Source organism: Trachemys scripta, chromosome 19 (assembly GCF_013100865.1).
Source record: "Trachemys scripta elegans isolate TJP31775 chromosome 19, CAS_Tse_1.0, whole genome shotgun sequence".
Lineage (NCBI taxonomy): Eukaryota > Metazoa > Chordata > Testudines > Emydidae > Trachemys > Trachemys scripta.
The window spans coordinates 20,745,159-20,816,174 of NC_048316.1; the positions used below are offsets into that span (position 1 = coordinate 20,745,159).

At 52.4% G+C, this 71,016-nt stretch overlaps 1 protein-coding gene across 12 annotated transcripts; it reads right to left on the reverse strand.

Annotated features, from left to right (window-relative positions):
• Positions 1–4,768: 4,768 nt before the first annotated feature.
• Positions 4,769–53,992, reverse strand: ZNF362 (zinc finger protein 362). 12 transcript variants are annotated; one of them, XM_034753156.1, is made up of 10 exons: positions 53,638–53,759; positions 52,047–52,119; positions 51,467–51,551; positions 16,049–16,112; positions 14,954–15,200; positions 14,091–14,406; positions 12,993–13,217; positions 10,243–10,321; positions 9,641–9,799; positions 4,769–9,098 (listed from the first exon to the last, which is right to left on the reverse strand). In XM_034753156.1, the coding sequence occupies exons 2-10, from the start codon at positions 52,057–52,059 to the stop codon at positions 8,982–8,984; spliced, it is 1,305 nt and encodes a 434-aa protein (XP_034609047.1). In that variant the 5' UTR covers positions 52,060–52,119; positions 53,638–53,759; the 3' UTR covers positions 4,769–8,981. The 12 variants fall into 12 exon arrangements, with proteins under 12 accessions (XP_034609047.1, XP_034609051.1, XP_034609049.1 ...); XM_034753160.1 differs by lacking the exon at positions 52,047–52,119 and adding an exon at positions 45,938–46,156 and having other exon boundaries at positions 53,638–53,696; XM_034753158.1 differs by lacking the exons at positions 52,047–52,119; positions 53,638–53,759 and adding an exon at positions 53,805–53,992.
• Between the last annotated feature and the right edge of the window lie 17,024 nt (positions 53,993–71,016).

Sequence of the window (71,016 nt, forward strand, 5' to 3'; positions counted from 1 at the left end):
CTTTTGTTTGCTTGTAACCTTTAAGCTGAACCCCCAAGAAAGCTTATTTGGGTGCTTAATTTTGGAATTGCTCTTTTAAAATCTAGCAAAAGCCTAAGTTCCAGATGTATTTGCTTCCTTTTTGTTTTTAATAACATTTACCTTTTTTTTAAGAACAGAATTTGATTTTTGGCATCCTAAGAGGTTTGTGCATATGCTGTTTGATTAGCTGGTGGCAACAATTAATTTCCTTTGTTTTCTTTCTCAGCTATTCCCGAGGGGGGGGTGGTGTGAAAGGGCTTGAGGGTACCCATAGGGAGGAATTCCCAAGTGCTCCTTCCTGGGTTCAAGGGGGTTTTTGCATTTGGGTGGTGGCAGCGTTTACCAAGCCAAGGTCAGAGAAAAGCTGTAACCTTGGGAGTGTGATACAAGCCTGGAGTGGCCAGTATTAATTTTTAAAATCCTTGCGGGCCCCCACTTCCTGCACTCAGAGTGACAGAGTGGGGATTCAGCCCTAACACACCCACTACTTTGCTATTAACTGTCAGCCCTAACCGCCGCTCAGAGATTTTTGCCTGGGAATTTCCTTAGTGTTTTTTTTTTTTTTTTTTCCAAAGATGTTCCACAGCCAGAGGGCTCTGACTCCCTGCTTCTCATCTCCCCTCCCTCTGACCTCTGTGAGTGATCCTTCCCTTGGGACCCTCCCCTGTATCTCTCAACTACACTCAGGTGCTGTGCAGGATGGTGGTTGCAGGCTCTGCTCATTCACCCCACCCAAGGTCTCACAGCAGCAGTGCTCTAAGGCCTTGTCTACACTGGCAAGTTTCTGTGCAGTAAAGCAGCTTTCTGCGCTGTAACTCCCGAGGTGTCACGCTGCCGAGCCACTTAGTGCACAGAAACTGCCCAGTTGCAGTGCTATAAAAAACCCACCCCGACGAGGCGTACAGCTTTCTGTGCCAGGGCTACAGCGCCACGGTACCAGTGTAGACATCCTGGTCGATTACAGCACTGCCACTTGTGATGTGTTCATGAGAGCGAGCAGCATATTGGTCAACAGTGCAGGATCCGTTCCTGCAGACTGAAGAAGCAGGGCGCCCAGTACACAAACGGTTGAAAGATGGCGCCAAATGCAGCCGGAGGCACAGGAGGGATTGCTGGGATGTGAAGCAATGCATCACGGGGTATTGGGACAGGACCCAGGATGCCCCACAACCCCCTCCGCCTTCCCACAACTAAGGCCGCAGAAGAGGAAGAGATGCTCTGTGGGATAGCTGCCCAGAGTGCACCGCTCTGAATACCAATGCAAGTGCTGCAAGTATGAACACGCTATCGTGCTGGCAGTTGACAGTGTGAACACACAACAGCGGTTTCCCTTCAGTGCTCTCTGAGCGGCGCTGTAACTCTGCCAGTGTAGACATCCCCTAGAGTCTCCTCACCTACGTTATTCCCATGAATCTCCTTCTGTTCTTGTGTCTTCAAATATGTTCACGGTTGTTCATAGATCCAGAGGGTTAGAAGGGACCGCAAGGGTCATCTAGTCTAACCCCCTCCCAGGATGCAAGATTTGTTGTGTCTAAACCATCCAAGACAGGTGACTATCCAGCCTCCTTTTGAAAACCTCCAGTGAAGGAGATTCCACAACCTGCCTAGGTGTCTGTTCCATTGTCCTGCTGTCCTTACAGTTAGGAAGTTTAATCTAAATCTGCCATGCTGTAGTTTGAACCCATTGCCTCGTGTCCTGCCCTCTGTGGCAAGAGAAAACAACTTTTCTCCATCTTTTTTTATGGCAGCCTTTCAAGTATTTTGTTGTACTTAAAGTATTGCACAGGATCTTTTCAGGGGCAATAAGGCAAAATGCCACATTTATTAGTAATACATGTATTCATTAACACTGTATCATATGCATATAATATATTACACTTACACACACACAAACACACTCCGTCTTGTTGTTACCAATTAGTTGCTCCCCTTAACGTCACTGGCCAGGTGAGTTAGATGGGGGAGGGGGTGGAGCCAGGCTTCTGCCGTTGCGGATCGATGCTCCCATGTTGACAAGACGAGACCCGGGGTCCTCTGCAAGACACCTCACTTTTATAGCAGCTTTCCTCTTATGCAAATCTATACCAGATTCAAACTCTGTGTCTGTGTCCATTGGTCCTTTGTGCTGCTTTCTTTTGAGTGTTGTCCCAATGCTGCAAAGAGGGTGTTTCCAAAAGAAGGTGCTTGCTTCTAACCCCCGAGGCCCTCGGTATGTCTGCTTGTCTTTAATGAGCCCACTTGACAGGTTTTATTGTCCTTGGGTCTGGCTCCCAGCCCCTCTCCAACAGTTGAGGCTGTCTGGAGGTGCTGCCTTCCATGCCTTGCTCATCCACACTTCATTCATTCAACAGGGCAATTGATTAAGAGTGGGGGGGGGGGGAGAACTCTTGTTCTACTGCTAGCAAAAATAAATTTTTCTTCTATCTTATTCTATCCTTAGGGGCTATAATATTATACCAAGGGCAATGCAAAGTTTCTAAATGAGGCTTTGATACAAAGTCCCATGAAAACAGAGGTCACACGTGGGTAGACCCACCACAAGGTTATATGAAGAGGCACAATGCAAAGTCATATGAAAATTATCAGAGATTGATCTACAATTTGAAGACGACCATCACGTCCCCCCTTAATCTCCTTTTTTCCAAACGAACCACTCAGTTCCTTCAGCCTTTGCGTGTATGGCTGCATTCTATCCCTTGGATCATCTTTGTCACTCGCCTCAGGATCCTTTCCAGTTTCTCTACATCCTTTCTATATATTGCTGACCAAAACTGGACACAGTACTCCAGCTGAGGCCTCCCCAGCGCTGATTAGAGCGGTACTATCACCTCCCATGACTTGTATGCTCTGCCTCTGTTAATGCAACCTGAAACTGCATTTGTTTGTTTTGTTTGCAACAGCATCACACTGCTGACTCATGTTGAGGTTGTGATCCACCACAACTCCCAGATCCTTCTCAGCTGCCAAGCCAGTTATCCCTCATTGTGTATTTGTGCGTTTGTTTTTTCTTCCCTAAGTGTAGAACCTTACATTCGTCTTTGTTGAATTTCATTTTGTTGTCTATAGCCCAGTTCTTCAATTTATCAAGATTCCTCTGAATGTTAGCTCTGTCCTCCAAAGTGTTGGCAACTCCCTCTAGCTTTGTGTCATCTGCAAACTTGATCAGTGTGCTCTCTAGTCCTACATCCAGGTCTTTAATCAAGATGTTAAATAACACGGGATCCAGAAAAGATCCCTGTGGACCCCCACTTGAAACCTCCCTCCAATCTGACATTCCATTAAGAGTGACTCCGTTTGTGGTTGTTTAGCCAATTATGTATCCATTTAAGGTTAGTTTTGTCGAGCCCACATTTCTCCAGCTTACTTATCAGAATGTCGTGTGGGACTGTGTCAGAAGCCTTGCTGAAGTTCAGGTATATTATGCCCACCGTATTCCCCCATTCACCAAATCAGCTACCCTATCAAAGAAGGAAATCAAGCTGGTTTGGCAGGAGTTGTTCTTGGTAAATCCATGCTGGCTGCTAGTGATCACCCTTCATCCTCCAGGTATTCACAAATTGAATGTTTGAGACATTGCTCTGGTAGCTTCCCAGGTACTGAGGTCAGGCTGACTGGTCTGTAGTTCCCCAGTTCCTCCTTTTTAAAGATGGGCCCTATGTTAGCCCTTCTCCAGTCTTCCGGGCCCTCTCCTGTCATCCATGAGTTTGCAAATATTATTGCCAGTGGCTCCAAGATTTCTTCAGCCAATTCCTTCACTTCCCTGGGATGAATAGCATCAGGCCCACTGACCTGTATTCATTCAAACTGGTCAGAAGATCTAAGATTGGTTCTTTACTTATGTTTGTTTTAAACCTGGTGCCTGCTCATTTCATTGAGTGACCCCTAGTTCTTGTGTTATGGGAAGGGGTAAATAATGGGTTTAAGCTGCAGCATGGGAGATTTAGGTTAGATATTAGGAAAAACGTGCCAGCTCTAAGTGTAGTTAAGCTCTGGAACAGGCTTCCCAGGAAGGTTCTGGAATCCCTGTCATTGGAGGCTTTTCAGAACAGGTTGGCCAAACACCTGTTGGATGGTCTAGGTTCACTTGGGCCCGCCTCAGTGCAGGGGGCTGGACTAGGTGACTTCTGGAGGTCCCTTCCAACCTGACAGTTCGGCGTTTCTACGCACTCACTGTCTGAGAGCCCTCTCAGAGTAACAAACCCCTACAGGTCCCAGTTGCATCTGCAGAGCGCACACCTTCCCCTGAGCCTGCTGGGTGGGTTCTCTCTGCCAGGTGAGCTGCTGAGAGACAGCAAGTTCTAGTACTGCAAGCCAGGACAGGAGGGGAGCAGGGATGATGGATGGCTGTGGGCTGAGTCCCTCTGCCTCACACCTTGGGTCATTATTCACACCCGTGCAAGGGGGTATAAAATACGACCCCATCTGCATTCTCTGCTCACCCCAATGGGAGCCTCTTGCACCCAGTGTAAATGACACTCCCGACCCTGTACTGCGCCTTGCACACGTTGCCCAACATGGGCAAATCACACTTCCCCTTCCAGGCTCAGCCCTGCATCGCAGAGCATCGTTCAGCAGTGGCTCAGTTTCATCATCCCCATTTTACACACGGGGAAATTGATGTGGCGGCAAAGTGACTCTGCCAGGGTCATACAGCAAAGAGGAGAGAACCCAGGAGCTCCGATTTCCACTGCTATACTGTGGCCCGTCTCCACCCAGGCTCTCTCCGAACAAACCAGCCTCACAGGTGCCAGGCCTTCAGAAGTTTGCATGTACAGTTTATTTTGTTTCACAACAGAAATACAAAGAGCAAAATTGTTTGGAATTTTTTTTTAAAATTCTTTTTCTTTTAAACATAATGCAAACTTTCGAGACGGAAGCCGCAGCCTCCTCATGTCTTTCCGTTAACCACAATGCGAGACAGAGAGAAGGGGGAGGGAGAATCCTTTTTTTTTTTTTTTTCCTTTTTTCTTTTTTAATAAGGTAATAACTAGAGCTAGAGACACGTGGCCTGGATTTTCATATAGAAAAAAAAATAAAACAAAAAGATGTGTTAACAGTATGTATAAGAGGCATATTTACACAGTATTAACATGCTGACGAAAAGGTTACAATATTGAATATCGTACAACATCGATTCAGAAACAAAGGGCAGAGGGCAGGGTAAAAAGAGAATCAAATGAATAAACAGAGTAGGCAATAAACAAACAACCTGGTAAAACAATGATATAGTTAAGGCTTAAAAAGTGTATAAAAATAACAGTTAATATCCAAAACGGAACCAAAGAGTACATAATATATATGAGTTTTTGTCTAGTCTTTCTTGGAGGGCTGGGGGACGTGGGGCATTCTTCCGTCTCTATACATAGGTGTTATATATACACACACACACGTATATTTATATAACTCCATGTATCCATCCAGCCACACACAGGCATGGGCACGGCTTTCCAAACAGGGAGGAGGGCAAGCCCCTCTGCTTGCTTCTTCTTTAATACTATATTGAATTGGTTTCACCCAACAGGAAGGGATCTATGATTTGCTGCTGGAGGGGGAGAGGGAGGGGATGGATCTGCTCTGCTTTTATAAATCTCTCATGGTTGGGAGGTTTCTGTTCTGGCAGTGAAAGGCTTAAGTGGCCACAGGTGGCTGTATCACCTCCTGCGTGGGAGGATGTTCTCTCCAGCAATGCACAGCGCCTCCTGCTGGGAGAAGCTGGGTTAGTGCATGAGCAGCCAGCCAGTGCTTCCAGCTGGAGCAGTGGTGAGCTCTCCATCAGTGCGAGCTCCGACCATGGCCCTGCTGAGCTGAGTTAGCTCTGAGCTCCCGCCCAAGAAACGCTGCCCTAGTGTATTTGTTCCCTGCAGGGCCTGCTGCTGCTGTTGCCGTTGACTCTGGCTGGGCCAGGCCCCTCCAAAGCTGCTCCATTGGAGGTATTTACACATTGCAAATCATTCTTCCTGCTGCATTTGCTTCTCGGTGTCTGGTATGTGGGATTCTGCAGGGCAGAGAGGCGGATCACAGCACCCTTGGCTGGGGGAATCCCCGTCCAGTCCATCTGGCCTGAGAGCAGGCTCTGCAGCTCCCAAAATAGCTCAGTCCCCCAAAGGCCAGAGATCAAGCTGGTGCCCAGGTGCCCCGAGGGAATCACGTGGAGGGCAGTGGGATCCATGCCTGTGGTACCACTACTGTACCCAATGAGGTGACCCCAGGGAAGGGAAGGGCCTCGTGTTTCTTGTTGCTGGATTTCTCCCTCCTAAGCCTGCTCCAAGGTTCCCTGCCAGGGGACTGCACTGCTGGGGGGCTGATTTCCAGGAGGTGCCTGGGGAGGTGGGGAAGGAACGCCGCTCCGGGAATACAGACCGCTCTGCGTTTCTCCCATCGCCCGTCTGACCAGCCACATGGTCCCAGGACAGACTAAGTCAGCCCCCTCAGGCACTGCCAGTCCCTGCTACTAGGCACAGCCCCCAGGACACGCTGGCTTTCCTCTTCCCCTTTAGTGTTTTAGTTTGCTCAGGAGGGAGCTGGTTTGTTCCCTGCATCCCAGGAACCAGGGGGGCTCACAGCCTAATCCTGCCCCACTAACCTCTGGGAGAGCTTTGTCATGGCAGCAGAATCAGACCCCAATGGATCAGAATTTCAGATCCAAGGGGTGCTAATGTCACAGCTCACCTCCGATGCCAGCAGCAGGGAGTGGGGGCAATGCAGGCTATCCCCTGCTGATCTCCCCAAGTCCTGCAGAGCCCTCCTGTGCTCAGTACAGCCCTGTTTGCAAGTGACCCTCAAACCTGATTCTAATCGGCCCTGTTTCACAGAGCACAAGCTACAGCCCAAACCATGGTCCCGGCTGAGCCAAGGTAGGGTCAGCCAAGTTCAGAACAACTGACAGGTGCTCTGAGCATGGGCAGGGTTACAGCTGGGTCAGAAATGGAGCCCATCACAGGCCCTAGTGTGGATAGGGCTAACGGGAGCTGTGCCCAGCCAGCAGATGTTCCAGGTGTTACTGTGCCAGCCAACAGGTGCTCTGCAGGTGGCTTCATTACCATCCTGCACAGTCACAGCAGGAGAAAGGGAAATTCTCACGGCAGCTGGCTGGTGCCCAAGCCCCAGGGACTGAGCCAGTGCTAGCCCTGCGGCAGGGTTCAGGGACTGGATGGGGTTTCTATGTGAATCCTGTGAAGGTGCAGAAAGTGTTTGCCAGTGCCCTGCTGGGAACCCAGAGGGAGGGGCAGAGCCGGGGCACAGGGGGTAGAGACATTCCTGGTTGGGGTGGTCTGGAGGGAGCTTTCCCATGGGGCAGACCCACCTCTCCCACATGCAACACTCTGCCTGGGGCCCAGCCCCTCGATAAGCAAACACAGGCTCCAGGAGGTAATGGAGACAGAGGAGACCCCAGGCTGCCCCCTTGCCCCGGGCTGCTGTGGTGCCCGGGCTTCCAGAGCAGCAGCACTAGATGCCCATAGTGGGGAAGAGAGATTGAAAAATAATCCACGTCAAAGAGCATAACCTGCGGCAAGTATCCCCCCCCGCCCCCATCTCTCACACTCACTCTTCCTTAGCAAACGCCCCTTCATAGCTCAGGACAATCCCTAGTTAGCACCAGGTGGACTCGGGGGGGCGAGAAAGGGCAGCGGACCGTGGACAGCTGAGGCTCCCAAACTCCTGCTGTGAAACCCCATGCCCCACCCCCCCCAATCCTCAGTGCCCCTCCACTCCCACATGCCATGGCTGGTCTAGCAGAGCTGGGGTCTGGAAAGGGGAGCCCCACAGCTGGGACTATACCAGAGCTGGCCACAGTCTGCCTGACTCGCTGCCCCACTCCTATAGACTACAGCTCCCAGCAGGCAATGCACTTTCCCGATCTGGTGGGATACTGCTTAGCTCAAACTAGAGCACGGCATGCTGGGACCTGTGGTCTCCATGGGCTGCATCTCTGGATTCTGCACAGGCATGGCCAGCCCTGCCCTCGATGAACGTGGCCAGCCCCGGCTGTGTGCCTGTCGTAGGCGGAGCGCCTCCTCCGGCAGCCACCACACTTACCCCAGCCGGGCAGAGGGCGCGGGTGAAATGTGCACGGACCACGACGCGGCCGCGGGGCCAGCCAGTCCTGTGCAGCTCGAACCAGGACAAATGAAACAAACCAAAGGAAACAACCAAAACGTCCCAACGAGGTTAGACAAAGCGGCAGAGGGACAAGCCCCAGCGGGGAACAGCGACGTCTGCAGAACAAAGGTCTCCCTCCTGCGGCTGCTGCTCGAGCGCCTGTCCCCACGCCAGCAGAGCCGCAGATCTCACCTCTCCAGCCAACAGGTTAACCCATTCCCCTCTCAACTGGCCTCACGCTGGCTCCCAACAGAGAGTCCAGGAGGGGCAGCAGATACCAAGCGCCAGGCTGGGCACATCCCAGAGTCTCATCCTGAGGCTGAAGGAGCCCGAGTGCCAGGCCCTGGATCCTGCCCGCCATGCCATCCAGCGCGTCTCTGTCCAGTTCGGGTTTTCGGTTTTAGCAGCACCAACTTCTTGGCCAATATATATATATATATATATATCTCTACTTGTATCCAAAAGAGAGCAGAAAGGAGCACGGAGGATGGGGGCGGGGGCAGAAAGAAGGGGAAAAAAAGAAAGAAAATGAAGAAACCAAACACAGAGATTCAAAGTGCTCTGAAATAGTCTTTGGATTTCACCAAAACTGTGGACGAGTCCCTGGCTCTCCCGGCAGGGTGCTGGGGACGGGACCAGGGCCGAGGGGTGTTTTCCAAACATTAATTCATTCATTAATTTCTCCCAAAAGATGAGTGTCTTCGCAGTCGCTCCCCGTGGCTCGGCAGGCGCGGGCACTCGGTGGCGGTGCTGGGGGGGTGGTCTGTGTGATCGCCTCCAAGCCGCCCCCTGGCCCCTGGCGATCCGGAATTGGGGGGAGGAGAGCTGCGCAGGGTAGGGGTGGGCGAGGGAGCCCCAGATTAGATGAGTGAGATCCGCACTGGGATGCCGGGGGACTCCGTCCTTTGTGGCGAGTGCTGGCTCACTAGGTGTTCCACCACGGTGTGTTTGGACATGTGCTTCATCAAATACGTCTCCTGGGGGGAGAGAGACAGCCGGACAGCAGGGTAAGCAGTGCAGCGAGGAGGGGTGGGCCCACTGTCTGCCTCGCCCCCTGTGCCCAGAAGGGAGCCCCCATCCCATGCCCCTGCCCAGAATCCATCCTCATTCACACGCCTGGGAGCGCTACAGGACAGCTCAGAGGTGACAAGCTGATTGGCTCTCCCAAGGGATCCGCCTCCACCTGGCGGGAAGAAGCCCAGGCTTCAGGCTCTAGCCAATAGAGAGCAATTTTCTCTTACCAGCTGGTTTGCGATTGGCTGGAGCCTGATCCCTGCAGCACCGTAAGAGCCTCCCTTGCCAGTGCTGGGATGACTGCTGTGCTAAGGAGCTCCTCACCCAACGAGCACCTGGCTGTGGGCAGAGACCCTCCCTTTCTCATCCCGCGGGGCTGAGCTGCCACAGGCTGGGGGCATGAGCCGTCTCTGGAACAGACCCTGCCCCGTGGCACCTCTGGCCCCATGGCAGCCCCCTCCCTACCTTGGCCAGTGCCTGGCTCCCCACGCCCCCTGCCACTCACCGAGGTGTAGGCCCGCCCACACATGCTGCAGCAGTAGGCCTTGGCGTGTTTGATGGCGTGTGCAGAGAGGTGGATCTGCAGCGATGCCGAGTCCGAGTACGCCCGGTAGCAGTTCGGACACTTGTAGGGCTTATCCTTGTTGTGCTGTCGCTGGTGTGACTGCGAGGGCGGGAGGAGGCCGGGGCAGTGTTACGTGGCACAATCCTTGGCAGCTCTTGGGCCACGCCCCCACCCCATGGGGACACGGAGCCCAGCGGCCGGGGGACCTGCTCTGCTCCCAGGATCCACACCAATGGCAGAGTAGACACCCCTGTGGGACAGGGGCCAACGACTATCGATCCCCACAGCCCCCTGCAGGGCTCGGGGCATCGGCGCCACCCCCCCCAGTCCTAGGCCCCCAGACACTGATGCTGCTCCCTGGAACCACATCCATCTCCCCCTTCCCATCAACTGCCCAGCTCCATGACCTAGGTCCCCTCCCCCCATCAGCTTCTTATTTTCTGCGCCCCCCACCCCCACCCCACAACCACTTGTGTCTCCCCTCCCCAAGGGCTCGGCCCCCCGTGGGTTGGGAACCTGCCGGGCCCCAACAGGGCACTGACCTGGAGGTTGGAGAGCTGCGTGAAAGCCTTTTCACAGCCAGGGTGTGGGCACTTGTAGGGTCTGTCGCCAGTGTGAATTCTGCAACACAGCAACAGGCACGTCAACACAGGCACCGCCTAGAATGGGATCAAACCCCGTGCCCTACTCTGCTGTGGGGGTGCAGCAGCCCTCTAAGGCCCCAGCACACACAGGGCACCTCTGCTCTCCTGCCCCCCTCAGCGAGCAAGGGGGTGAAGGTGGCTCTGTCCCCCAAAGGGCTGCCTCTGTTAGCACGCTGGATTCCAGCCCTGCGGGGGCCAGGTACACAAAAGCAGGAGCCAGCCCTCTCCAGCAACGGGACGGAGACGGACCACCCCAGCTGCAGGGCAATGGGCTCCCCGCATGCTGCCTAGCCAGCGCCAGCGTGGGGCAAGCCTCCCCTTGCCGTCATTGGAGTTAGAACGCGAATGTCCCGTCCGCACAGAAACGCCTTCACGCGAGTCCAGGGGTGCTTTTAGTTCAAGTTGGCTGGCCTGAGACGTGCACCACTCGTCACCTGCCCTGTGGTGGGGACACAGCTAGCGCCACTCGAGTGCTGCCAGTCTGCCAAGGCCTTCCTACCATGCCCCCTGTTCTTGGAAGGACAGAGGAGTTCTCCCTCAATCCACTGGGAACGTACTCACAGAGCCGCCCAGCCCCCTCCATGCCAACGTCCTGGGCTGTGCCCCCAGAAGTCCTAGCGCCTCACACGAGCGCGGGCAGTGCCAGCGCAGACCTGGCAGTGGGAGAGCCCAGACACAGCGTGGCCGTGCTCACTGGAGCTGGGCTCGCTCGAGAGGAGTCACTCGAGCTAACTCCGTGATGAAGACACATTGGCACCACCCCACAGGTTAGTTACTTCCTGCTCAGCAAGATCATGGAGTCTGACTGGTTCAGCCCGGAGGGAGGGCAGAGCTGCCACCTCTGAGGTACAAAAACCCAGGACAACCAGGATGCTCCTGGGCCCGTCAGACTGGTCAGCTGGCCGTGTACTGAGCACTTGACAGGTCTCCCAGCACAGCTACCTCAAAAGAGGGTCGATCCTGGGCAAACCTGGACAGGTGGCGTCCCGAAGGGAAAGAGGGAGGGAGGTTTATAAGGCCAGTCCACGGAGGCAGGCAGAGGATGGCTGGCCTGTCCCAAGGGCTCACAGGAGGCAGTTGTCCCTCTGGCTTCATTCCACACAGGCTCCCAGAGTAGAGAGGCCAGCAGGTGCTTTCTGAAGGCCGCCTGCTCCTTCATGTTTGATGCTGGGGGGCAGCGCAGGAATCCAGGGGCATAGGGAGAGGAACCCAGGCTGGGAATAGGAGTCAAACCCTGCATCACTCTAGGGGTCCTGAGGTGGCCAGAGAAACGCTCTCCCAGGTAGGCCCAATGGGAAAGCCTGGGCTCGATTCCACAGCTCCATGCAACAGGATGGCTGGGCACCTGTTCACAGGCAAAATCTGGCACCTGGGCATGTGAGACCAGGGATACGTGCCACACACCCACTGCATGCAAACACTGGTGCAAGGGCGCAGACCTACACCACTGGCGTGCCCACAAGAGCCGGGTCTCATAGGTGCTGGTGAATTTTTACATGACTCTTGGGGCACTCAAGGCTGGACAAAGCAGGGGCCACCAGCAGCCCGGCTCCTGACAGGACAGTGGTGGCATGCCCATGCTGTGCTTATCCCAGTGCATTCTGGGACTCCATAGTTAGGGCCCTACCCAATTCACGGCCATGAAAAACGCATCACGGCCTGTGAAATCTGGTCTCCCCCTGTGAAATCTGGTCTTTTGTGAGCTTTTACCCTCTACTACACAGATTTCATAGGGGAGACCAGCGTTTCTCAAATTGGGGGTCCTGACCCAAAACTAGGGTTGCCTACCCTCCAGGATTGTCCTGGACTCTCCAGGAATTAATCTTTAATTAAAGATAATGTCATGTGATGAAACCTCCAGGAATTCATCCAACCAAAGCTAGTAACCCTACCCAAAAGGAAGGGTTTTTTTTGGGGGGGGGGGTCGCAAGGTTATTTTAGAGGGGTCACGGTATTGCCACCCTTACTCCTGCGTTACTTTCCGAGCTTGGCAGCCAGAGAGTGGGCGGCTGTTGGCTAGGTACCCAGCTCTGAAGGCAGCGCCCCGCCAGTACCATACCGTGCCACCCTTACTTCTGCGCTGCTGCTGGCGGTGGTTCTTCCTTCAGACTGAGCTCCCGGCCAGCAGCCGCCGCTCTCCAGTTGCCCAGCTCGGAAGGCAGCACCGCCGCCAGCAACAGTGCAGAAGGGTAGCCGTACTAACCCCCCTTACAATAACCTTGTGACCCCCTCACAACTCCTTTTTGGGTCAGGACCTCTACAATTACAACACCATCAAATTTCAGGTTTAAACAGCTGAAATCATGAAATTCACTATTTTTAAAATCCAATGACTGTGAAATTGACCAAGAAGGACCATGAATTTGGTAGGGCCCTACCCATAGTGCCTGGCACTGTTGGTGGGTGCAGGTGGTTAGGAGTCATTTCCCCATACAGAGCACTGCACTGCGGGACCATCAGGGGGACAGAGGCTACAGCTTCCCAGCCGCTTGGGGACAAAGGCTGTGGGACGAACCAGTTCAGCCAGACAGGAGTTACAGGCTTGGTCCAGCTGTCAGAGGGTTGTTTGCTCTGGGACTCCATGGGGCGTGCAGGTGGCACCTGCTCAGAGCCAGCCAGACACTGGCCATTGCAGCCCCGCCCCTCACCTGGTGTGCTGCTGGAGATGGGAGAGCTGGCGGAAGGATTTCTCACAGTAGGAGCAGTGATACGGCTTCACGCCCAGGTGGATGCGCAGGTGCTGGGCCAAGTAGGAGGCGTTGGCGAAGGATTTGGAGCAGTGCGGGCACTTGTGGGGTTTGGCCTCTGTGTGCGACTTGGAGTGGATCTGCATCTCCGACTTGGTGAAGAAGGTCAGGGGGCAGACTTTACACCTGGGGAGGGACAGCGAGAGGGGCCCAGGGGGCATCAGGCAAGGGCATGGCAAGCAGCACACCCCAGCCCAGGCCCCCCGCCAGGCACCTGCACTGCCAGCTCTAGGACAGTGTGCCCTGCGGCATTGCAGGGGCCAGGGGCTGAGAGCAGTGCGGGACATGAGGCTGTTGCAGCCCCAGCCTGCCCCGGGAGTAACTCCGGCCTGGCTGCTACGGGCCAGATCCACCCCACAGGCCTGGCTTCTTACCCAGGACTTGTCCCATTCCCCTCCCTCTGCCCGGCCCGGCGATGGGCACACACTGTTTTGTAGGCTGTGGGGAGCCAGCATGGTTGGGCAGGGCAGCTAGTCTCCGACGGGCCCCACAGCAGGGACATGTCTGCAGAAGCTAGCAATGCAGGGACTGAGCACAGCTTCCGCTCACCAGCACTGGGGACCATCTGACCTTTCAGTCCACACAATTGTCGTCCACAAGACAGGCAACTGTGAGCCCCCCATTCCACCGGTGGAGAAACTGAGGCACGGAAAAGGGAAACGACTTGCCCAAGGTCGCTCAGGGAATCAGTGTCAGAACCAGGAACAGAAGGTACCCAGCCACCCTGATTCCCATCCCCTTCCTAGACCTGGGACTAGAACACAGGAGTCCTGGGTGCCAGTCCTGTGCTCATGCCCCCACACTGGCAGAGAGGGGGTGGTGCACGGAGGGTGGGGCCACACCCCAGCAGAGGCCTGGCCAAATGAAGGCCGTAGGGTGGCACCTGAACAGAAAGGGGCTGTTGCCATGTTCCCATGCCAGGTGCCCTCCTTCAGCAGAGGAAGGGAGCAGCCAGCGGACCAGGCTGGGAGTGCCCAGCTGGGGTGGGGGTAGCCCAACCTGTAGGTTTTGCCCTCTTTAGCCGTCTCGCCCGAGGCCAGGATAGGGTAGGGCACCACGAGGACGGGCGGCCCCGACGGGTTCTCCGCCTTGATCTTCTTCCTCCCTCGCTCTGACTTGGGCGCCCCCAGCAGGCTGTGGCCCTGGATTGTCTTGATGGAGTCCAGGAGCGGGGGGCTGGTGATCCCTGAGATGAGGGTGGGCGAGGAGGCGATGAGTCTGCTCTGACTGGTGGAGGTGGGGGTTGAGGGGGTGCTGGTGCCAGTGCTGGATTCCGAGGTGCTGACTGCGGGGGCACGGGAGGCCAGCCCCAGACCTGAAAGGTAAAGGGGGGGTGGGAAATCACTGGAACGCAGCTGCGCAGGGATGGAGCTCGCCCTTCTCCCCCAGGGGGCAGCTGGCTTTGGGATACTGAGACCCCATCGCAGGAAGCTTCCCAGACAGGCGTGGCTTCCCCAGTACAGCTGATCCCACTTAGGGGACCCTAGCTAGGGGAGGGAGGCTGACCCATTGCCCCCCCCCAAACTCCCAGCGCCTGAGAATAGAGGCAGAGGAGGGGACCCCCTGCAGCTGCAACATGGCACTGAGAGGTTCCACCTCCGTACCCCATCGGCAGAAAGGGCAGCGGGTGAAACAGACCGTCCTGCCAAGGGGGAGAGCATGGCCTAGGAGTGGGGGGCAGCGCCAGCCTCTGCCTAGGGATCCTGCCAGGTAATCTGGGTTCCCTCAAACACACGGGGCCCCCCTCTTCTGGAGTCCTGTCCCCTCCCGCCTGTGCAGAGATGCACACCCCTGTCCCTCTAACCCTTCCCCTCCCAGCCCCACCCGCAGTGCTCCCCACGGTGCTGCTGGGCTGTGGTTACCTGTGACCGTGCTGGTGGCCGGCCGGGCATGCAGGGCCACGTCAGGCTGGGGGACGGCCTGTGGGTGCAGCCCTGGGACCTGCTGCAGTTTGGGGAGGGACATGATGGACTGGCTGCTCTCTGCAGGCGAGGGGGGCACCAGCAGGGGCTGCTGGGAGGACACCGAGGTTGGGGGCAGGTGAGGGGGCCGGATCTTCTCTGCCATCAGCTGCTCCTTGATTTTATTGATCAGAACCAAGTTGTCCAGCTGGGACGAGGAAAGCAAGACGCACACGTCACTGCCAGAGGCACGGGAGCATGGCAGGTACCGGCCCCACGGGGAAGCTGCCAGCCCTGGCACGGCGCAGGTGAGGAGACACTGGCTCCCACCCCCAACTATGCCACTGTTCTGGGGCACGGCCCCTCCCCTGCAAGTCCACGTGTGGAGTGGGGAAGGGTTCTCCCCCCACGGCCCCACCTCTGCGACTGCTTGGAGGAAAGAGGGGCCAGACTCCTGGAGCTGCACGCTTCCCAACATGCAGTGGGGCCCCCAGCACTGGCAGTTCCCATGCCAGCACGTGGCACTGGGATTCCACCCACCCACTAAGCTAGCTGGCACACTGCTCTGCGCTGGGACGCCTGCCAAAGGCTGCCCCTCTCCCAGCCAGCTGCAGCCGGGGTATCTACCATAGACCCTGCAGACGGAGCAGAGGTAATAGCTCATCTAATGCACTCACCTCCCCCCGGCCCTCCAGGAGCTCAGGGCCGGATTGTCCCTTCTCACCTATCCCTGAGCCTCGCAAGGGGGCTCCCTTCCCTGGCATGACGCTCCCCAGCCCAACAGCTCCGTGGGTCCTGAGACGTGGTCTAAGTGTCTGGATCCCGCCTCATCACCACTGGCCACAGGACTTTAGCAACCTTCATTTCTCCCCAGGGGTCAGTCCCCCCCTGGCCATGGCCCTGCCCACTGCTCTTCCCGGGGTCTCGGCTGGCCCTGCCACAGCCCCCAACAGCCACTACCTGGGATCGCGCTGCTCTGCAGCCGGATCTCACCCACGACTGCAAAAAGCTGCCCCTCCTCGCTTCTCTGGCTGCAGGGTAGGGAGGGGGTCTTACCTGGCTGGGCATGGTGGGAGGGGGCGGCCAGAAGTAGGGGTTGTTAAAGCGAGGCTCCGCCATCCTGCAAGGAGGCAAACAGAGAGAGGGTCACAGGGTGGCACTTGCTGCTGGGCTCCGTTACCCCCTCCCCACAGCTCAGTAGGTGCCACACGGCAAGGCCTGGCCAGGCCTGCTGGTCACGCATCCCCCCACCCCCTGCCAGGCCCAGCCTCCTCCCCATGCAGAACAGACTGTTCCAGAGCTGCAACTCTGAGATGACACGGGAGCTTTATCCAGAGCCTGCGCTCCCGGACACCGCTCCGGGCCTGGGACGGACTCCACGGGGCAGGGGCGCATGCAGTGGGTTTATTCAGCGCATCTGTGCATGGTTTATCCTCTTCCGCTCCACACACCAGTCCCATGCCCCGGCCCATCTCCTCAGGCTTAGTGCACCAGTGAAATCAGTGTCAGGGCCTCTGCTTCAGGGCAGCCCCTCTGTCCCCTGTAGGTGACAGTGTGGGGGTCCTGCCCCCGGGTGCCGGGGCTGACAGCAGCAGAAGGCTGCCCCTCCTGCCCCAGGAAGGGCGATGGCCCGTGAGGCAGCCGAGTGCCCCCCACCCCCACCAGCATGGCCCTGGTGTAGTCGCCATCTCGGGCAGCAGGGCTCCCACAGCCAAAAGGATTCCCCCTTCACTCCCTAGAGACCACCCTCTGCTCCCGTCACTGGAGCCGTTCACCTCCGCTCAGGGGCCTGGGAGCCCAGTGACGCTGCCTGGCTGGGGTGAGGCACAACACCCCCAGGCCTGGCAATCAAACCCAGACCCTGATGGAGATGGGGCTGCTAAGGAGCAGCTGCTCCAGGATCCGTTTGGCTGGAAAGATGGTGGCAACAACACAACCATTGAGGGTCGAAGGCAAAGCAAGGCGTCCCCAAGGGCTCAGCGTGGGATGAGGACGGCACCCCTCAGCGCCATGCAGGAAAGCCCTGTGGCTCCAAGATGGAGGGTGCCTTCCCCAGACCATCCCTGCACAGGGAGCGTGGGACCATGGAGGATCACAAAAGACCCAGAAGATAATGAAGCAACAACAGTCCACACCACCTCTTACCCCTTCGTGGCTCAGCAGGAACCCAGTACCCACCAGAACTCAGCAGAGAAGCAGAGACTAGTTAGGGCCCATCTAATCCAGCACTGGGGGAGGAGGGGCAGGCAGAAGCGTCCCCTGCAATCGGCTCCCTGGGCTGTGCCCAATGGAATGGCAGGGCCCTCAGCAAGGAGGTTCCCAGAACATCCCCAGGGAGACGATGCTGCAGCCGAATAGCTCCGACAGCCAGACATGCACAGCCGCTCAACCCACTGAGGAGGAACATGGTCCCTCTCCTTACAGCACAGACCCCTAACGTTCTTCCCACTCCCTCAGCAGGATGGATTTCCATGGGGCTGGCCCTGCGCTTCTCCTCTCTCCCTAGCTGTCTACCCATGGCTAATACAACTAGCCTAGCCCTGAGACTACGCCTCGCCTTGCTGCCTCTCATCCCATTCCTCAGCAGCAACATTCGGGCCCCTAACTCACCTCTGGTCATTGCGACTGTGGGAGCACAAGGGTGTTTTTCTTTAATCCCATCTCTACACTACACTGCTCCCCGATAGGGAATGAGGAGTCAGACAGGTGGGCCTAAGTCCTACCCCCAACTGCCAGCTGGAACAATCATTCCTTCTCCCTCCTTGGGTTTTACACCCACGAACGCCTGTGCAGGGTCACCATGGCCATCTCTCTCCAGGCGATGCTCAGCTGAGTCGTTAAGCAAGAGATCTCAGTGGCTCTCCCTCCTTACCAGGGAGTCCCTCTGGGGATACAGGAAGGAAGGATTTCACAGTCCCAGGCCCCAATGCTATCTACGCTCACCCTCGCACACACAGCACCAAACCCTCACTGACAGCTCTGTTTGCACATGGCCTCTGCTTTTAGGTGCCTTGCCTCCGCGTTGCCAGACATGAGACCCTGCGCCGGATTTCCAGCACTCACAGCTCCCACTGACATCTGAAGATGTGGGTGGTCAGCACACTTGCAAGTCTGGCCATAGGTGTCTCAAGCTGGGACCAGAACTTAAGGCAGGCACCCAAAAATCAGAGGCCACTTGAAAACGTGGTTCTTCATGTCCATATCTGGTAAGGCTGAAGGGCCAGAAAGCTGGAGAATTAAAGCAAATGGCACTGTCTAATTTGCATAGTTGATGAATATGCATTTCTTCATTTACATGCAGACCAGACATTAACTGAGTTATAATTTTTCAGGTTCATAACACACCACCCACTGCCTGTCTGCCCTGAACTAATTCTCTCTCTCCCCCTCTCAGCCGTAAGTTCCTCCCTGCAAGGAGGCAGCCATGGGCGTGACCTGATACCTGCACGGAGGCGGCTGTGGGCCCAAGTGGCACCTGGACACCTTGTGGCAACTGAAGTTGGATTAAAAAATGACACGAGTAAATAAATAAAATCTGTGCTGTCTGATAAGATGTTAATGTTGCCAACAATTATGCAAGCAACAGGATTTTGGCCCCTGCTATAGATATTTGATGAGATAACTGGCTCTGTGGATGAGGGGAAAATTGTAGTGTAGCCATGCCCTAACTCTGCAGGGCAGACAACCCCTACGTGGCAAAGTGGAGGAGACTTGGCTGTGTTACTGATTCTGTTCCTAGCTCTGCCTGTAGGACTCTGTGCAAGTTCTTACACTAGGTCTTAACAGTTCACTTGCATGATCTACCATTGAGTTAATGTGGCACAAGTTAACCTAGGTCAAGGGAGAGCGGCCATGCTGTGAAGTCACACACAGGTGGCCCAGAGTGATTGGATTAGCAGCAGTGTGATTGTGTTCACAGCTGAGGAGTTGTGCTAACTCGAGCGACAGCCCGGACCCCGATGGGCCAGCCAACTGGAATTAAAAGTGCCGTCATACTCACGAGGGGGTTTTGTGTGTGAACGGGACTCAGGGGCAGAAGGGGAGTGAAAATGAGCCCTCGTGCTCAGTTCTCTGTGGACATGTCTACACTACAGGGCCTATGTCAGCATGGCCCCTGGTATGTCAACAGAAGGAGCTTTTCTGCCCGGTAGTAACGCTATCTCCCTGAATGACGGGGTGACCGAAGCACTTTTTTCTGTTGGCTTAGCTGCATCTGCACTGCGGGCTTTGCCAGCATGTTCACCTAGGGCTATGAATAGCCAACGGAGCTCTGCTAGCCCAACTTTTTAGTGTCAACCTGGCCTGTAAAATGGGTGAATGTTGGTTACCCCCAAGGTAACAGTAGGAGAGTTGGGTTCAGAATAAGGGTGAGGAAAGGGCATAGAAATAGCATTAGCAGGCAGCGGAGGAGCTGGGGCTAGAACTCATGGGCTCTAAGCTTGTATTTTAGTGGCCCTCTCCTGGGCACGGCACGTAAGCCTTTCACTCACTGTACTTTGCTTCCCTGAAATCATGTGAAAGCCAGGATTTCTCATGTCCTCACAGGAATCATAGAATCTCAGGGTTGGAAGAGACCTCAGGAGGTCATCTAGTCCAGCCCCCTGCTCAAAGCAGGATCAATCCCCAACTAAATCATCCCAGCCAGGGCTTTGTCAGGCCAGGCCTTAAAAACCTCTAAGGAAAGAGATTCCACCACCTCCCTAGGTAACCCATTCCAGTGCTTCACCACCCTCCTAGTGAAATAGTGTTTCCTAATATCCAACCTAGACCTCCCCCACTGCAACTTGAGACCATTACTCCTTGTTCTGTCATCTGCTACCACTATGAACAGCCGAGCTCCATCCTCTCTGGAATCCCCCTTCAGGTAGTTGAAGGCTGCTATCAAATCCCTCCTCACTCTTCTCTTCTGCAGGCTAAATAAGCCCAGTTCCCTCAGCCTCTCCTCATAAGTCATGGGCCCCAGCTCCCTAATCATTTTCGTTGCCCTCCACTGGACTCTCTCCAATTTGTCCACATCCCTTCTGTTGTGGGGGTGCTCAAAACTGGACGCAGATGTGGCCTCACCAGTGCCGAATAGAGGGGAATAATCACTTCCCTCCATCTGCTGGCAATGCTCCTACTAATGCAGCCCAATATGCCATTAGCCTTCTTGGCAACAAGGGCACACTACTGACTCATATCCAGCTTCTCGTCCACTGTAATCCCAAAGTCCTTTTCTGCCGAACGGACGCTTAGCCAGTCAGTCCCCAGCCTGTAGTGGTGCATGGGATTCTTCCATCCTAAGTGCAGGACTCTGCACTTGTCCTTGTTGAACCTCATGAGGTTTCTTTTGGCCCAATCCTCCAATTTGTCTAGGTCACTCTGGACCCTAACCCTACCTTCCAGCGTATCTACCTCTCCCCCCAGCTTAGTGTCAGCCGCGAACTTGCTGAGGGTGCAATTCATCCCATCATCCAGATCATTAATGAAGATATTGAACAAAACCGGCCCCAGGACTGACCCTTGGGGCACTCCGCTTGCTACCGGCTGCCAACTAGACATTGAGTCGTTGATCACTACTCGTTGAGCCTGAAGATCTAGCCAGCTTTCTATCCACCTTATAGTCCATTCATGCAGCCCATACTTCTTTAACTTGCCGGCAAGAATACTGTGGGAGACCGCATCAAAAGCTTTGCTAAAGGGGTTGTCTGCCCTGCAGAGTTAGGGCACGTCTACACTACAATTTTAAGTCTACCTACATTAGGTGATGTCCACACTACCCTTTTTCTGTTAGTGATTCCGTTGACTGAAGAGGGGCCGTGTGGGAGGCTGAGAGCCAAGGCTCTCAGCTCTGCGCAGCTCCATGCCAGGAGCCCAGCTGCCCCCGGGCTTCTTGCCCTCCACCCCCAGCTTGTAGCAGGGGCATCGTGAAATTAACAAGCCAGCCAACAGCTGATGTAAGGAACGCAGTGTCTCACCCTAACTACACCAACATAAGCCCTACACCTCTCGCGGCGGAGGAGTTATGTCGGTGTAGTAGAGCACTTACATCAGCAGGAGAACGGCTGTAGTGTAGACACTGACATAGTTAGGGCAGTGCAGACCAAGCCTTAGCCTGGCTTCTTACCAGGGTGCTTGCCTGCCCCCCTGTGCCCTATCCCCCCTTAAATCCCTCTGGCCTGAGTGTGGCACTGTTTTCACCCCAGGCGAGCTGGCCCAGCTTGGGGGAAGGGTTAGAACGCTAACACTGGTAAACTGCCCACCTTGCGATGAGGATGCTACGCAGGTCCTGCCAGTCCTCTAATGCCTTCTCACGTGCCAGGACAGAGAAGTTCTCCCACAACTCACTGGGGAAGAATCACAGAGTGACTCAGGTCGCTGCAGCACAAAGAACCATGCGGCTGTGCCCCCGATGTCCTAGTGACACATACAGGGGTGTGCAGCACCCGTGAGGACATGGTAAGCCAGGTAAGGTGTTGCAGCGCAGCTGTTCACACCTGGGCTAGGCTAACCCAAGTGCCAATCATATGGAATAACTGCAGTGAAGACAGACCCACAGACTGTTAGAAGAACATGGCAAATTAGAGGCTTCTAAAACCCACAGTAACAAAGGGCAGCTCCGTGTTACACTCTAGCCACTTGTCCACGTAGATGTTTGTGACTCTGATACTACCTCCCTGCTAGCTTCAGTGGTACAGCCCCTGTGTTTGCACTCAGCGCTCCTAACCCGACTGGGGAGCGTTGTGACATTTGGCTGTGCCGTCTGGAATCACTAAACCGCTGTCTGCTCCCAGAGCCAGGAATCCTGCTGCCCGGGTGAGCCGTTGCCGGTGGGTGACACGTGTGTGAGCTGGCAAGGGGAATAACACACCTTCCCGAGCAGTTACTCCTAGAGCTAAGTGCAAACAGGTCTGTGCTGTGGATCTGAATAGTGGGAGTTTAAACCAGAGGTGGGCAAACTATGGCCCGCAGACCACATCCAGCCCACGGGACCGTCCTGCCCGAGCTCCTGGCCCGGGAGGCTCACCCCCATCCCCTGCAGCCTCAGCTAGCTCGCTCCGGCGCAATGCTCTGGGCAGCGGGGCTGTGAGCTCCTGGGGCAGCGCAGCTGCAGAGCCCGGCCTGACCCGGTCTCTGTGCTGTGTGGTGGCGGTGGCAGCGTGGCTGGCTCCAGCCGGGCGGCGCGGCTGTAGCGCCGCCAACCACCGGTGCTCCAGGCAGCACGGTAAGGGGGCAGGGAGCGAGGGGGTTGGATAGGGGCAGGGGTGTGGATAGGGGTCGGGGCGGTCAGAGGGGAAAAAGGGGGTTGAATGGGGGGCAGGGGTCCCGGAGGGCAGTCAGGAAGGAGGGGGGGTTGGATGGGGCAGCAGGGGGAAGTCAGGGGCAGGGGCTCCGGGGGCGGTCAGGGGACAAGGAGTGGGGATGTGTGGATGCGGCAGGGGTCCCACAGGGACTGTCAGGGAACAGGGGGGGTTGGATGGGGCAGGAGTCCTGGGGAGGGCAAACAGGAGCTGGGCCACGACCTCCTCCCCTAACCAGCCCTCCATACAATTTATGAAAACCAATGTGGCCCTCAGGCCAAAAAGTTTGCCCACCTCTGGTTTAAACCCTGTTGATGACCCACTATGGAGGAGAAAAAAATATATTTACCTGGGAAGCTGGCTTAGCTGTGGGAAGGATTTTATATGGCAAAGCACTGCTTTTAGCAGTGAATTGGGATGGTCTATTAAAAGGTGTTTCACTATTGCATTTGTTTGGTATCAGTGGGAGCTGTCCCTTTCAGAACCAGCTGGAGACAGAGCAGAGAGTGCAGGAGATGTTTCCTGTGCCCAGAGAGGAGCAGACCCTGCCTGTGACAGAACCACTAAGGGCAGAACCTGATTTAATACCTTCATCTTCCCACCAAGCAGCCTCGTTCCCCAAGGTGTAACGTGGGTGCTTATGGGCATTGGATCCCTCAGGGCACTGAGAACCCTGGGCCTGTACGTCACCAGTGTAAACCCAGCCCAGCTTCCCAGGCTGGGCCCAGCTAACAGCTGTTTGGGGAGGATCTGTTCCAGCTCCCACATCCCAAACTCACCATCATGCTTTGCACTAGACTGCAAGCTCTTCGGGGCAGGGTCTGTCTCCTATAAGGTGGCCACTCACGCATTCCCAGAGACTCCGGTATCTCTGGGAATGGTGTGAGCCTGCCCCTGCCAAGACCCCACCCCCACTTGGATGACTTCAGACGCACAGTGCATGTGAGGTCACACTATGTGTGTGGGGGGGGTGGAAATGGCGCCCTCCTCCAGTGGGATCTCGCACACAGGCCATATGGAAGGGAGGGGACATTTTTCACTACTCCGCTCCCGCCAGAGTGACCATGTGTGCGAGGTCCCGCCAGCTGGGGCGGAGTGGCGCGCTCTTTAAAATGGCATCCCCTGTCTGACACCGCTCAACCTCAGGTCCGATTCTGTGCGAGTGCCGGACACTGCAAAAGCAGGACTGCCCAAGAGGCTTGCCTGGTATCTTCCTGCGTGTCTGTGCAGTGCCTAGCACAACGGGCCCAGTCTCAACAGGGGCCGCATGGGAGTGCCTCAATTACTATGAACATAAGAGAGTTGGCAGCTCTGGCCCCATGGCACACACCCTGGGGGGAGCTCAGACACAGACCAAAACACATGATTTAATCTTACATTCGGGCCCAGTTCATGACATGTAACTGCAGGAGGCGGCAATATGGGGCTCCTACATAGCATATATATGGGGAGAGTTAAATATCTTGTGGGGCTTCTAACTCCCTTCTGCCTAAGGAGCAGGATGTGAACCCAGGGCTCCCAACCTAGCTAAAATCCCTCCCTGTGGTCTCCAGGGCATTTGCCTTCCCCTTGTGACTGTTTTGTGCTGTGTGTCCTGCTCAGAGTCAAACCACCCCCTTTGCCTTGTACCCACACCTCTTCCAGCTGCCCCATTTCCTGAGCTGCAGGGACCCGCTCCCGCCACTGGGTCCGCCCGCCGCATTCCCACCAGCACTCTGGATCTTCCCGCTGAAGGGACCACGCTGCAGCTGCTGTCTCTACCCCGCTTTTATTTACAGCTCTCTCAAACCCAGTCTCCATTGCATTAGGCTCCCTGTTGGGGAAACCAAGCAGCTGCCTTTCCTTAAAAAACAAAACATGAGAGGCAGTTACTCGGTGCCTGGGAGAGCATGCCAGAATCAGGCGCATCCCTGGAAATTGGGCAATCTCACACGTCTGCATGTCACCCACTGACACTCCCAGAGAGTCACATTTTAGCTCCACCCACAAATAATTCTCTCTCTAAGCCCCACCCTGAAGGGATGGCCTCAGCAAGCCGGAGGAAAGAGCAGCAGCCTTTAAACTGGTCGCTGGAGTAAAATGCAGTGTTACTGCAAGTAAACTACATAGGAGAGTAGCTAAGAATCCTGCCTAGCAACCTAAAGGGAAGCTGAGGTCCTATCCCGGACCTAAAATCCCAGGACACGGAACAATGACAGCTTGTTCTAAGAACGGGGATCACTTCATAACTTTCCAAGCAGTTAATACCGATGTTCCAGCTGGGGTAGGATTAAAACCATAAACTTAGGGCTTGTCTACACTTAAAATACTACAGTGGTGCCTCTGTAGTGCTTCGGTGTAGACACACCTCCCCGAGAGGCGGGATTCACCCTCAGCCTATTGCTGGCTACATGAGGTCTTAGGTTGGCTTAACTGAGCCGCTCGGAGGGGGATTTTTCACATCCTTGCCTGACGTAGTTAAACGTAGCTAATTTTCTAGTGTAGACCGGGCCTCAGTTTCAAGGCTGTTGGCTGCAAATTCCCCAGTATCACATATGGGTTGAACGTGACATGATAAGACAGAGGAATCAGCAACACTGGTGATCCATCCACCGTAAAAAAATAATAATATTTATTTATTTATTTATTCCCCTGAATGCAAAGATAAAAAATGAGCTTTGTAAAATGCTTGGGGTTGTAGAAAATCCAAATAACCTACATCTCAGATTAATTCTAGGGCTGTAACTGAAAAGCCAAATATAAGTGCAGATATGCACTGAGCCATATGATTTAAATAAAGACATAAATGGAAACATAATCCACTGAAAACTGGTCAAGGAGCAGCAGCTAAACTCTCTCAAGAAAAAACCCAACATTCTCAGTATTAGATGCAGGACATGCATTTTGGCAAGAGGAGTCAGATGAATCAAGCACTAAGCTAGTGACTTTTAATATGTCATTTGGATATCAGAAGGTGAAGTGAATTCCCCCTGTAGGTATTAGTTCTGCTCCTGTGGTATTTCAAAGAGTTACTGCTCAGACTTTTCAAAGGTGCTCAAGTTATAAAGTGAATAATGTTTTCATTTGGGCTGGGCAACGAAAGACTTGGGCAAGTTTGGCAGACAGCGAGGGAGAGACACCAAAACTCAAAAACCCTTTCAAAGGCCAAAACCCAAAGTCCAACTGAAATTTACCTTAATGGCGGATCCAGATAAACTAGAAGCCACATCTGAAATGCTTTGTCTCACACTGTAAAGTGGAGGATGATAAATTATTTGGAAACATTCATTCCAAATCTATCATTGGCTAATAAAAAACATTGTAAAGGAAGCTCAGAAAAGTGGCAATAACAAATGACCTGATTTAAACAGCAGTTTAAAGCCCCAGTTCTGTGAAGCTCTTAAACATGGGCTTAACCTTATTAAGCACATGAGCAGTCTCACTGAAGTCAATAGGACAATTCACATGGGTAACAGATAAACGTATGCACAACCCTTTCCAGGATCAAGGCCTGCATCACGGATTACGAATCTGCTAGTTTTAAAAGAGGGTTTAATTAAGCCAGTTGCAGCTGCCACTTCTGCCAGACTGAGTGCAGCCCCCTTATAACAGAACAGTAGCCACTTGCATTTATACTGAGACCCCTAAACGAAGGAGAAGGAAATTGTCCAGATTGAAAAGGAGAGGTTGAGTATTGTGACTGGCTGTTTGAAATTCATACGCAGACAGGATGGATTAGATTAGCTGCATCAGAAAGAAAAGAATACTGTAGAATCGATCACAAGCCATCACAAAGTTTCTTTTGCACTACCTACAATCCACAGCGTGGTGAAGCTTCAAAGACGTGACCTCCATGTGGAATATAAATCAGTCAAGAACTGGATTCCCTTATTAGGGAAGTAAATAGATCAACATCACCTGATGCCAAGACTGATGAACGTGAAAGTCAAGAAGGGAGGCATTTCACATTAAAACAGAGTGAACGTGAATCACCAGTTTGACAAGGAAAGGCCAGTAGCTAAGACCTGAAACTGAAACCACACTGGCCAGTTAGGGAAGGCCAGGAAAAAGATTTGACTGTCAGAAACTCTGAGAAAAGATGCTCAGCAACAAAACAAAAACATTGCCGTCATTGAGGTATCGAGAAATGCAAGCGAAGGCCAGGAGAGATTTTGTTCTTGCCTGAAACAATTGCTCAAATAGGAGACATGCCTGCTCGCTGTAATGCATGTAATCATTTCCCAAGAGCAAAACCAAAATGAGGCAACCCGGGATCAAAACGTGCCAAAGAGACTGGAGCAAAAGCTGGGGAGAGATTTATTTCAGGTTGGCAAAGAAACCCATTTATTCATTACTAGCAAATTCATGGAGACGTCAAACAATCAGATACAAGCAGCACTCAGTGCTTACCCAGATCCCATCCCAATCAGCAAGACCTGAAATTACCAAAGCCCCTAATTACTGACCCAGCTCTCACACGCAGAATCTCAGGAATTTGCCCTGACCGGCCATCACCTCCTTGCCAGTGTATCCCAGGGTAACGGGACAGCCAAGAGACTTACCCGGACAGTGAAAATCTCCCTCAAAGAAACTAACCGAGACAGAGGTCTGTGTCCAGCCCTGCTGGAACTCAGAAATATCCAGAGAGAAGGATCTGTTTTCCCAGCACACCTGCTACCAGCCAGACAAAGTTTTGCCTCCCATAAGACTGCAGTTGCTCAAAGCTACAAAAAGAACAGACTAGACAAATACACACTGGAAGGAAAGCAAGAGAGACAGAAACTCGCCTAGGACACACACACAAAGCCACTGTCCACGCTGCCGTCTGGACATGCCATCTACCTGGGAACAGCAGGAAGGCAGCAAAAACTGTTACCCCACAGCAGAGACACAATTGCAAGCTGTTGGAAACAGACCGTCTATCTGGGCTGGAGAAAGAGAGATTTGCCTGAAATACCCGAGATGTGCCAGATACCTGCTGACACAGGAGAAAAAGGTGATAACTGGATTCCTCAAGGAACACAGGATACAAGAGGTTCTGTATCAGCAACCACAGGAGCACACGAAGTACCGGTATCCAGGGCCATCCCTAGAGATTGTGGTGCCCCACGCAGCCCCCTTGCAGGGGGGCCGCCCCGGGGCCTCCAAGGGGGAGGGGCTGCACCCAAGGGCTTTGGAAGGCAGGAGCAGCCAGTGCAGGAAGGCATCAGGGGTCCGACCCGCCCCTGTACTCACAGGGCGGCGGGAAGAGGAGTGACCCAGCCCCAGCCTGCTCCCTTCTGCTCCCCTGGCTCTCAGGCTTGGAGGAAGGGGGAGAACCGCCCCCCAGCACTCCCCGGCCGGGAGCCAGCATAGCGTAGTGGGCTGGGGCCGAGTCACTCCACTTCCTGCCACCCTGTGAGTGCAGGGCGGGCCCAACCCTGACCCCTGCTGCAGTCCCCCGGGACACATGGATCAGGGGACAGGGTTTGGGGGGGGGGGAAGGGATGGAGTGGGGGCAAAGCAGGGGCAGGAAGAGACAGGGTGTGGGCGGAGCAGGGGCGGGGGCTGAGGGGAAGGGGTTGGGCAGGGGCGGAGGCAGCTTTCCTAGGCCCTGCTGTGCGCAGCTCACGAGGGGAATCGTGCTGGCCGCTGGAACTGGATGCAGCTGTGTAGGGCACCGGGAAATTTGGGGCAATTTGGTGCCCCAAATTTCCTGGTGCCCTGAGCAGCTGCGTAGTTTGCGTATGGGTAGGGACGGCCCTACCGGTATCACCAGGGTTATCACGTGCAAATTATCCAGACTCTCAGGGAGTGCCTTGCTGAAGCCTCACTATTAAAGGGGGCACTCTCAGAAACTGGGTTTGAAAAAAACTACTACTACTATCTAGTGAACAGCTTCTCACCTGCATCTCTCAGAGCGCTTTCCAAAGGGGGTCAGTGTGCCCATCACCACCATGCAGGTGCGGACACTGGCGTACAGAGAGAGAAATTGACTTGCCCCAGGTCACCCAGTAAATCAGTGGCAGAGCCAGGAACAGAACCCAAGTCTCTCAAGTCACAATCCTGGGCGTTAGCCACTAAACCATACTGCCTCTCCAGTACAAAAAAAAAAATCATAGTTGACATTGGGCAGCTATCCAACCGACAGGCTGGATTTCCCCCCAACATTTGCCCCTTGGGTGGAAATCATACCTCCCACCCCAGACACTAGGGCCATTAGCCTGTGACTTGGGCACTCCAATCCCGCTATGGCTATTTATTGCCAATGGGATGTTAAAAATGTAGATAAGAGAAGCATCCCCGGTGGAAATGACAGTGCGTCACTCCAGCCAATTAAGACGTCTGCCCCCTCTCCCTGAGTGATCTCATCCACTCCCATGGCCAATCAGGATGTCTGCCCCTCTCCCTGAGTGATCTCATCCACTCACATGGTTTCATTTACCATCCTTACACTGATGACTCAACAGCTGCCTTCCCGTTCCTGACTTGTCTCCACCCTCCAGGCCCCGGCTCTCTGACATCTCCAGGATGTCTGGCTGTTACGCTCAACTTAACATGCCCCAAACTAATCTCTCAGCCCAGCCTCTCCATCACCGTTCAAACCCCACCATCCTCCCTGTAGCCTGGGAGGCATCTTCCCTCTCCTGACACATCCAAGCTGTGTCCAAGTCCTGCTGTTTCCTGCTGCTCAGCATCTCGGAGATCCATGCTTTCCCACCCAGGCAGCCAAACTCTAGTCTGAGGCCTCGCGGACACCTGGCCTGGTCTCCAGGCCATAAAAAATGCTGCTGATAAAATAACCCTCTTTGCCCATCACACCGCCCATGTCACCCCTTCTGTGAACCCTTCCACTGTGCAGAAAATTCAGGTTTCTTGCCATCAGCATCACGGCCCTGCCTAACTCTGCTCTGGTCTCTTATCTGCCCCCTCCCACTCCCCCTAGCGATGCCAGCCTTGAGCACAGTCTCTCGGCTTCTCCAACCATCTGTTTCCTCCCACACTTCCCTTATGCCAGAAGTGCCACCCCTGATCCATACCACTGTTACCCTCCCCCAAACCCACAGTAACACTGGCCAGCTTGCAGGGCAGCTGGGAAGAGCAGAAATTAGCTACTTAGCAATAGAAGGAGAGAAAGTGCTTTCAAATGATTCAGCCCCATCAGGCAATGCACAGAGCTTATCCATGGGACTTATCACTGTCCTCTGTGCTTCCCTCCTACTGTCTATTACACTCACTTATTGAGTCCTGGTTTGAATTAGATTATGTGCCTTCAGGGCACTTCATCTGCTTTTGTACCGACGCTGCATAATGGGCTTTTGGGCGCTGTGCAATGCAAACAGAAGTGACTGGCCCAAGGCCCACACTGAGTCAGTGGCAGAGGCAGAATTAGCATACAGGCACTCCTGGCTCCCAGCCTGGAGAGCTGCAAAGGAGATACCTCCCGTGACATCAAAGGGTGTTCAAATGCTAGGGAGGCCTGGATCTAAGACACTTTCCAGTGGGTCAGTCCCAAGGAAGGAAGGTGCCCTAACTTTGCCCAGCTGGGGACCAACTCTGCATCTTTCCCGGACTCAGTATGCTGCACCCAGCTGGCACAGAACAGATTTCCAGCTGCCCTCATCTGTAGCACAAACGCGCACGCCAGAGGAACTGGATCCCAGCATGTAGCACGACATGGCTGTGAGCTGTGGGCAGACGAAGGTGGCTGCAAACTGCTCTGTACAGCTCCAAGGATCTCAGTCTCGGAGCCGCACTTAGCGATCCCTGTTCTGTTAGACATTTGCTGCCCTGGCACGGGAGCGTGGCTCTGCGCTGAACTCCGGGGGGAGTGGAGGAACACAATGATTTTCCAGTAATGGCTCAGTAATAAGCATTCGTTTTCCCCGATGGCCCCTGCATCCTCACTCTAAATCCCAGTCATCAGAGCAACTGTGGCTCTCAACACAGCCCCCTCCAGTCCCATTAACAACTCCCCAGCTCCCACCCATCTGCTGCGCGACTCTCGCATCCCGTCCGCAAGACATCCTGGCGGGCGATGGGGAAGGCTGCGGAGATGCTTTTACTGATTAGCAGCTCAGCTGAGGGCACTGCTGAACCTCACGCCAGCAGCCCTGAGCGGGCAAACACGGCTCCTGGGGACAGAGCAGGCACTGGGAGCAGGAAGGGGGAGAGGAACTGGCTGGGGGCTATGACGACGAGCCCCTTCGGATTCCATTCCTACAGCACCCTGCTGCCTGTAAAGGTGTTTAGACTCAGCTGCTATTACAACAATGCAGCTCTACAGCCACTGACCCGAGTGGCTGGCTTGTGTTTCCTGCGGCCCGGGGGACCGGAGTCTCCATGGCAATGCACTGGCGCTGGCCAGACACCGCAGCACCGGGAACACATCTACACAGTCTCAGTGCAGCCAAGCAGAATTCCACTCCCGCTCCGGGCTGGAACAGGGGTTTTCCCCACCATCAGCAAGGACGTCAAAGTAGATTTTGCTCCTGGGCTAGTGAAAGGTCATGGCAGCTCTGCAAGGCTGCCTGGTACTTTGCTCCTCCCAAGGACTGAATTAAGTCTCCCAATAAACCCTTAGAAGGCGAGGATAGGACCACAGGAACTGCCCGAATGGCTCCAACTGGGGCCCATCTAGCCCAGTATCCAATCTGTGACAGTGCCCACTTCCAGGTGCTTCACAGGAAGGTGTAACCCCACAGGAGCAGATGTGGGATAATCTGCCCCCACTTAACTCTCATCCTGATCTCTAATATTAGAGGTTGGCTTAACCCCTAAAGCATGAGGGTTAATATCTCTTCCACAATTGTTGTTGTTAATTATGACAACTCAAGATGTTCTTGTCATCCATATAAATGCCCAATCCCTTGTTTGAATCTTGTTATGTTCCTGGCTTTTATTTAGTATTACTCTCCTCATTTAAGATGGGGAAACTGAGGCACAGAACAGGGCAGTGACTTGCCCTAAGTCACACAGTGAGTCAGTAGCAAAGTTAGGAACAGAACCCAGGAGCCCCGATTCCCAGTCAGGATGAAATATTATAAATACAGAACAGCGACTATCGACAATACAACAGAATTTCAAAACAAAAGTTACCAAAAAAAAAAAAAAAAAACCCCCTCCCCCCCAAAGTAAGTGTGAAAATAAACATCCCAGAAGAGCCAGATCCTGGGAGGTGCTGAGCCCCACAGCCCTCCCCACAGGTGTGCAATACCTGGGTCCTAGCCTGTACCACACTAGCCTCAGCTCCCGCAGCCACCTGACTCAAGGCCCAGGCCAGCAGCGGCGGCTGCAGATCTGCTGAGTCACCTCCTCTGTTCCCAGAGTCCCGATTTATTGCTGGGAACAGATTTGTTCCTATGCACGTCTACTGGCTGCTCTATTCTTACACTGCGCTCCCCGCCGTCGCGTCTCAGTGCCAGCGCTAGGGAGAGGAGCCAGCTCTCGGATTTTCCCTCCTGCTTCTCCCCAAGCCAGACACATGAGCCGGGAAGGTGAAAAGCCCAACGCAAACCAGGACAGGAGAGAAAGAATCAACCCCTGAAATTCAGCAGCAGCTCAGGTGCCCGAAAGTGCGGCAAATCCAGCCTGACTCCACCCCTTCCTACCTCTCCAGTCTCCGAATGAGGAGGCTCCCTTGCCCCCCATCCTCCTCACTCCCTCCTGCATCCCCCCCATCCTCCTCAAAGGGGGGCCCCTCATATTTTGTAATTAGAAGCAGATCCCTGGCTGGGCCTTTAGCTAGAGCAGACCCCTTTCAGGAGCACAAGGGAGCTTTGAAGTATCCCCACCAACCCAGCCGGGATAGGAATGCCCTGGGAGGTGAGCCCTTTCTATTGGGGGTCAGTGGAGGAGGGCACCCCCAAGAGGGGTGACGGATTCTTCCTAAAAGTGGGAGGGTGCGGCCATGAGGCCCTGCCCCCTCCATGGCCCCATACTGTCCCTCCTCCCTCTCCTCTCCCCCCACCCCCAAGGTCCTGCACCCTGGCCAAGCCAAAAGCCAGAGCTGGGGGGGGGGGGGGCCCGAGAGCAGTCCCTGGCCCGTGTTCCCCACCCCAGGCCTCCATCTAGGGCAGGTGCAGGGCCTGCAGCTCTCTACAGCTGTCTGGGCTCCCTGGGCCAGGCTCCAGCTTCCATCCTGGCTGGGGGGCAGGGCCTTGGAGGGGGGAGGAGGGGGAGAGGAAAGGCAGGGGGCCAGGCCCGTGGTGAAAAGTGGAAGAGCCATGGCCCCTTGGCCCCCTCGTTCCAGCACCCCTGGCCCCCAAATCAAAGAAACATAAAAGGAGACTCTCGAGAGAAGGACGCAGTCTCCCCGGCCGGCCATGCCAGGGTGAGGGCGAGGGTGGAAGGCAGACAACTGAACCGTGGTGTGCCTCCCCCAGCCCAGACCTACATGCTGCTGCTGCTACAAGCGCTCAGGTTAGCAGGGATCCAGCCTGCTCCCCCCAAACCAACAGGCATTTCCCCCGAGATTCCCCGGGACCAGGATCCAGTCACTGTCAGCAAACAGGGCCTGCAGGGCACGAGCTACTTGTACCCGAAGGGCCGGGATCCCATCCACTCCCCAGCCGGTGGCCAAGACAGGTTGTTCACCAACTGCAGGGAGCCAAGGCTGGAGCGACAGCCTCCGTGCACCACCTCCCCCAAATGCTGCACAGCTCGTCCGGCTGTGGCTTCACCCGCTTCCTCCAGCCACAGAAAGTGACCCACGGGCGCCCCAGCACCCACGTTTGGGCAGCAGGCGGCACCCGTCACGTGGAGAAGGAGGGAGAGAGTAAATACTGCACGTAAAGGGGAGAACGAACGAATGGATGGATGGATGCACTGAATCAACACGACAAGACTGCATCAGGTGAGGAGGAGGAGGAGAAAGAACGGAAGCAGTACAAAGCCCTAGTGAGACGCAGGGCACTCTTTTTAGGGGGTCACCAAATGGAGATCTGGGGGACATACTATCTGCTTTAATGATGGTTTCTCACACAAGCAGAGTGAAAGTGTCCCCCAGCTTGGGCCAGGGAGCGGGGGACATCCCCAACCCCCTAGATCTAACTGCCCCCCTTCAGCTGCTGGAGCTCCCCATTGAAGCCCAGCAAGTGGAAGGCCTATAGCACGGGAAGCTGAAGTGCCCCGGGTCCCTCCTCAGCCCAGGCCGCAGGTTCTGGAAAACAGGAAGTCAGGGCTATGATTAGAAAAGGTTCTTGGAACCAGCCCAGGCTAACAGGGCTGGACAGCAGCTCCTCTCCCCCGAGGAGCAGGTGACGGAGCCACACGCCTCTCCTTGTGGCACAAAGCAGCCCCGCACTGCCCCTCACCCAAAGCCAGCCCTCTCCCCTATCCTGCTGCCCAGCCCAGCTTCACGGCTGCTCTGCCCTGTTATTTCTACCATGCTGTGAACATGGTTTTACCCATTCCTCTCCAACACGACTGAAAACACAGACTGGTCGTGCGGGGTTTTACTCCTGCTCCTGAGCTGTGCTACAGACGTGGGCTGGCAAAGTTGCAAGGCTCCTGCATGGCTGATGCAAGGATCACCGGCGAACATGCAAAGGCATCTTTAGCATGTTCATTGCATGTAACACACATCTGTGCATTGGCCAAACTATCTCACACAGCAAAACCGCCAACCGCCTCTTGGGGCGCACACACCAGCCCTATTTAAAGGGCAACTGTCAGGTCAAGTTTAGCCCCATAATTTAAGCTTGGTACGAACAAGGTGCTAAGGAATCCAAGCCCTAGAGAAACAGCTCTGCAAAATGGAACAGAAATTCCAATGGACGCAGAGAAAGCTCATCCTACAGCGCTTTCAACCCAAGCATTGCTGCAGGCTGCTAGCACAGGAAAGCCACAAAGCAAAATCAACTAAACACTGACACTGAAACCAAAGTGACGGAGACCCCTCCGTTTTCACTAACCCCCCTCCCCGAGGAGGCACGGGAACTCACAGACTGAAAACTACCCGAGGAGGGAAATCCCGGCCCATTGAATTTAATGGGAGTTTTGCCGTCACTTCAATGGAGCCCAGATTTTACCCTGGACGTTTACATAAGTCTTGCAGGTTTGAGAATCTGAAATGCCATCAGCTCAGGGCAGGGAGGGGGCGTCCCCCAAGATCCTGTCTGCATGACAACTATAGCCAAAGCAGGGGGATCTGGTTACAACACAGATACAATTAGTGTAGACGGACCCTAACCACGTCACTGTAACTGGGCTAACACGTTGGGCTGGTTCTGGGTGTCCATCTCCTCTGTCCCATCAGAAAGCTCCTCTCCCTCTATAGTTCCAGTGTTCTCAGCCCCGTAGCGTGGGGCGCCTCCGAAGCACTAACCCCGCTGGGAGGCAGGGAAGGGTTATCACAGCTTTACAGCTGGAGAGAAGGCACAAAGTGGATTAAGTGACTTGTCCAAGGTCACACAGGAAACTTGTGGCTGATCCAGAAACTGAGCTCAGGGGTCCTGAGTGCCAGGCCAGTGCTGTAACCACTAGGCAATCCGTCCCGTCCCCATCCCCCCCAGTTTTTATACCTAGCATGAGTCCTGCTCCTAGGCCAGCAAGTCACAATGGAGTTTAATGGTAAATCCCTCCTGAGAGCTCCCCAGCCCTGGCAGGTCCATGAGGGACAAAGCCAGAGTTTGAGCCACAGCCTAAAAGTCCCCTGCGGAGTCTCAGGACATAGGAATCCCAGCGCAAGGAAAGTTCACTCTGAAAATGAAAAGTGGCCGCTGGGCAGCTCCCTCCCTCCCCCCTCTGGCTCAGGACGTCTGGGCTTGGGCTGGCACCAGCCCCACGGCGCTGGTAGGAAGTGTCGCCCCATGAGTGAGTCCCCTGCCCCGTCCTCTGATGGGCATCCAGGCCCAGCCCTGGAGAGTCTGCCACGAGGCTGGGCCGAGCTCGGAGCCTGGCGCTCACAGGCCCTGTCCTGCGGGAACCGAGCTCAGCCCAGGCCTCTCGCTCTTTATCCACATGGGAAGTGAGGAGACACGGTCCCCACCCCCTCCGCCGCCCAGTGCAGGACCTGCAGGGAACCCGGGGAGAGGGAGGTGGGCCTCCATGGCCCGGGCAGTCCTCACCCCCAGTCCCTGGGCAGTGCAGCGAGCCATTCCCAGAGCCAATGCCATGGCCAGCTGCTCCGCACCCGCCGCTGGGCGAGGGCCAGCTGGGGCCCCAGCTCCCCCGGGAAAGGAACCATGTTCCAAGCAGGACGGGAAGAGCTTCTCAAGCTCCCTTCACCCTGGGTGTCGCCCCACATCCTGTCCCCCGGGTTCTCACCATGCCCCCTGCTCCTCTCCCTTTGCACTGCTCTGCACCATGTGCTCCTCCCCACACTGCCCTGCACCCCCTCTCCCCACTGTGCTCCTCCACCACTGCCCTGAACCCCCCGTACTCCTCCGCCCCACTGCCCTGCACCCCCCACTGCCCTGCACCCCCTCTCCCCACTGTGCTCTTCCCCCCACTGCCCTGCACCCCCGACCGTACTCCTCTGCCCCACTGCCCTGCACCCCCTCTCCCCACTGTGCTCCTCCCCCCACTCCTCTGCCCCACTGCCCTGCACCCCCGACCGTACTCCTCCACCCCACTGCCCTGCACCCCCTCTCCCCACTATGCTCCTCCCCCACTACCCTGCACCCCCTCTCCCTATTGTGTTCCTCCACCACTGCCCCACACCCCCTCTCCCCACTGTGCTCCTCCCCCACTACCCTGCACCCCCCACTGTCCTGCACCCCCTCTCCCCACTGTACTCCTCTGCTCCACTGCCCTGCACCCCCTCTCCCCACTGTGCTCATCCACCACTGCCCCACACCCCCCGTACTCCTCCACCCCATTGCCCTGCACCCCCTCTCCCCACTGTGCTCCTGCCCCTCTGCCCCACACCCCCCACTGCCCTGCACCCCTTCTCCCCACTGTGCTCCTCCCCCCACGGCCCTGCACTCCCCACTGTGCTCCTCCCCCCACTGCCCTGCACTCCCCACTGTGCTCCTCCCCCCACTGCCATGCACCCCCTCCCTCCACTCTACTTTCCCCCTCCCCACTGCTACAAGCCCCTTCAGCTTGAGGTGTCTTCGAGCCACAGCCTGGCGCCTTCAGCACAAGGCCATCCTTCCTAGCGCTCTGCCAAGGTGCAGAGGAGAGCTCGAGCGTTAGGATTTCACCCCCCACTCTCCAAGACAAGGATCCACATAAAGGAAACGGATCGGTGCTGCCAGGCCAGGCCGGCTCTGCAATGAACATCACAACATGATGTTCTCAGGAAGTGTCTCAGGAAGCCAGGGACGCCCTCTCTAAGTCCCTGATTCAAAGCCAGCCCTGGTCACCGTCTGTTCAGCGGCCCATGTAAAGTGGGTCTCAGCCTGGTGCATTAGTATCCACAGGCACTGGCCGGTGCCTCAGCAGAAGAACAATCAAGTCAGGGAGACGCAGCACACCAGCCTCGTGATCCATTAAGGTTGAGGTACATAGACTGGATGCCAGGAACGCGTGTGGACAGAGGGCTGCAGTCTCTAGCGCTGGCACGTCACCACCTGACCTCACACCATAGCAATCTGTAGAGGACGTGCCAAGGGCTATCCCGGCTCCACCGAACAAGGCCTGGGAATTTTCTAGGGCCTGCTGTATTAGTCCTTTGGGGGCAGTGCAAAGGGAGGAGCTTTGGGCTTCATTACGTATGTCAGCTGGTCAGAGCCCCCTTCAGTTTTCCCCTCCGGCTCTCTGGGGCAGGACTGAGTCCGTCGGTCACTGGCCTTCACCTGGCTCACATCTCCAGGATTGGGAAATCTCTCTCTTGCTGCCCACCACTTCTCTCTAGGTCCCTCTCCACCCACTGGCCACTCCTGGGGGTCCCACTATGCCCATGTACCCCAGGCACAGCAGTAGGCTAATCTCTCCCCACCCCGGCAGAAGCAGGGACTGGAGTCCAGAGGGGAAAACAAATGCCCAGTGCTGCCGTAGCAGCCCCGCAGCAGCCAAACCCTGCTACAGACACACCCCGCAGAGCGGCTGAAGATGGAGCCCTCTGCTGGGATCCTTTCTCCTTCGGGGGGGGGGAAGAGGGTAGAGCAGAGATGCCCCTACAGCCTACTCTCAAAGCTCTCTCCAGACCAGCTTGAAATTACTCCAGTGATGGGACTCGCAGCCCCTCTCTTGGGCAGATGGTTGGGAAGCTTTTCCCAGTAGTCCCCCACTAAATGTCCGTTTGCTTGGTTCCCATCTTCACCCCATAACATCCCCTTTGGGCTGCCTTAAATCAGCCTCCTCCATCATTGGTGCTTGCGCCATCATGGAGCTGGAGGGTCTCACCTTATCTGACACCCCACCTCCAGCGCCGCCTGAACCAAACCATCCAGCGACGATCCACCGGAGGAGTCAGGTTTGGCTCTTTGGGAAAGGGCAGTTCTAGGCACTCCCACATCCCAGCCACTCACAGTCCAGCTACCTGGCCCCACATGACCTCACACCCCGGGGCACTCTGCCGCTGTGACCGCTCTGCCCAGATTATGCCTTTCCGTTTGCTCTATGCACTCGGTCCTGCAACTGCTGAGCACCCGTGACGCACTGGAGCCCAAGGGCCCAGCCCTGCTACTGCTGAAATATCAACAGTCCTGAGTTTCTACCGCAGAAGCCAGTGGCAGCTGTGGTTGTTCAGGGCTTCAGAGGCTGCAAACCCAGCAGTATGTGTGGGCACAGCCCTGCAATCCTGAGTGCAGAGCCCATACCAAGCCCTACGCACCGTGCCGAATGCACGTCTGCAGTGCCTGCTCAGCTTCACCTTCCACATGCAGCTCCCACCGAGGTCATGAGGGGCTGCAGGGATCAGGCCCCACAAGGGGGAACCAGACTTTCTGGGCCAGATCCTGGCTTTGATTTCAATGGCACTATTCTGAGCTGACACCAATGTATTTGCCCCACTGGGCCTGAGCTTCTCAAGTGATTTTCAACACTGCAACGGGAGTTGCTTTCAGACCAGGGTCACAGAACCAGGCCCACTCATAATTGTAACGTTTGCTTGGTGGCCAGGCAACAGCTAAAAATTACCAAGACAGACAAACACCCCCCAACACAAACACACACACGCACGTGCGCACACAGTGTTTTCAGATGCTTAGACAGACTGAGTCAGAAACTTTCCCAGGCAACACCATAAACTGCTGCAGAACTTCAGATTCCATTACGAAAATTACTCTTTGTGGTTGTGAAGAAAACCTGCTAAATTTGAACCAAATACGTCCAATCCAGCCATGTCTGCCTGAGTCTGCAGACAGACACAGGGCCGTCCTTAGGCATACGCAGCATACATGGCTGTGTAGGCCACCCGAAAATTTGGGGCACCATTCCCCTCGCTGACCATGGCTGGACTTCTCTCTTCTCCTGCCCCTCCCCCCACTGGGGTGGTGGGCTTCTTTCTCCCCCCCCCCCCAACACCCCTCCACACACACACACTCCTCTGGCTCTGTCGCCCTAGCCCCAGAGCAGCGCGACAGCCCGGCCCACAGCCGCCCAAAGTGGAGTCCCTCCCTGGACCCTGCCTGCCCCACTCAGTCTCTGGCAGGGGTGGCCCGGGGCCAGGACAGGAGCAAAACTTCCACGTGGGTGGGGGGGGGAAGAGCCAGGCTGAGCGGGGGAGGGAGGAAGGGGGGCTTAAAATGACAGTGCGCTGTCTCTCACACTTTCCTAACACACACTGTCTCTCTCACACACAGACTGGCTCTCACATCCACATACACTCTGCCTCCCACAGTCCCACAACACAGATTGTCACACACACAGTCTCACACTCCCCAACACACACTCGGCCACACAGTCCTCCAACACACAGTCTCTCTCTGTCTCTATCACAAACAGACACACACACACACACACACGTATTATTGTTGTTGCTATTACTGCTTGGTACTTCCTGTCACAATGCTCGTGGTGAGCCAGGAGTGGCGAGGGGCTGTGGGCTATGGCAAGATGCAGCCCCCATGTGAGAGCGTGAAGCCGGCCTTGAGCCACTGCGTGTGTGAGTCAGCAATATGGGGAGGGGGCTCTGGGGGTCCGCAGGCGGGGCGGTGGCTGTGCCCACTCAACACACTGGGATCAGCAGCGCCGGCTGGGGACCACCTTCAGTGGAGCATAGGGGCACCAATTTAATAATACTGCGTAGGGCCCCATAAATCCTAAGGCCGGCCCTGGACAGACAGCTCCAGTGCCTCTGCAGTTGCTCAGAACTCTGCCAAGTTACAGCTGAGTGCAAACTAACCAAAGCTGCAGTTTCGCTGCCCCTATTCAGAACTGGGCAGGCAGCTTGGGCAACTGTGAAACTGACAAAAATCAGGTCAATTTCACTCTGCTTGGGAAGGGCAAGGAGTACTAGAGACACATAGGCACTATAGTACCTGCCCTAAGCAGCCACCAGAAAGCCACCACCCTATCCTCACAACAGCTAAAAGGGCCTGGAACGGGAGGGTGGCAGATTTAATCCTGTGGCGACTGGGTGTCTGGTAAAATTTCCCAGCCCTCTGCGTGAGTGGGCATGAGAGTGGGAGGGAGAGACAGGCAGGTTAAAGCAGAGAAACAGAGCGTGTAGGAAATAAAAAAAATAAAAAATAAATAAACTTTTTAAAAAATGGACAGGGTTTCATCTTGTCCGCTAGTGACCATAATCTCTCTGCTCTGCTTTTGTTTAGCCCATTTGTTTGACTTGTCGTAACTTGACCGCTGTGGGGCGGGGACCATGTCCTGTATTTGCAAACACACAATTAGCCTGTGGAACTCACTGCTACAAGTATCAGAGGGGTAGCCGTGTTAGTCTGGATCTGGAAAAGAAGCAAAAAGAGTCCTGTGGCATCTTATAGACTAACAGACGTATTGGAGCATGAGCTTTCGTGCACCCGAAGGAGTGGGTATTCACCCATGAAAGCTCATGTTCCAATACGTCTGTTAGTTTATAAGGTGCCACAGGACTCTCTGCTTCTTTCACTGCTACAAGATATTGTCACGGTCAGTTGCTTAGAAGGATTCAAAAAGGGATTAGACATTTATAGGGATAAAAGGACAATCGGAGTTAGAACCAAAAATACTAAAAAATACTTGGAAGGGATATGAACACTCCTTCCTTGGGGCATGCGCTACTGGGGGTCAGGAGGGAGCTTCCCCTGGGGGCAGGTTACTCCATAGCTGCTACTGCAGAGTTTCTTCCCTCTGAAGCAGCTGGTGCTGGCCACTCTCAGAGCCAGGCTCCTGGGCTAGGTGGAACCCTAGTTTGATCCAGTCTGGTAACTCCAATGTACCCTGTCTCCAGCACAATGAGACCTGATCCCGACTGGGCCCACTAGGTGCAACCATAACACAAGCAAGTAACACTACCGCTAAGGGAGGAGGGACCATGCACAATGTAGAGAAGGGAAAAGGCAGACAGGGAAACAGGGGAGCAGATCCTGAGTTTCACAAAGGCTGCACAGCGTTTCCTATGCCAACCCCGCTCCTGGGCTCCAGGCAGGAGCTGTAGCCGAAGGAGAGGTAGCCCAGTTACAATTTCCCTACACCGCTGGCAATCTCCAGTTTCCACAATGTCCCCCTGGGGGCACGGGCAGCCAGCAGGCAAGCAGAGAGTGCCCAGCGGCCATACGATAGGAGCTCATGCCTTGCTGCTCCGGGCACACCTGGTTGGGGCTCTAAGAAACTGGCCCATAAGGGAGCAGCAGGAGAGAGACTGAAAAGCAGAGACACGGAGGGCACCGCTGGAAGATACTCCACAGGAGAGAATGGAGTGAAGCCAGAAGAGGTTCCTTCTGGTGCAAGGGACACAGGACAGGGGGATGGCCCCGCAGAACTCTCCTATATTACTCAGCCAATTGCACTGTTATTAGCAAATAATTTACTTAGCAAAATTGGGATTCCATCAGCTCTGCAGCTCATCAGCACATCGCTCATCCCCTGTATTGGGAACACATCCACCCCACCCTCCCAGGAGTTACGCTTTGTAACGGGAATGATTAAACAGGGAGCTGACAGCCACCCTTACAGCTCAGCGCACAGCTATCCCTAGCCTGATTCTGCAAACACCTGTGCACCAGAGCAACTAAGTACGGGAGTTAGGATGGGACAGCTCATGCAAGGGAAGTTGTGGGATAGACCCTTGTTCCTTTAGATTGCAGGGGAGTGGCCTTGCAGGTACTTTTCACCCTGGCTAGTAGAGTCTGGCTATGTCTACACAGCAATCAGAGGTGTCATTGCAGCACAGGAAGGCAGACCTGATCTAGCTAGCTTGGGTACTGACAGCAGTGAAGCAGGATAGCAGAGGCTGCCTGCCTGGGAAGGTACCCAGGGTCCCAGGCTGACGTCCGTGCTGCCACAGCTCCACTGCTATTGGTACTCCCGCGAGCTAGATGAAAGCTGCCTTGGGTATGTCTACACATGCTGCAGGCACATCCCCGATTGCAGGGCAGAGGTACCCTCAGCCTTTGGGTTAGTTGGTGCACTTTTTTCAATCCCTGGGCACAACTTTTCAGAAAGCCGTATTGGGAGCTGAAATGGTCTATGCTGTACCTCAGGCAGAAAGCCGACATCGCCGTTCAGGGCTCAGCAGGGAAGGAGAGCACCGAAGGGAACAGACCCCAAACACATTGCTGTCTGCAGAGGGCCCCGATGCACTCTCAGTTATACCAGCATTTAGCTTCACTAACTTGACTCCAGATTGTTACAAAGATTTTGACCCAAAATAAGGCACAGATCCACTGTCTCCCTGTGCTTCATTCCCTACGGATCCTGCTTCATTCCCTGGGCAGGGGTCCTGAGGAATGAATGGCATGTGGTTACGCAATTAGAGCCTTTATCATAACGGGAAGAGTTAAGGGAGCAGGGACAACCTTTACAATGACATTTCCTGACTGCCGAGGCCTCACTTTACAATCTTAACATCCTCTGACTAGATTTTCATTTAGTCAATTTCCTAGCTCTCTGCTCCCAAAGGGCACCCCCGCCCCATCCCGATCCCACCCACACAGAGAAGTCTACAGTGTAGAGGGATTTGCGAGTGAGCAGCAGGTGATTCTGCTTAGCACAGGATGTGCACTCACCATCGAAGGACATTTACATTCTGGGAATCGTATCTTGGTTAAAGCACTAGCCTAGGACTCCAAAAACCTGGGCACAATTCCTGGCTCTGCCACAGACTGAATGACCTTGGGAAAGTCACTTAGACCCTGATCCTGATCCATTGAAGTCAATGGGAGCTTTCTCAGTGAGTTCAATGAGCACAGGCTCAAGCCTTCAATCTCTTGGCTTAACTTTAAACACGTGTTTAAATTCTTTGCGGAATAAGGGCTTTGTGCCTTCATTCCCCATGTACACAACGGGAATAATCCCCCTTCCTCTCTCCTCTGCCTGTTTTGTCTGTATGGACTATAAGCTCCTGGGAGCCAAAACCGCCATGTACTTTATGCAGCACCTAGCACAACACAGCTTTGATCTCAATTGCTGCCTCTAGGTGGCACCGTAATACAAATCAGAGCGGCATCTCATTCGGCACACGTTCACATCACGCTGCCTTATTCCATCCGTACCTTCCAAGACCTAAGAGTTCACCCCGCTTTGCAATGCACAGGGCCAAGAGAGGACAACTGTCAGACCACCCTTGTCATGAAGAGATTTCCATGCACGCATCATGTGTATTTTCAATGCTTTATAATTGAGCCAAATCAAAATGGATTTTCATCACACCTCTGAAAGGCACAAGTCAGACCTAGGGACTCTCCCCGGGTCGAATTTCACTTTTCGATCCCAACCTGCTGATGTGCCAACACTGTTCACGTTACAGCCTCTTAAAAACAAGGATCGAATTGTATAATTTTTCCATGACTCAGAAACAGCTGAACCATTTTTGCCCAAACTTTCAACCACAATAAAAATCACCTTTGGGCAGAGAGTGACTGGCTAAGGACAGCATCAGCCCGTCAGAATGGAAAGGCTTACACTCCAGGAGCGGCTCTGAGCTGCACACTCACACACTCCCACCGCCACACCACCCTGACATGGAAACTTGTCTCCACCACCAAGACCCGCTCCCCACCTCCGCCGATCTATTACTGTAGGGTGGCTTGCAGGAGTCAAGCTTGGCTTTGCAGGATCTCTCAAGACAGCTGGTAGTGAGCAGACCAGTATGTTATTGTGGGGTGACCAATGACCTCCAGGCTGCAAAGACTGCCATTTATTATTGGAGGGTTGGTTGTAAACACTGGGGTTGGTGGCAGCTTTTTTAAGATTAAAATGCAACTTAAAAAAAAAAAGGATCTACAGAGAGGAAGACACAGCCTTTGTAAACAGAGAAAGACCCTCCAAAAGGCTTGCTGTCCGGGCCTGCCCCTAGAAGGGGGGTCTCTTTAATAGTGTTGCTGCTACGAAGGCCAAACCTGTAATGGTTGGAGATCTACAAACCTGCCTAGAAGAAGAATAAAAAAAGAACAACAATGTCAAGCAATCTATTTCTGTCCCAGCTCTATTGTACAGTGTTTCACTTGGAACAGATGGGATTGCCCTCCCTCCCCCACAGGCTGGAAAGATGCAGGCTCAGCTTAGATTTGGGGGGGGGGGGGATTTGGGGGGGCTAGAGGGAAATAAAACAGATGGAAAATATATGAATTCCCTCTCTCTATTTCCAGCTAAATATGAAAAGTGGAAGCTGACACACAGCAAAAAAAGCCATTAAAATGGAAATGATGAAGGGTGGGAAGCACTGCAGCAGATACCTCCCCCAGGCCTGCAGGAGATGCCGCAGCTCAAAGCGCCCCCTCGGCCTCTCTCGCCCACACCCAGCGCCGCCGCTGGCAGCACCATGCAGGCAGGGCACACCGGCCACCAGCTCCGGGCCGCAGGTTCAGATTAAAACCTGACTGCTCTGAAAAGCGACTCCTGCCACTCCACTGGCAGTCAGGAGAGATGGGCTAAGGAGGCGTCTTGCCCCAAATAGCTGGCCTGGCCCGCGCCCGGCACCATGCACCCTCTGCCTACAGCACACGCAGGGGAGCGGGCAGGCAGAGAGACACGCGCAGGGCCAAGCCCAGGCAGTCAGGCACACAGAGACAGGCAGAGAGATGCACACACACAGGTGCACACTCAGAGTCAGGCAGGGTCACGCACAACACAAAGCAGACACAAGCACGCACACACTTAGGTGTGCACAGCGAGGCCTAGACAGGCGTGTAAGCTCTCACCCACCAAGCAATCAACTCCTCACCCTGCCTGTTCTCAAGGCAGACGCGGCATTGCTGACACCTCCGCGCACCCTGTAGGACCCTGGCTCTCGCCTCCTCACTCCCAACCCCGAGCCACCCTCCTGCCCACAGCCTGCATCTGCTGCTACCGCCCAGAAGGAGGCACAGCAGGAAACAGCCCTGCTGCTGGAAAGGCTGACGCTGGTGCCGAGCGGTTCTTTTCCCGGGTTGCTGGCTGTCGGCTGCCCCAGGGTCCCCCGGAGCGGGAGGCAGGACTAACGGAGAGAGCAGTGCAGGACACTAGCCGCGCAGAAGAGAGCCGCATGGGGAGCTGCCTGCGGGGGACTCCTGGGTACCAGAGATACCTGAGCTGTCCCTCACCCATGGCTCCCGAGTGGCTCATCTATGAGCTCAGTTCCTGCCCCTCCCTACACACAGGAGGAGGGGCCCTGGCGTCCTCGCTGCCCGTGAGATGCTCCCAGACAGGGGCCACGGGCAAGGCCGGCACTCTCCGGTGGCAGCCACCAGGACATGGGGGAAGCTGCAGTGCGGGGGAGACGTGGCTGCCCCTGCAGAGAGCAGAGCTCGTGCTGGGGTGGAGGCTGCAGGCTCTAGCCCGTGGGGGGAGTGGCCCCATCACAAGGGGACAGCATTGCTCCCTAGAGAAAGAGGCTGATCTTTCTGCTGAGCAGAGGGCAAGCTGGGGGCAGGATGCTCCTGAAGCAGAGGGCCAGTAGGAATCGCTGGATGAAAACGCGTTCAAACCCCAGAGTCCAGAGAGCACAGATACTTGTCCCAGGCCTGGCACAGGTGGGCACAGGAGATCTCGCCTCCCTATGCCTCACCCAGACACCCGGGGGGCAAGGGCACAGACCTGCTCCCGGGGCTTCAATCAGTGACTGGGGAGGGGAGCGGGGGGGCCGTGTTTCAGGCTCCATCTCATCAGAGGGGAATCTGCTGCAAAAGGGCCTGGACTCTGATGGGGGAAACACCCCGGGAGCTAAAGACCCCAAGCCCAAGGTTGTTACCTGCATCACCGGGATCGGGGATAACAGACAGAGCAAAACCAGCCCCTCAGGACAGGGCAACAGCTGGGGAGAGGGAACCTAGGGTAGCCGCAGGGAGTTTGGGTGGCAGGGAGAAAAGGGGCGTGGAAAACAGCACTGACATGGCCTGGAGTTAGGAGCATGGTTTGTAGGCAGGGCGTAGGAGAGGACCCCTGGTGGCCCCAGGCTATGGAGCCTGGGTGGAAGTCATGGATCCAGGGTGGGAGGAGAGTTCAGATAAGGCCGCTGCAGCAGAGGGGACCTGCTGCAGCCCTAGGGCAGCGGTGTGACTAGAAGCCCCAAGGCAAGAGGGCGTGGAAAGCAGCTGGCACAAGGGGATCTGCATGGCCCGGGGGGGGGGGGGGGGGGGGGGATGGAGCCCTGGTAAGGGGTTCAGAAGGCAGCGGCAGCAGGGGGACCTGTCACGGCCCCGCAAAGGGAAGACGTTATGTGCACTCGCGTTTCAGTACTCACAGGCTGGCCTCAGAAGCCAGGTGGCCGCAGCTGCCTGGGGAGACGTGTAGATGATGCTCCAGGCTGGCGGAGGTGGACGATCCCTCCTGGTGCAGGCGGGCAAAAGCCCCAGTCCCAGAAGCACACTAGCCTTCACCAATTCCTACCACTGCCGTTAACACAAGCTACACTTCTATCGGGGACTCCTCTACTTTTGCAGCCCCCTCTGTCTCGTCTTTGCTGAAATAAAAAGAAACAAGAGATTCTTTTCATGGAAACCGCAAGGCAGCACATGGCTGTGTACGCTCCTGGCCAGCAGAGTCAGCACATCGGTAGAGGCCGAGACACCAGTACCACTGACCCATGCAGCCACCTCTGGGGTGGAATGTGGCAGCTGATTAACAGCACCCAGTAGCCCTACACTACAGTTTGGGGCAAGGAAGGAAGAGACTGTATCTGTTTTAAGCTGCAGGGGGATCTAGGGAGGCAGAGAGAAACTATCCCAGCTGCAGTCTGGCCAGGACACCTGGACTAAACACACCGCTCTTGGGGAAAGTGCCATGGGATCTTTAACAGCCAGAAGGGGTCAGACCTTAGTTAGCCTGCCATGCAAAAGACAGCCCTGTGCCAACAGAGCATCCCCGGGCACCATGCAGGAGCTGTTCAGCACGGACTCCAACGCGATTTCCTGCGGCACAGCGCTCCGGAGGGGAGGGGGTGAGCCACCTACTGAGTTGCTAGCGAGCAGCAACCCCAGGCCACAGCCAGTCCAGGGAAAGAAGGGAGGATGTAAAACTGTAGGGCTGGGAGAATGGAATCTGGAGTCCCATCTCTGTGGAGACGTTGAGATGCCAGGTCTGAACAAGCACTGGTCCGGCTTCTCTCTGGGACTCGGAACGGGGCTAACTCACTGACAGCAGATCATGTGCCATTTAAATGCCAGTGCCCAAAGCACCACCTGTCAGCTCTCAAAGATGCTCCTGTTTGCCCCCTGCTGTGGGCACAGCTGGGTGAAGAAGAGCCCCGGAAGCCAGTAGCAATACCACAAACAAGTGGGCAGCCAAGCGAGCTACCACCCCATTCCCCTCCACAGCAGCACTGGGCTCCTGTGACCAGCTCCCAGCCAGCGCCAGGCCTCCGAATATCCCAAAGCAGGTGTCCCCCTGGCACTGCCAACACATCTCTTGCAGCCTTTTCTCTGCACTCCATCCATCAGCTCGGTCCCTTCTCTCTCTCCCCACACCCACTCACACCCTCCGCAAGTTCTCACCCTACCCAAGAAGAGACTGATCCAGTGGTTACGACAGAAGACTCCTAGGTTCCATTCCCAGCTCTCCCACTGACTCACTGTGCGACCGTGGGCAAGTCACTGTCCTGCTCCGTGCCTCAGTTTCCCCATTGATAAAATGGGGATAACGATTGTGACCTTACCTCATTGTGGGGCTTCAGCTCCTCACTCCATGTAAAGCACTAGGGGAACCCCAGGAAGAACGGGCTGAAATTCACTCTCCTCCCTCCTTGTTCTGCCCAAGTCAGAAGTGAGTGGGATGGGGAGTGGGGGGGGAATGGGCTACTCTCCGGATGGGGATTTGTATCAGGGTTTTCATGTTTTGCACAGTGCCATGATTTCGGCAGTCAGCATTTGACAAGGCCCTGCGGACAGCCCCAGGGAGGAATGGTTCACCTTGGGAGTGAACTGGCCTCCCCAAGGGAGCCTTGGCACTGGGAAGCCCTTTCTGCAATGGGAACTCGTGGCCTCCTGAAAGCAGCTGCTGAGGAGACACCGTGCAGCTCTCCATGGCAATGGGTGTGAAATCACACATGAGGTCCTCTTCCTACACACACACCAACCCTACTTCTCCCATGCAGAAGGAATGTATACCAAGGCAGAGACACCAGAAAGAATAACAGCCACGAAGGCAAAAAAAAACAAGCCCCAAACCAAAACTAGAATCCCAGCCAGAAAACCCGGGAAGGCGAGTCTAGAAACCCAGCCTCAAGATCTTACTTTTCGGAAGGAGCAATCGTGGGGATCCTGCACCAGAAAAGAATTCACCAAAGATGGAACCAAACGAAGCCCTGTGTTTCTGCCCCCTGAAGGTGTTTTCATTCCGATTTCCTTTCCTGATCAAAGCCGACAAAAGCCCCAAAACAAACTCCCTCCCCCTCTCATGCGCCCACCTCCTCCTTGACAGCTGGGGGCATTCCCAGCCCCTGGGCAATGCAGAGGTCTTCAGCAGTTCCCCTACAAGAGGCGAGGGGACCCTGTCACCCACCCTCCCTCACTTCTGGAGGCCACCACCACAAGTGTACCATACACATCAGGAAAGCCCCAAAGCCAGAGCCCATCCCCTTGGGCAGCCTTGAGCACGTACGTGAGCCTGCTGCCAGCATACTGGCTCTTCAAGCCCTTGCCAGAGCTCTCCAGCACCTCTGGGGAGAGTTTTTAAAAACAAACACACACAGGGCAGCTCTTGGGGGGATCACAGCCCAGACTGGAGGCCTGACCCATCCCTAACCCAAACACAGGCTAGCGAGAAAACTCACCTGCTGCAGATGGCCCATCAGGACTAGGACAAGGCACTGATTTTGTCTGCCTTGGGCACTCCCATGGCCCCCCATCACTGAGCACCTCACAAGCATTAATGGATTTGTTCTCATACCCCCTGTGAGGCAGGGCCAGGCTACTATCACCCTCCCTGCTGTACAGAGGGGAATAGAGGCACAAAGAGGCTCAACTCGTATCTCTTAAGTCCCAGGCTGGCCCCCTCACCACCGGGCCATGCTCCTGCTCCAGCCACTAACGCCCCTTTGGCAGGCAGAGGCCCACATTCCCGGGGCAGCGTGAGGCACCCAGGCTGGGACAGCTGCAGATCAGGACTGAAGGAGTCTGGGGGAACTTGCACAGTACTGCCCACGCTACACCCATCACTGATGGTTGTGTTAATCCGGAGTCACACCAGCACTGACACCTCTAATTCCAGAGCCTTAGAAGAGCTGCCCTCTCCATGTGCACACCTCATAAATCACGGAGAGACTAAGAGCGCCCTCTAGAGCGGGAGCCAACGCTTCTCTCTTTGGCTGAGTGGTGCCTAGCGCAACAGGGCCCCGCCACGGACTCCGGCTTCCTGTAATACAGGAACGGGAACGCGTGCTGTGCAAAAGACGGGCTCCCAGCCACTTCAAGGATGACCTGTGACTCTTACAATGTGCGAGTGACCAGACCCCCTCCCACCCCGTCAGCACCGTTTGTCAGGAGAGAAAACAAACACCCACCCCGAGGAGCAAAGGTACAATTGAGGCGAAGGGCCTCCCTTACAACGTGTATATGGAAAATTGTGTCAGCGCCTGCACTGGGAAACTGTGACTATCCAGCCCATTACAATAATCACAGGGTGAAATGGCCAGGTCTCTGCCCACACTGTGTATTAGGAAAATCAAGGCCCAGGGAAACACATGCAGCATGATTCCTGCATTTGCTTCTGACACGTTCAAAAGATGGGGAAAATCTGCAGCCAGAGGTTGAAGCTGGTTAGTTAGCAGAGCTATGGAGGCACCCAGGGCAAGAGCCCAGTTCAGGGCCACCATCCTAAGAGCTGACGCAGCTGCGGGGTTTCTAACGCAGAGGCTTGAGCGCAAGAGACAACTGAATGGCGAGGTCTTGTGTTTCAAATGCATTTCCCTGCCGCATCACGCTCTGGGTTGAATTCGCCAGTGTCAAAGCATTGGGGTTGGCAGAAGGAGGCATCCAACAGGTGGTGAATAGTTAGGAGAAAGCAGAGGCCTAACCAGACCCTTTCTACCAGCAGACAGCGCAAGGCTGGCAGGGTGACCTGCAATAGCCACAAGACTCAGCAACCACTGAGGGGAACCTGAGACACCAACAGGCCCCATCGAGAGGATCAGACTAAAATAAAAGCAAAGCCACAAAGCTCAGAGCATTTGCCCAGCTCCGTCTCAGCTTGAGGCCCCAAAGCCAGACTTGCACGTCCCCTAACAAGATCAGTGCATGGCACCAACCAGCTCTGCTGGAGGCACAGTCCACACCAGGGAAGATTTCTAGAGTGAAAGTGACTTACACCAGGAGAGATGTTACTGGAATTCTGTGCCTTTCCACTCCAGAACGGCAGATCACAAAGCAAGGATCTAAGAACTACTGCGGCCTAACCCCAGACCTCACACCAACTCCCTCTGGCTCATCTCCACTGGCAAGAGCAGACACACTGGTACAAACAGGGCAAGGTTGGCTATCACCGTACTGTCAAGGTCAGACAATAGGCCACTAAAAGCACCCAAGCCCTGTCTACACTGGTGCTTCCATCACTGCTACTATCAGCAAAGTTGCCCCCGGTGAGTTATGCTTTATAGATTTATTTATAATGCAACATGGGTGTAAAACACTCAGAGCAGAATGGCAGAGCAAGGGTGCATCACGCTCAAGGTGTTATTTCTGTGCTACTGTAACAGAAATAAATAATGCCGCCACCCCACGCCAACAATGAAGTGTAAAAGCAGCGTCATCAGAGTGCACAGGCCAAAGGGAAACCTTCATTAGAACGCCCTCTCTGCCAAAGCAAAAGCCCTGTTCTCTCCCTTGAGTGCTCCCTGGAAAGTTCACACACACACACAGGCATTTCTATCACACTCTTGTGAAGGTAAAACTCCTGTCTAAGCCCTGAACATTACAACAAAGCCATCTAAGAAGTCCACACCACCTTAGTGTCTAGCTCTGGGCACCAGGCCTCGTTAGCAATTTGGATCACCATAAAAAGTTCCCTATACGCAGAGTTTTTGTGCTAATTAGGAAAGCGTCTTTTGGACACATCAGATTTCAAATGCTCGCTGCTGAGACAGCAGAAATCAGGACAGCAGGTGATGTTATAGTACCATGTTATCTGGCACCAGGGTGTGTAGACGCAGCACGGTAGTTTTCCACAGCTGCACAGTGCATAGATAAGAACACCAACACGTAGCACTTGTAGAGGCCCTTTTCATCCAGAGAGCTCGAGGTGCTTTACAAAAAGACAAGTAAGTATCCCTGTATCAGTCTTACATGTGGGGAAATTGAGGCACAGAGAAGTTAAATGACTTGCTCAGGTCCCACAGGAAGTTGTTAGCAGAACTGGGATTAGAACCCACGTCCACTGATTCCCAGCTCTGTGACAGACAGACAGACATTATACACACATGCACTTGTGGGTAATGTTTAGACGTGCTGATGGCTAACTTGCAGTTTGATGTACTTCTGCTATTGAGGAAGATGTTGTTTCGCTTCATTCCAAGTAGTTTTTTCAGACTGTTTTGGGATCAACATCTGAACAATCCACAGACTTACAATGAAAAGGATTTCTAGAGGGGCAGGATCCAGCAATCAGCAGGAAGCCATCAATGGACATTCACCAAGGTCCACATGTGGGTGGCTTGGGAAGATCTCCAGCATGGACATGGGGTCTGATTTGTCACAGCCCTACTTTCGAACAGCTTCATGCACTTTGGTGGGTTACTAAGACACACAGAAATCTGTCATTGAGCATAACTCAGAGCGCCCACCTCTGTATGTACTGTCGGTGCTTCCCCTGACATCTGTCCATCTCCAGAGCTAGCAGAGCACAGATGTTGCGCGCAAGGTGTTGTTCTATAGGGGACAAGGAGGACAACTTCACACACACCCCAATACACACATCCCAAATACACAGAAAACACCCCCAAAATGAGCCCAGGAAGACACACCTGGGGCAACAGATACTGCCTCCAAACTAACACATCCGTGGGAATGCCGCATTCTCTTTAGAGAAAATAAACAAAGGGCCAAATTTCTCCCTGTAGTAGCTCCATGGAAGTCGGAGGAGTTATCCCAGGAACAGGGATGGACTAAACTATTTAGGAATATTTGGACAAAAGCAGAACCAGCCGTAGGGCTGGGCCAGATTCCATCCACCCCCCTCCAATCTTCTAAATCAGGATTTAAAAAACTTTTGCCTCTTCCCCAAAATGTGACTTTTAAGAGGCCTCTCGTTGACCCATCTGCTATCAGTCACAGAGCAACAGTAACAGAGCAGCTCAAACAGGCATTTGAGAAATTGTCCTTCACTTTTCCAAGACAGGCAGCAAATAAAAGTGCAACACTAACCATACAGTAGCATCTGAGAAGGATGTGTGCTCTTGACTACACTCTGTACAATACTTCTGAATGAGCAGCTTTTCTAAAAATAAAGCATTTACATCCTAGAATACTTCTCTTAGTCGGACTCTCTTTTAAATATTCTAGAACGGACTGTATGTACAATCCAACATGTACTTAAAATTATGCCTGTATAAATAGTAAATGCATGTGCACACGATGCACATAGATAGCACACACTAAATACATGTTCACATATGCACAGACCTCTCTGTACAACGGCACGAAAAATTGTGTCAGTTTCTAAAACTGCAGATTCCACACTCTGAAAACACTACATTCCTGCTAAAGTGCAATTGCAAAATATTCCTGGTTAAACATTCCGTTTATAAATTGCTTTCTATCAAAATATAAAAAAAACACTTTTTCACCACCACCACCCCAAAAACCGGAATCCCTTTTAACTAACATGCAACATTCACAACCATCTGTTTTTTAAAAAATAGCTACATTCAGATTCAATTAACTTTTCCATTAAATAATCCAAAGGGAAAAAGAGAAAATACAGAGCAGGGTTTTTCATTGCGTTTTTGTTTTAAAAAGGCTGTTTAAAAAAACTTTTGCATAAGTTAACTTTAAATCTTAAACCCCCTCCCACAGAAATGTTTGACTGTTTCCTTTTTTAAAAGTCCAATTACATTGTATCCCCCCCGTGCAAGCAAGATCTTTGCAACAACACAAAAACGCAAAGCAAAGAAAAAACCACCCCTTTAGGTGCCCCTTTTGCCTTTCAGCTGCCTCTCCCACATTCTCAGACAGTTTTATTAAAATTTTCAGACAAAAGAAAAACAAAAATGGCAGCCTGGCTTATTTTTAAAACAGGACAGGGACGCCATATTCTGCAGATCTGCAAAAAAAGACAGAAATCTGAGGCTTGGCCACTCAAAAAAAAACCCAGGCAGCTGCAAAGTGCAAAGGGAAAGCTCCGTTTGCAATCAGTTTATTTGCATTAAGCCCCATGAATCATTGTTTACCGGAGAATTGCACCAAAGGGGTTTTTTGAATAACCCGGCTTTAAAAAAAAAAAAAAAAAGCAGACACTTCCTATACCAACAATCATGCTCCCTTTGCAAATTGCAATCCAGCCAGCGATCCGTCTGCAAGGAAGAAAATGGGCTCCCCCCTTTAGCTTCCTCTCTTCCTCCTCCTCCTCCTCCTCAACCCGCCCAGGCTTTAGTGCATTGGGGGGCACTGAAAAGACAGAGCCCCCCACGCAGCCGACACTCATCGGGATCAAATGCATGCATCAGATTAAAAAAAAGAGGGGGGGAAGACCCTAAAACCCTCCTCTCGCTAGACTCCAGCAGCCGCAGCCCGAACCCAGCAGCGCTCGCTGGAAACTGACATGCGATTGCAATTTGCAAAGAAGACCAAGAGCGACAGAAAACTACATGCAACTTTTTCTTGCGACCCCATCTTTAAAAAAATCCCCCCTCTCTTTGCGGCTCCCCCTTCCATGCTCCTTTCTTTGCTGGGAGCAGGGAGCCCCCCAACCACCACCACCACTGCTCTCCTGGGGGGAGGGTTGTTGCATACAGACCTTGGTTTGCCTTAACTGCAGGTTTTTTGGATTTTGTTTTGGTTTTTTGGCAAATAGACATAAAAAAAAAAAAAAGAAACCCCCTGTCCCCAGCCCACCCCCCGCCCCAAAGCCGAGGTTGGGATGGTCTTTCTGGCTTTGCTGTGTGTTAAAGGCTTAGTTCAAACCTTCCGGGTCGCCTGCTGTTCACTTCTGGGTTCTGCAAGCACCAAAGCACCACTAGAGCCGAGGCGGTAGGAAGTGCATGAACCTCCTTTGCAAGGGAGGTTTCGGGGGGTTCTTCTCCTCCTCCCTCTTTGTGGTGTCTGGGAACCTCCTTTTCTCCCCCTCCCCCCCCATCCCTCCTTCCGGAGTCTGGGGAAGAGCTCCCAAAAATGGGCAGACACAATATTCTAATCAGAGATGGGGGAGGGAGCCTTTGGCAAAGAAAACAGAGGGGGAGAGCCGCTGCTGTGTGCCGAGAGGAGCGGGGGACTGCCGCCGGGCAGTGCCCAGGCAGAGTGCGCAGGGCTGGGCAGGGTGGCCTTGGGGCCCCCTCGCAGTCTCTCGACTCTCCTTCGCTATTCCCCCCCTCCCCCCAAAAAGTTGCCCAGTGTTTCCCTTCCTGGCCCTAGAGCCAGAGCCGAGCCACCCACAGAGCCTTGGGAAGCCGGGATTGTACACAGTTCTCCACCTCCTCTCTTGATAGGCCACGATAACGACACTTTGCATGACAATAGCCCCTCTTTTCTGCAGAGCTTAAAGTGCTTCCCAAAGTGAGGAAGCAAACACACGCTTTGTGATGTGTTGTACAGCACCTAGCATTATGGGGTCCTGGTCCATCACCAATATATACAAGAATAATTCTTATCCCCATTTTTCAGATGCGGACACTGAGGCACTGAAGCGCTTTCTCCACAGGGAGTCAGTGGCAATGTTGGGAATAGAACCCAGGTGGCCTGTCCCATATTCCCCAGCTCTATTTGAAAAATGAGAAAATGCTGCCTGTTTTAGTCCCGATGAAAGACCCTTCTTGGCACTGTCCCAGCTTCTCTTACTGTTTGGAAAGATATAGTCAGAGTAATTTGCATCAATTTTAAAGTAATTTTCCCTGCCTGGTTCTTCATTAGAACCTGCTTGGAAGTTGGATAGAGAGTTGGGCCCTGGTTCTGCAGAGTCACTCCTGGCAAGCAAATCCGCAAGCCCATGTAAAGCCCCATCCACTTTTATTTATGCGTCACATGAGCACAGGCCCTCCCCCCAAGTGCAGTTCCTTGCAGGATTGGGGCCACAGACTGAATCAGTTTCTCTCTATCTACATTTCCATCACTGCAATATCTGTGCACTGTTATTCATTAGCATTGTATTGGCTTTGTTATTTAGTATTGTCTAGTGCAAAGAATGTCCTAGCTACTTCATAGGCAGGTTCTAAGCAAGAACGTTGAGAATCATGACAAGTTATGTTCAAAAGAGTAAAATTCTGTGCCCATCTGCAGCCACATGCTTCCAAATGGGTCCTTTCCTCTGTACAGGGCCACACATGCTGCTTTGCTACTGTTCACGGGTGTCCTGCTTACTGTCCACATGGGGTAGTTTTCAGAGGGGCATTCTTTGAGGGTGGGTGGGCATGGAGCAGGCAGGGTAGCGTTAGTTTATTTTATAAGGTTTAAACAATTCCTTTGGGAAAGTCTCTGACCAAAGTAATTGCATGCACTTCACTGTGGCAGAGAGAAAGATAGGTTTCCATTTGCTCGCTGGAGCATTTTCAATGTCTTTCTCAGGTTCTCAGCATGCTCACAGCTCCAGCTGTGGGATAGTGGACTGAGCATGGAGTTGGACATCCAGAATGAATACAAAAGTGCTGGATAAGCACAAAATATTATTAGAATCCCATTCTGAGTCTCCACTCAGCTGCCACTTGATACGAAATGTTTTAATCCACGGGGCATTTTATTTTGTCAAAATATTTTTAAATCGCCTTTAAAATATGGCTATTGATCACTATGCAGTGGATATATTCCATCACATTTCTACTACTCCAGTCCCCCATCCAGCGCTCCAGTCCAGCAAACCCTTCCTCAGGCAAGTGAGGATTTCAGGGATCAAGTACTACCTTTATAAGAACAAACCTGCCAGAATCTCAGTGTAAGGCTAGAGAAGACCTGGTTAGTCTGTAAATCGTAGAATCATAGCAATGTAGGACTGGAAGGAACTGTGCCAGGTCCCCTGCACTGAGGCAGGACTAGGCATTATCTAGATCATCCCTGACAGGTGTTTGTCCAACCTGTTCCTAAAGCCCCCCAGTGACGGAGCTTCCACAACCTCCCTAGGTAATTTGTTCCAGCGATTAACTATCCTTACTGCTAGGAAGTTTTCTCTAATGTCTAAGCTATATCTCCCTTGCTGCAATTTAAGCCCATTACTTCTTCTCCTGTCTTCAGTGGATAAGGAGAACAATTTATCACCTTCCTCTCTATAACAACCTTTTAGGTATTTGAAGACTGGTATCATGTCCCCCCATTAGTCTTCTCTTCTCCAAACTAAACAAACCCAGTTTTTTCAATCTTTCCTCACAGGTCATGTTTTCTCTGCACCTTTAATCATTTTTGTTGCTCTCCTCTGGACTTTCTCCAGTTTGTTCACATCTTTCCCAAAGTGTGGTGCCCCAAACTGAACACAGTACTCCAGTTGAGGCCTTACCAGTCCTGAGTGAAAGAATTATTTGTCATGTCTTGCTTACAACGCTCCTGCTAATACATCCCAGAATGATGTTTGCTTTTTTTGCAACAGTAGTACGTTGTCCTTTACTTTTGTTGACTCATATTTAGTCTGTAACCTCCAGGTCCTTTTCTGCAGTACTCCTTCCTAGGCAGCCATTGTCCATTTTGTATCTGTGCAATTGATTGTTCCTTCTTAAGTGCAGTACTTTGCATCTGTCCTTATTGAATTTCATCCTATTTATTTCAGACCATTTCTCCAATTTGTCAGGATCACTTTGAATTCTAATCCTGTCCTCTAAAGTGCTTATAACCCCACCCAGCTTGGTATCATCCAAAGACTTTACAAGTATATCCTCTGTGCCATTATTCAAATCATGTATAAAGATATCAAATAGAACCGGACCCAGGACAGATCCCTGTGGGGCCCCACTCATTATGCCCTTCCAGCTTGACTGTGAGCCATTGATAACTATTCTCTGAGTACCATTTTCCAACCAGTTGTGCACCCACCTTATAGTAGGTTAATCTGGGCTATATTTCCCTAGTTTGCTTCTCCGACGGTTATGTGAGACAGTATCAAAAGCCATACTAAAGTCGAGATAAATCACATCTACTGCTTCCCCCATCACAAGGCTTGTTACCACGTCAAAGAAGGATATTAGGTTGGTTTGACTTGATTTGTTCTTGACAAATGTGGACTTTTACTTATCACCTTACTATCTTCTGGATACTTACAAAGTGATCGTTTGATTATTTGCTTCATTACCTTTCTGGGTACCAAAATTAAGCTAAGGTCTATAATTCCCTGGGTTGTCCTTATTCCTCTTTTTATAGCTAGGTACTATATTTGTCCTTTTCCAGTCCTCTGGGATCTCTCCTGTCCTCCATGAGTTCTCAGAGATAATTGCTAGTGGCTCAGAGATCTCTTCAGCCAGTTTCTTAAGTATTCTAGGATATATTTTGTCATGCTCTGCCAACTTGAAGACATCTAACTTGTCTAAAGCCAGGTCTACACTAAATAGTTAGTTTGACCCAACTATATCGCTCAGGAGTGTGAAAAATCAACACCCCAGAGTGATGCAATTAAGCTGACCCAACCCCTGGTGTAGACAGTGCTAGGTTGACAGAAGAATTCTTCCATTGACCTCTCTACTGTCTCGTGGGTAGGTGGATTGACTTCAGCGATGGGAGAACCCCTCCCGTAACTGCAGTGAGTGTCTACACTGAAGCGTTGCAGCGGCACAGCGCAGAGCCTCTAGTGAAGACATAACCTCAGTAATTCTTCACTTGTTCTTTCCCTCTGATCCTACCCCATTCACTGTGAGCCGTCTGGTCACTGCTACCCTTTTGGGGGAGAACTGAAACCAAAAAGTCATTTAACACTTTGTCCATTGCTGCGTTTTCTGTTATTGTCTTTCCCTTCTCATTGAGTAATGGGTCTGCCCTGTGCTTGAATCATAGACCCAGAGGATAAGAAGGGACTACAAGGGTCATCTAGTCTAACCCCCTGTGTGTCTAAACCATCCAAGGCCGGTGACTATCCAGCCTCCTTTTGAAAACCTCCAGTGAAGGGGCTTCCACAACCTCCCGAGGCATCTGCTCCATTGACCAACTGTTCCTACAGTTAGGAAGATTTTTCTGAGATTTAATCAAAATCTGCTCTGCTGGAGTTTGAACCCAGGGCCTCTTGTCCTGCCCTCTATGGCCTGGGCCTTCCTCTTGCTTCTCATGTGTTTGTAAAATGTTTTCTTGTTACCTTTTATGGCCCTAGCTGGTTTAAGAGGACCGTGAGCCTAGTGTGCGTGCGGGTGTTTTGTTGACTCCTGCGATGGGAGAGGGTAAAAGGACAGAATGGGCCGGGTCCCGCAAGATGTCCAGCCCTCACAGGACTTTCAGCATAGGCCTGAGGTCTTGCGGGATTCGGCAGGAGAGTTGGAGCCATGACAGGAGCCTCTGCACAGGGCCATCTCCTGTTTGCTGGTTTCCAGTGGCATCCCACCCTCCATCCCTTATCTAGGGGGCTGGGGGCTGTGCTTGTCACCACTTTGGGGCTGGGAAGGAATTTTTCTCCATATCCCCAGACTGGCTGGGGCTTTTTGCCTTCCTTGTGGCGAAACCTAGGGGTTGGGGGTTGGGGCAATCGGAAGGCTGGATTCTCCCCCTTCCCGAGGGCACAGTTTGGACCCGTGAGAACAGCACAATGGATTTCAAGAAGGCGACTTTAGCAAACTCAGGGAGTTGGTAGGTAAAATCCCTTGGGAAGCAAATCTAAGGGGAAAAACAATTGAAGACAGTTGGCAGTTTTTCAAAGAGACGCTATTAAGGGCAGAAGAGCAAATTATCCCACTGCGTAGGAAAGATGGGAAGTCTGGCAAGAGACCACCCTGGCTTAACCAGGAGATCTTCAATGATCTAAAACTAAAAAAAGAGTCCTACAAAAAGTGGAAACTCGGTCAAATTACAAAGGATGAATATAAACAAATTACACAAGTATGTAGGGGCAAAATTAGAAAGGCCAAGGCGCAAAACGAGATCAAACTAGCTAGGGACATAAAGGGTAACAAGAAAATATTCTAAAAATACAATAGAAGAAAGAGGAAGAGCAAGGACAGAGTAGGCCCATTACTCAATGAGGGGGGAAAGACAATAACAGAAAATGTGGAAATGGTAGAGGTGCTTAATGACTTCTTTGTTTCAGTTTTCACCAAGAAGGTTGGTGGTGAATGGACATCTAACATAGTGAAAATGAGGTAGGATCAGAGTCTAAAATAGGGAAAGAACAAGTAAAAAATTACTTAGACAAGTTAAATGTCTTCAAATCACCAGGGCCTGATGAAATGCATCCTAGAATACCCAAGGAACTGACTGAGGAGATATCTGAGCCATTAGCAATTATCTTTGAAAAGTCCTGGAAGACGGGAGTGTGACGGGCTCAGTCACAGAGACCCCCTTGGGACTGTCACCTATTGTGCTGAATTTGCCTCTGAGCCCGTTTTCCCTGCCAGCTTGGGACTCCAGAACCTTGTTGAGCCAGACACACTAGCCAGCTGCAACACAGACCCAGGTCTGGGCCACGCCCCCAAAGCTGCAGACTTTAACCAAAAACTGCTCAGCAGGTCACCTATCTCCAGCACCCAGTTCCCAATGGGATCCAAACCCCAAATAAATCCGTTTTACTCTGTATGAAGCTTATACAGGGTAAACTCATAAATTGTGTGCTCTTTATAACACTGATAGAGAGCTGTTTGCTCCCCCAGGTATTAATCACTTACTCTGGGTTAATTAATAAACAAAAGTGATTTATTAAGTATAAAAAGTAGGATGTAAGTGGTTCCAGGTAATAACAGACAGAACAAAGTAAGTTACCAAGCAAAATAAAACAAAACACGCAAGTCTAAGCCTAATGCATTAAGAAACTGATTACAGATAATATCTCACCCTCAGAGATGTTCCAATAAGCTTTTTTCACAGACTAGACTCCTTCCTAGTCTGGGCCCAATCCTTTCCCCTGTTACAGACCTTGTTAGCAGGGGATTCCACATGACTGGGACCCTTTATTCTGTTCCACCCCCTTTTATACCTTTGGCACAAGGTGGGAATCCTTTGTCTCTCTCTGGGTTCCCACACCTCCCTCTAAATGGAAAAGCACCAGGTTAAAGATGGATTCCAGTTCAGGTGACATGATCACATGTCCTGTGAGCCCCCCTCCATTCCTCCAGGACTTGAACCACACATATGCAGTGGAGACTTGCAGGTAAACAGAGCCATCTGCAGTCCCCCCTCATTCTTCTCTTCTGCAGACTAAACAATCCCAGTTCCCTCAGCCTCTCCTCATAAGTCATGTGCTCCAGACCCCTAATCATTTTTGTTGCCCTCCACTGCACTCTTTCCAATTTTTCCACATTCTTCTTGTAGTGTGGGGCCCAAAACTGGACACAGTACTCCAGATGAGGCCTCACCAATGTCGAATAGAGGGGAAGGATCACATCCCTTGATCTGCTGGCAATGCCCCTACTTATACAGCCCAAAATGCCGTTAGCCTTCTTAGCAACAAAGGCACACTGTTGACTCATATCCAGCTTCTCATCCACTGTAACCCCTAGGTCCTTTTCCGCAGAACTGCTGCCTACCCATTTGGTCCCTAGTCTTTAGCTGTGCATGGGATTCTTCCGTCCTAAGTGCAGGACTCTGCACTTGTCCTTGTTGAACCTCATCAGGTTTCTTTTGGCCCAATCCTCTAATTTGTCTAGGTCCCTCTGTATCTGATCCCTACCCTCCAGCGTATCTACCACTCCTCCCAGTTTAGTGTCATCTGCAGACTTGCTGAGGGTGCAGTCCACACCATCCTCCAGATCATTAATGAAGATCTTGAACAAAATTGGCCCCCGGACTAACCCTTGGGGCACTCCGCTTGATACCGGCTGCCAACTAGACATGGAGCCATTGATCACTACCCGTTGAGCCCGACGATCTAGCCGGCTTTCTATCCACCTTATAGTCCATTCATCCAGCCCATCTTCACCCTCGGATGCAGTGCATCCGGCCCCATGGACTTGTGCTCATCCAGCTTTTCTAAATAGTCCCGAACCACTTCTTTCTCCACAGAGGGCTGGTCACCTTCTCCCCATACTGTGCTGCCCAGTGCACAGTCTGGGAGCTGACCTTGTTCGTGAAGACAGAGGCAAAAAAATCATTGAGTACATTAGCTTTTTCCACATCCTCGGTCTCTAGGTTGCCTCCCTCATTCAGTAAGAGGCCCACACTTTGCTTGACTTTCTTCTTGTTGCTAACATACCTGTAAAACCCCTTCTTGTTACTCTTAACATCTCTTGCTAGCTGCAACTCCAAGTGTGATTTGGCCTTCCTGATTTCACTCCTGCATGCCTGAGCAATATTTTTATACTCCTCCCTGGTCATTTGTCCAATCTTCCACTTCTTGTAAGCTTCTTTTTTGTGTTTAAGATCAGCAAGGATTTCACTGTTAATCCAACCTGGTCACCTGCCATATTTACTATTCTTTCTACACATCGGGATGGTTTGTTCCTGCAACCGCAATAAGGATTCTTTAAAATACAGCCAGCTCTCCTGGACCCCTTTGCCCTTTATGTTATTCTCCCAGGGGATCCTGCCCATCTGTTCCCTGAGGGAGTCAAAGTCTGCTTTTCTGAAGTCCAGGGTCCGTATTCTGCTGCTCTCCTTTCTTTCAGGAGCAGGGTGGGTCTGAAGCTCTGCTACTAGTCATCTCTGGGCCATTTAGGCCTTAGATCAGAGCCTTGGCTCCAGGGCCGGCCCACAACATTTTGGCACCTGAGGTGGGGAGCTCAAATGACGCCCCCATGCCCCATCACTTGGGCCAAAACTTTGAAAGGTCTCAAGTCTGCCTTCTTCCTGTTCTGCTCCTCTCATGGTACTGCTCTGCTACCTACCCCAGTAAAGGAGAACTAACAACTTAAAATGCCTTGTTCAAAAATTTTAAGTAACACTTAACTTTCAAACGCCTGAACAGCAAATGTAACTTTTCTGGTCTGCATAATAAACACTGGCATTTGTATCTCTTCCAGTAATCAAAGTGGTGCTTTCCCTGCCTTCTTGGTTGCAAAGATCTGAACTGCTTCCTGAAGGTCCACAGTCTGCACCAGCTCATGCTCTATTCAGATGTTTGCAAGGCTGACCAGCCTCTCCTGTGTCATTGTGGAGCGTAGATATGTTTTTATTAACTTCAGCTTGGAGAAGCTGCGTTCTCCACTGGCAACTGTTACAGGAAGTGTTAGAAGTATGCGCAGAGCAACAAAAGCATTTGGAAAGAGGGTGGTCATCTTATTTGTGCACATATATTCCAGAACAGCCTTTGGAGTTGATCCTACTGAAATGTATCTTGAAAAGGCTTTCAGTTCATCACCTAAGTCACTCGCATCAATATTGCGCATGTCATCATGTGTCAACACTGTCTCTAGTGCCCTGCATTGCTGGTGTAGGTCTTCTTCAGGTATAGTGAGGAGTTTTGGAATATCATACAACATCCCAAATATACTGCTGTGTTCCTCGAGCTGCATGAAACGTTCTTCAACTGACTGTATTGCACAATCTAGCACCTGGTTAAAGAATTCAACTTTGAATTGTTGTTTGGGGTCTCTTATGGGATTATCCCGTGCCTCATAATCAAAATGTCTTCTTCTTCGATGACTCTTGTATTCTTGAATGGGTGGGAAAATAGCTTCAGTGTGAAGTTCCTCTGCTAACTTCAGAACGTTTTGAAATCCCTCATCTGACCGGTAAGACTGTAGGAATGACTTTGCTTTGTCCAGTTGTTCCATTGCTCCAGATTTATCAAGGTCAACACCTTGGAGTCTCTTGCTTTCAACATTTATTTCAAACAGTATGTCATGCCACAACACAGCCACCAAGAAATTTGAAGTTATGTATGTTTCTGGTGATTCCATTTCCCTCTGCCACTGTTCTCCCACAAACAGTTCCTGTCATAGCATTATCCTCCATAATGGCAACTATGGCATCATCTATCTTCCCAATTTGGTGTTTGATAGGCTTTATCGCCTCCACTCGACTTTCCCATCGTGTGGCACTCAGTGGTTTCAGTGTCAGAGAGGATGTTCCCAGATGTTGCTTCAAAATTTGCCATTTTGATGCAGAGAAAAATATATAGATGCTTTGAATTACATTAAAAAATTCAGCAGCCTCACAAGAAGCTGATGCTGCATCACTGACCACCAAGTTCAGTGAATGAGAACTGCATGGGACAAAAAAAGTTCAAGGGTTTAACTCTCGGATCCGTGTCTGCACTCCTCTGTTCTTTCCTCTCAGGTTGGCACCATTATGTACCGTAGCCCTGACTTCTCATGTCAGCTATCGCAATTCCCATATCTTCCATCTTTTTAAGAAGCACATTTGTAATACCAGCTCCTGTAGTATCATCAATGTCAATAAATTCTAGAAAATGCTCTCTGACAGTCACCATTGCAGGGACATTTTCACTAGGTTCTGTTGTTGTTACAAAACGCACCATTAAAATCATTTGTTCCATATGGCTGATGTCAGGTGTGCAATCCAGAATAACAAAGTAATATCTTGCTGACTTCAGATCTGCCACAATCTTCTGTTTGACTTTTGTTGCCAGTAACTGTGTGATCTCATTTTGAATTGTTTTTCCAAGGTAGTGGTGTGTGTACATTGTTTGGGTGGTGACTCTTCTTAGATGCTCCTGGAGTACAGCATCAAACTCAGCCATCAGCTCCACAATTTTAAGGAAGTTTCCATTCTTTGGCACATACAGCTGATCTGAAGTGCCACGCAGTGCTAGGTTTTGGGGTAGCAAGCATTCTCACAATGGCAATGAGCCTTTTCAGAACATTTTGCCAGTAAAGAGACTCTGGTGCAATCTTCTCTTGATTCTGATCATCTGTGGTGGCCTTTAACCTTAGTCTCATCTCAAGCTCTTTCCACCTATGGAATGCTCTCTAGTGATTTGCTGCCTTCTCACGGCATGCCAGATTTCTAGCCAGATTTTTCCAGTCCTTTATTCCTGTAGAACCCAATGTGGCTGGAACAAACCTACTGACCGCTATACTTACCTACATGCCTCCAGCTTTCATCCAGACCACACCACACGATCCATTGTCTACAGCCAAGCTCTAAGATACAACTGCATTTTCTCCAACCCCTCAGACAGAGACAAACACCTACAAGAGCTCTATCAAGCATTCTTACAACTACAATACCCACCTGTTGAAGTGAAGAAACAGATTGACAGAGCCAGAAGAGTACCCAGAAGTCACCTACTATAGGACAGGCCCAACGAAGAAAGTAACAGAACGCCACTAGCCGTTACCTTCAGCCCCCAACTAAAATCTCTCCAGCGCATCATCAAGGATCTACAACCTATCCTGAAGGACGATCCCTCACTCTCACAGATTTTGGGAGTCAGGCCAGTCCTTGCTTACAGACAGCCCCCTAACCTAAGGCAAATACTCACCAGCAACCACACAACAAAAACACAACTCAGGAACCTATCCTTGCAACAAAGCCTGTTACCAACTCTGTCCACATATCTATTCAGGGGACACCATCATAGGACCAAATCACATCAGCCACACTATCATAGGCTTGTATCAGAGGGTAGCCATGTTAGTCTGGATCTGTAAAAAGCAACAGAGAGTCCTGTGGCATGTCATGCGTCTGACAAAGTGGGTATTCACCCACGAAAGCTTATGCTCCAATACATCTGTTAGTCTTAAAGGTGCCACAGGACTCTGTATCAGAGGCTCGTTCACCTGCACATCTACCAATGTGATATATGCCATCATGTGCCAGCAATGCCCCTCTGCCATGTACATTGGCCAAACCAGACAGTCTCTACGCAAAAGAATAAATGGACACAAATCAGACGTCAAGAATTACAACATTCAAAAGCCAGTTGGAGAACACTTCAACCTCCCTGGTCACTCAATTACAGACCTCAAAGTCGCAATTCTCCAACAAAAAAAACTTCAAAAACAGACTCCAACAAGAAACTGCAGAATTGGAATTAATTTGCAAACTGGACACCATTAAATTAGGCTTGAATAAAGACTGGGAGTGGATGGGCCATTACACAAAGTAAAAACTATTTCCCCATGCTAATTTTTTCCCCTACTGTTATTCACATCTTCTTGTCAACTGTTGGAAATGGGCCATCCTGATTATCACTGCAAAAGTTTTTTTTTCTCCTGCTGATAATAGCTCACCTTAATTAATTACTCTTGTTACAGTTGGTATGGCAACACCCATTTTTTCATGTTCTCTGTGTGTATATATCTTCCTACTGTATTTTCCACTGCATGCATCTGATGAAGTGGGTTTTAGCCAATGAAAGCTTATGCTCAAATACATTTGTTAGTCTCTAAGGTGCCACAAGTACTCCTTGTTCTTTAGACTGGAAGAATTTGCAACAAAAACAGTATACAGCATTCTTGGTTTTTGAGTACATAAGCCATGGCCTCTCCACTTTGTCACCATTGGGGATTTCACACCAGTAATGTGTTGGATGGAAACTATTATTTTCATTGTCTTTGGAGAACATGGAGTTCTTCACTTGCTGTGGCCCATGCAGTACAAGGAAGTCCCTCAGGCTACTGCTCAAGTGGGTCCACAGTCCTGGATCATCTACACTTAAGGAACTAAACTCAGCAGCAGCTGTTTCTTGCACCTCCACCACACTCTTCTCTGACCTACACTTTTCTTCAGGAATGTGCATGGTTACATCCATTTGAGATGGAGATATGGATACTGCAATAGCTGCCAGGTCACCTGCACTCTGACTAACTGGAAGTTCAGGTATCTCCTCACCACTCACATCCTCACTGGGGCCGGAAGGCTCATCGTGAACATTTGTGTCTGTGTATCTCAGGAGAGCTCCTTCCTGCTTAGATAGAAAAGCTTCTTTTGCTTTCTTTCTTTTTCTGAATGCTGCCCCAGAGGGGCGTTTTCTTCTTTCACTAATGACTGCTGTTCTGTGCCAGCTAGAGTGGCTCTCAACACTCAATTGAAGGGGACAAATAAGCAGGCTGGTAGCAGGGCCTGAGTGAGGGAAGATATCAGTGTCTTAAGGGCCTAACTGGCTCCTACTGCTTCAGTTGACTGCCTGTTCTCCTCAAGTGGGTCCAGGGAAGCAGCAGGAAACAGGAAGCTCCCTGAGAAGCTGGTGTGAATCAGTCCAGGCTCCTGGGGGTGCTCGAGAGGTACATAAGAGGCTCCTCCTCCTCTCTCTCCCTGCAGCTCCTGCTGCTTTCTGTTATTCTCTCTCACCTCTTCTCCTGCCTGCCTGTTATGTCTCTTGTGCCCTCCTTCCTCCAGCCCAGCACTCCACCATCTCTGTGCATCTGGAGCAGAGAGAATACATATGCACCCGCAGCAGACACAATTTTCTACACTCTGGGTCCTAGTGGCGCCTTCCCACAGTCTGGCACCTGAGGCAGCCGCCTCAGTTCGCCTCATGGTAAGGCCAGCCCTGCTTGGCTCCCAGGTCTTCACATACTGATGGTGAATCATGATGAGCAGCATAGACTGCAGTCCCTTAGGCTGAGTGTCTCAGCATTTAACTTTGCTGGTGCCCACACATCTGGGTGATAGGCATATTAAAACATGTTGGGTCAGATACTACAGAGACAGAGTGAAAGACGAAATACTCTAGAGGGGATGTGATAGATTAGATAGGAAGACCTTGTTGAGCTAGAGAGAGACAGAGATTAGACACAATACTGAATATAGAAAGATTGCATTAGCTAACAGACTGCAAGGAGAGGTGCTAGATGAGATGCCAACATTCAGTAAAAAGGAAAGTCGGCCAGAGAGACTCTTTTGGGGGAGCATGTGACGAGCAGTTTTAAGAATCACCATTGATGAGCTGGAGTGCAATAGATTACCTGTCCAATGGGCCCACAGGGATGTTAATTCGACTGCTGTCTCACTCAATGTTCATGCCTATTGGAATGAACTATTCCATTAAAAAGAACAGGAGGACTTGTGGCACCTCAGAGACTAACACATTTATTAGAGCATAAGCTTTCGTGGACTACAGCCCACTTCTTCGGATGCATTCCATTAAAGTCCATCTTTGCCAGTGCCATGGCCTGTGTGGAGAATGCTCTTTCACTCCCACTAGTGGACCTGTGACCCAGGAACCTCTTAGTGCCAACTGGCAATGGGCACAGATAGGGTGCTGAGGGTTACAGGGAGCTCCTGAGTCTGGCATGTACATTCTAGTTTGCCAAAGGGTGTCCTGTGAGGTCTCAGGTGAAAATCTGTGTCCCACTGGTCATCAGTATCATCACAAAGCACACGTACAGATGTTGTGTGAGGAGTTTTGTATATGCCCCCAAAATTGTGTTCTTAAAGTGTGTACCTAGGGCCTAGTCACCTGCAAAGTGAAAAACAAGTTTTGTCTCAAACAAGAGATGTTTATCTATCTGGCTGTTTACATTTAAATTAAGTATTGTGTGTTTCCTCTCACCAGTCTGAACCTACTGCTAATGAAAGATTGTGGAAAACCTTCAAAGAGAGAAAAGTAATAGGAAGAAGCAAATGGCAGTGGGGGAGAACCCTATTGTGAGGTGCACATCACAGGTTTGCTCTACTATTTTGGGAGATAAAGACGACACCCTGCCATCCCTCACCTAGGCAGTAAATGGACAGCAAATTTGCTTCCTGAAAGTGGGATCTCGACCAGGCTTGGCTGAGAATGCTGGAGAGAACTTTGGGTGAGATGAGTCAGTGCTTTATCTGGATTTGCTGCCTCCCATGCAAACATTGCACCTCTGAGAAGAAACCCCCATGAAAGAGCCCCAGGGCAGCACTATCAGATAGAATCTGCAGCTAGATGGACAGAGTCAATAGCACTAAGAGGTGTAAACTGCTCATTCCCCTACCTAATCTAATCTATTTTAAATTTCTCTGTAGCACCCATCACAGTCCTCTCTAAGCTCATCGCAGGTGTGTGTTGATTCTGAAGCCTAATGATGACAATAGAAATGTCAGCGCTATTAATTATTTTATCCCTGAGCTTTTTAGCAAAAACACCTGGCTCCTCAGTGCTGGTGGATGAAGCTTGGGATTGTGGGCAGAACTGGAATAGGCTGCTACTGATTTTTTTCAAGTTGACATGAGCCTGTGAAGGAGCGACTAACTCTCAACCGGTGCAACCCCAGGTGGTAGATGGGGAATGTCTTGCAGAGGCAAGATATTTGCAAATATCCAATAAGTTGAAGTTGAAGAGCATCTCTCAGCAGGGTGAGAGGGTAGCTGGTGGCACAGCTACCTCTATAAAATGCTACCGAGGCCCTATGATGAAGATATCAAGGCAAATATAAACTGCCTTAAAATAAGTCCTGCCAGGCCAGATGGGGTTTGGTAGTCTCAGTAAGCAGCTCACATTGGAGAAGGGAAACTCTGATTTCAAACCAAGGGTGTCAGCCTGTACAGCTGACCCGTAAAGCTGGTCCAATAGATATGCTCATGTGAACTGATTCCCTGCAAGCGATGCACAATAGCCTTGTCTGACGGTTGTAACGGGGTCAGGGCCACTACAGTTAAAGGAGCTAGTGAGTGGGCGAAACTGAGATACGGACGTTGGAACATAGCAACTCTGACTGGAAGAAGCTTGGAGCTATGTGAGGTCTTAAAGAGAAGAGTAAACGTGGCATGTGTACAATAGACAAAATGGAAAGGTTATAAAGCTAAGGTGCTGGTGGAGGGTTACAAAATCTACTATTCAGGGAGTTCATCCTCCTGCCGTGTTGAAATTATTCTGGATGAAATCATACAGAGGATGTGATAGAGGCTGCCACGGTGTTGGGAAGGGGTAACGATCTGTACAGTAAGTGGGTATGCACCACCGTTAGGAGAGGATCAAAAGGTAAGAGGAGTTTTTAAATGAGTTGTTCTGCCTTATTGGAAACATACGACTCAATGAGAAGGTAGTTATTGGTGCAGATCTAAATGCAGGTGTTGGACCTGCAAAGGCTGGATATGGAACAATCCATGGGGAGTACAACATTGGAACCAGAAACCCTGAGAGGAAAATGGTCCTACAGACTTGTCTGGTACTGGACGTGGTGATAGCAACCATCCACTTTCAAAAGAGGGAAATTCACCTCATAACTTATGCCTGTGGAGGACACAAGTCCCAAATTGATTTCTTTTTAACAAGATGTGATAGCTCATGAATAATCAATTGTAAGGTAATACCCGGTGAGTGCATTGTGAACTGACACAGGCTTCTTATGGACTTCAGATTGCAGAGACCTTGGAAGCAATTGACCCCTCGGGCACCAGAAAGGCCTAAAACTTGAAATGAAAAACTCTTTGACCAAGAAGTAATATGAGATGTCCTGACTACACCCGGGCTGCTGGAGGATAACCGGTGTGCAAACTAAAGTTACCATTGCTGGAAATGGCACAAGAAGTCCTAGGAGTGATGAAATCAGTACCAAAAAGAATAAGAAGGGAGATTTGGTGGTGGAATTCTCAAGTTAAAGAATCTGTTGAGAAAAAAATGTAACCCTTAAAAACTAGCAGGCCAGTAGCCTGAGCTGTAAGATAGGAGGCATAAATAAATAAATAAATAAATAGCGACAGCTAAAAATTTGGCCCATGATGAGCTATATTACCAACTAGGAAGCTCTGAGGGAGAACGGACCAGCTACAGACTCACTAAGTCAAGAGAAAAACAACACGGGATGTGAAAGCGTTTGCTTATATTAGAAATGAACATGGTATATTGCAATGAATGGTGAATCAATCAACAAAGCGTGATTCTTTCTGAAAGAGCGATGAATGAAGAGAACCCAGGGGAGGAAGCAGTAGCGTAGCTAGGGGGGTGCAGAGGAAGCAGCCACTTCCGGCGCCTTAGTTACCATGACGCCAGCAGGCGGGGCCTACGCTCCGCTCTGAAGCTTGGCCTGCCGGGCCGGCGCTGAGCTCCTGCAGCACTGCCGGAGGAGGCGGGGCGGGGGGGGGGGGGGGGCGTGGCCGGGGGGGAGGGAGGGGGCGCAGCACATGGCAGCCCACAGCGCGGTCGGAGGAGCTATGGGGAGGGGGCGGCGCGGCCGGAGGAGCAAGGAGGGGCGCAGCACATGGCAGCCCGCAGCGCGGCCAGAGGAGCCATGGGGCGGGGAGCAGCACGTCCAGAGGAGCCATGGGGGGGGCGCAGGGGCGGCACGGCACGGCCGGAGGAGCCAAGGGGGGGCGCCTTTTTAATGTTTGCTCCCCCTGCTCTTAGAACCTGGCTACGCCACTGGGAGGAAGTGAGACCTGTAAGCCAAACTGGGGAAAACCATGGTCAAAAAACCAAATGGGGCTACAGCAGAAAATTTCCTGTAACTGTTGGTCTGAATCAGCATTGAGCCCTGTTTTGTTTGTGGTTTTCATGGATGAGAGAAATGAGAATATCTGAAGGGAACCGACTTGGAATATGCTGTTTGCTGATGATTTAGTGATATATGTGGAAGATTGTGAGACCCTCAAATCTACTTGGAACAGTGGCAACACAGTTCTGAGCAGGCAGGACTTAGAGTGAAGGTTGATAAGATTGAAGCTTTGATAACTGAGGGAGAAGGACCCACCATAAAGGGTATTAGAAGACGGAAAGAATTTAAACACCTAGGATCAATGGTGCTCTCCTGACTGATGCCTGGCATCGTACCAAAGCCACTTGGTGCAAATGGCCAGAGCTGACCCCAGTTCTCTGTGATAAAAGATGTGACTAAAGTTAAAAGGTAGAGCGTATAAACCTGTAATTCAACCCACCCTAATGTACGGAATTGAGAGTTGGCCAGCCAGAAGAAAAGAAATCAGTGTACTCCCCGCTATGGAAATGAAGATATTGAGCTGCTCAAATAGTTGGACACTCCGTGCTAGGAAATTAAATGAAGTTTTGAGGGGCCTACTGAGGGTTTTCCCCATTGAAGACAAGTTGAGGGAGGCTAGGCTATGTTGGTATGAACATGTCCAGCGAAGACCCAAGACTTATATTGGTAGAATGGCCCTGCAATGATCATGGCTGGAAGATGAAGTAGGCCAAAGACTAGATATCAGCAGACCAGAGAGACCAGTTTTCACGACAGACAGGTGTACAATCATGAGTTTTGGAAGAAGGCTATAGAAGTCGCTGCCTCTTAAAGGTAAGAGGCAA

Coding starts and splice junctions, on each gene's coding strand:
- ZNF362 (XM_034753152.1), bottom strand. CDS start 53,340: ATGCATTTGATCCCGATGAGTGTCGGCTGCGTGGGGGGCTCTGTCTTT. Junction 51,552..53,147: donor CAAAGGGAGCATGATTGTTG/GTATAGGAAGTG, acceptor TGTCCCCTATAG/AACAACACCTTGCGCGCAAC. Junction 16,113..51,466: donor CACCGACAGTACATACAGAG/GTGGGCGCTCTG, acceptor GCCTCCTTGCAG/GATGGCGGAGCCTCGCTTTA.